The sequence below is a fragment of the Oncorhynchus nerka genome, linkage group LG26 (assembly GCF_034236695.1).
Source record: "Oncorhynchus nerka isolate Pitt River linkage group LG26, Oner_Uvic_2.0, whole genome shotgun sequence".
Lineage (NCBI taxonomy): Eukaryota > Metazoa > Chordata > Actinopteri > Salmoniformes > Salmonidae > Oncorhynchus > Oncorhynchus nerka.
In genome coordinates, this window is record NC_088421.1 from 21657408 (window position 1) to 21729496 (window position 72089).

General features: G+C 41.7%; 2 protein-coding genes across 2 annotated transcripts; one reads left to right on the top strand and one right to left on the bottom strand.

The window, feature by feature from the left end:
- Window positions 1–7223: 7223 nt before the first annotated feature.
- Window positions 7224–13748, top strand: LOC135564861 (uncharacterized). Its single transcript, XM_065010937.1, has 5 exons — window positions 7224–7299; window positions 7679–7686; window positions 10028–11455; window positions 11580–11693; window positions 13692–13748. Exons 1-5 carry the CDS (start codon window positions 7224–7226, stop codon window positions 13746–13748), a joined length of 1683 nt encoding a protein of 560 aa, XP_064867009.1.
- Window positions 13749–20749: 7001 nt separating this feature from the next.
- On the bottom strand, window positions 20750–39155 carry LOC115110913 (protein shisa-6-like). Its single transcript, XM_065010938.1, has 5 exons — window positions 38164–39155; window positions 32254–32402; window positions 22844–22936; window positions 21373–21383; window positions 20750–20917 (listed from the first exon to the last, which is right to left on the bottom strand). Exons 1-5 carry the CDS (start codon window positions 38706–38708, stop codon window positions 20750–20752), a joined length of 966 nt encoding a protein of 321 aa, XP_064867010.1. The 5' UTR covers window positions 38709–39155.
- Between the last annotated feature and the right edge of the window lie 32934 nt (window positions 39156–72089).

Below are 72089 nucleotides of genomic sequence, written 5' to 3' on the forward strand. Positions count from 1 at the left end.
TTAAATGGTTAGAATTTAACCTCAACACGAGGTGAAGAAGAAACTCACTAGACTAGACCAGGACACCGCCAGTCTGCAGCTGCGCATGTAAAGTGGTTTGGAACCTTGACTATCTACTCGAATAAGAGGAGAAGAAAACTCTCCTCTCAGACAATCCCTGGTACGGCTAAGTAAGCTGTTCTTAGGAAACAGCTCATTGGAGACCAGACAACTAAGAAGAAAGACATTTTGACTTCTGGTGGACAATCAGAGCATGCACAAGTGGTCCACAGGAAAGGCTCACCAAACCAACATTCTCCCGAAGGAGGGCTTGTTCCGACAGAGAAACGGCGAACGGTATTCAACACGTAAATACATTCATTACTTCTTGTTCCAAATGGCTGGTGGTTCGTGTGCAAGATGTATGATTAATGTGTGGACAGTCCTAGAATGTATCAACGATAAATGTCCCTTTTTCTCACTCTTTTACCCACCCCCTATCCATATATGTAACAAGCCGTCATATCTTGTCAGTACACTAGGGACCTTTGTCTCATGGAAGTGTGTATGTGTATTCTGTGTTATTATTTAGTTAGCTATTAAATAAATATTGAAACTAATTTGTGTAGTACTCAAGGCTGGGGTTTTTGCGTATCCAAGAAGGTTGCGACCATTCAGAATTATGAGACTGATATGAGGTAATGATTAATAAATGACTGTTATCCATATATAATTTATATATCTTCTGGAGTTTAATTCGGGAGAAGGTAACTCGTTTAAAAATGTATTCCATGGTGCCCCAAATCCTAATGAGTTAATTGTTACATGATTCATTTAATTGTGTAACAATTAAACATATTTTGTGGATTAAATGAATAACAATCAGATTAATGAAGGTAAATTCATGACAGGTTCTACATGGAACCCAATAGGTTTTTAGCTGGGACCAAAAGGGTTTTACCTGGAACCAAAACAGGTTCTTCAAAGGGTTCTCCTATGGGAGGAACCCTTCCAGGTTCTAGATAGCTGTTATATTATTGCTCCTCTCACCATGTATCCTTGCTTTAAAGTCCTTTACACTGAGCTGAATCAGTGGATCTAAATATATACTTAGTGAAATCATGCTCTATTGGTTGCAAGTTTAGACACTTTTTTGCCCGATAGAGCCTTTTGTCACTTCTAAACTCTAAACCACAACCATCCACCTTAAGGCAGAGTCTTTCAGTGCTGCTGCTATGTGACTGCTGCAATTTGACCTCAATGTAGGTTTCAGGGTAGTTATCTAATGTGGGGCAGCAGAGATTGCATTGTATCCATGGGGCCTGCCAGAGACTGCATTTCTGGGAACCTTTGGAGGCACACAAACTTCTTAAAGCAATGCACTTGCAGCTTACCCTAGTAAAACTGACTATCCTACCGATCCTCGATTTCGGCGATGTCATCTACAAAATGGCTTCCAACACTCTACTCAGCAAACTGGATGCAGTCTATCATAGTGCCATCCGTTTTGTCACCAAAGCACCTTATACCACCCACCACTGCGACTTGTATGCTCTAGTCGGCTGGCCCTCGCTACATATTCGTCGCCAGACCCACTGGCTCCAGGTCATCTACAAGTCCATGCTAGGTAAAGCTCCGCCTTATCTCAGTTCACTGGTCACGATGGCAACACCCATCCGTAGCACACGCTCCAGCAGGTGTATCTCACTGATCATCCCTAAAGCCAACACCTCATTTGGCCGCCTTTCGTTCCAGTACTCTGCTGCCTGTGACTGGAACGAACTGCAAAAATCGCTGAAGTTGGAGACTTTTATCTCCCTCACCAACTTCAAACATCAGCTATCCGAGCAGCTAACCGATCGCTGCAGCTGTACATAGTCTATTGGTAAATAGCCCACCCATTTTCACCTACCTCATTCCCATACTGTTTTTATACTGTTTTTTAAAATTTATTTATTTACTTTTCTGCTCTTTTGCACACCAATATCTCTACCTGTACATGACCATCTGATCATTTATCACCCCAGTGTTAATCTGCAAAATTGTATTATTCGCCTACCTCCTCATGCCTTCTGCACACATTGTATATAGACTGCCCATTTTTTTTTTCTACTGTGTTATTGACTTGTTAATTGTTTACTCCATGTGTAACTCTGTGTTGTCTGTTCACACTGCTATGCTTTATCTTGGCCAGGTCGCAGTTGCAAATGAGAACTTGTTCTCAACTAGCCTACCTGGTTAAATAAAGGTGAAATAAAAAAAATTAAAAAAAAAAAAAAAACTTGTGATGGCCTACTCACCACACTGCATGCATCAGCAGTCTGTTTCAAGCCTCCATCCATCCCCTCTGTGTCGGGTGGGCAGACAATGAAAATATATTTTCCACTAAAATGTAACAGCCCCCTACAAATATTTATCAGTGTGCCCAGAAGCAGGCTGTACTGTAATTGAATTCTTGAGTCCACTGATAAAATTCTATTATATCCCCAAAATGGTGAGCATGTGTTCAGCCGGTGTTCTTAACCTTCTGGTCCCCTGTGTAATCATTGATTTACTGGTTGAAAGTCTATTCCTAGAACAATAATGTGGCGCTTTGAAAAATTATCATTGAAATAATATTAATGATTGAAAAATATCTGACATGTTTAACACTACAGATTTTAACATTACTTTTTCCCCCAAAAATGTTATCCCACACAAGAGCCAAATGAAAAAGCTGCAATGTCACCCAAGTCAACTGGAGCAGTAATCCAGCGATGTCCGTAGAAATCTTGGTGTGTAAAGAAACTGACCTGGGATGCATTGCCTCCGGGCTCTGTTGTTCCTTTGTCATGGGCTAATGTTTGCGTGGACTCACACATGCCTCCTCAGGGTGAATACTAGTCTCTACCCCTCGGATCACAAGTTCAATTCATTTCACAGTTGGCGGCACCCACAGTCCTTTTGCCCAGCCTGTTGTCTGGGGCTGTAGAGAGATGGAAGAATATTATGTGCCTCGAGCTGCAGTCTCTCCCCCCATGAAGACTCAACTCGCCCAGGGACAGATCTGGTCTGATAGAACCGCTGTGCTGCCTGCCTGCTTCACTGCCTGCCTGCCTGCCTGGCTGACTGTCTGCCTGCACTCGCCTGCCTGCATGCCTGCCTGGCTGCCTGCCTGGCGGCCTGCCTGCCTGCTTGGCTGCCTGCGCTCGCCTGCCTGCCTGCGCTCGCCTGCCTGCCTGCTTGCCTGTCTGCCACAGATTACAAGTGTCCAGACACAGAGAATAAAAATGTCCAGACACCTGAAATGATAAGGATACAAGAGGAGACGAGAGTGTCCAGAAACAGGGGAAAGAAATGTTCAGACACCTGAAATGATAAGGATACAAGAGGAGATGAGAGTGTCCAGACACCTGAAATGAGATGAGAGTGTCCAGACACCTGAAATGATAAGGATACAAGAGGAGGTGAGAGTGTCCAGACACCTGAAATGATAAGGATACAAGAGGAGATGAGAGTGTCTAGACACCTGAAATGATAAGGATACAAGAGGAGATGAGAATGTCCAGACACCTGAAATGATAAGGATACAAGAGGAGGTGAGAGTGTCCAGACACCTGAAATGATAAGGATACAAGAGGAGATGAGAGTGTCTAGACACCTGAAATGATAAGGATACAAGAGGAGATGAGAGTGTCCAGACACCTGAAATGATAAGGATACAAGAGGAGATGAGAGTGTCCAGACACCTGAAATGATAAGGATACAAGAGGAGATGAGAGTGTCCAGACACCTGAAATGAGAAGGATACAAGAGGAGATGAGAGTGTCCAGACACCTGAAATGATAAGGATACAAGAGGAGATGAGAGTGTCCAGACACCTGAAATGATAAGGATACCAGAGGAGATGAGAGTGTCCAGACACCTGAAATGAGAAGGATACAAGAGGAGATGAGAGTGTCCAGACACCTGAAATGATAAGGATACAAGAGGAGATGAGAGTGTCCAGACACCTGAAATGAAAAGGATACAAGAGGAGATGAGAGTGTCCAGACACCTGAAATGATAAGGATACCAGAGGAGATGAGAGTGTCCAGACACCTGAAATGAGAAGGATACAAGAGGAGATGAGAGTGTCCAGACACCTGAAATGATAAGGATACAAGAGGAGATGAGAGTGTCCAGACACCTGAAATGAAAAGGATACAAGAGGAGATGAGTGTCCAGACACCTGAAATGATAAGGATACCAGAGGAGATGAGAGTGTCCAGACACCTGAAATGAGAAGGATACAAGAGGAGATGAGAGTGTCCAGACACCTGAAATGATAAGGATACCAGAGGAGATGAGAGTGTCCAGACACCTGAAATGAGAAGGATACAAGAGGAGATGAGAGTGTCCAGACACCTGAAATGATAAGGATACCAGAGGAGATGAGAGTGTCCAGACACCTGAAATGAGAAGGATTACAAGAGGAGATGAGAGTGTCCAGACACCTGAAATGATAAGGATACAAGAGGAGATGAGTGTCCAGACACCTGAAATGAAAAGGATACAAGAGGAGATGAGAGTGTCCAGACACCTGAAATGATAAGGATACCAGAGGAGATGAGTGTCCAGACACCTGAAATGGGAAGGATACAAGAGGAGATGAGAGTGTCCAGACACCTGAAATGATAAGGATACCAGAGGAGATGAGAGTGTCCAGACACCTGAAATTATAAGGATACAAGAGGAGATGAGAGTGTCCAGACACCTGAAATGATAAGGATACCAGAGGAGATGAGAGTGTCCAGACACCTGAAATGAGAAGGATACAAGAGGAGATGAGAGTGTCCAGACACCTGAAATGATGAGGAGATGAGAGTGTCCAGACACCTGAAATGAAAGGATGAGGAGATGAGAGTGTCCAGACACCTGAAATGATGAGGAGATGAGAGTGTCCAGACACCTGAAATGATAAGGATACAAGAGGAGATGAGAGTGTCCAGACACCTGAAATGATAAGGATACAAGAGGAGATGAGAATGTCCAGACACCTGAAATTATAAGGATACAAGAGGAGATGAGAGTGCTAAATGCATCATTACTGCTCCATAAAGGCAAATGATTTATTTTCCTTTCCTATAAAAACATCTTAGATATTATTTAGTCATGTTTCTGTATTTTACTCTATATTATTGAACTCTATCACACCTAACATCTAAACCCAAACCGATGCTTAAAACTGTAATTTGACTTATAATTATAGTTGAAAGGTAACTTTTTTTGCCAGTAAATCATAGTTTGCCATTGTCAACAACTTGGCAATAATTTTTTAAATGTTGTAACCAACTTGGCTATATAAAAAATAAAGATTCTTTAAGATTTTGGTGTTAGAAAATGCCATTACTGATGGGCGGTGTCGACAGTTCATGAGAATGTGCACCACAATGATTTGTTTGAAGACAAATAGCTGCTATTATAAGATATGGCCTTCAAAGCCACTGTTCTCCATGGCCAGATTAATGGGACCAGCCTCTTGCCGATATCACACTGCAACATGATGAACGGGAAATTAGCATAAAATACTCTGTGCATTCTCTTAATGAGCTTTAATAAAAAGTGGCCACACGGCACGAGGAAATGGTCCTGATTGATGTCTCACATTATTGGGGATTGCACCCCTCAGAAATCTCTCTCTACTTCTCTCTCATTCTCTCTGTCAGTTCTGCCTGCTGCTGAAGCCTGGTTTCTGCTTTTCCAGGACCACACCCAAGGGACGATCTACCGATAACAGGCCTGTCATACTGGCCCACTCTCGGCTCTCACACCTCTATTTTATTCAATAACACAGTTCTGAAGTCAACCCACGTTTTCCTTCATGCCACAAATATTAGATTTTTCATTTCCCTAAGCAACAACTCCCTTCATCAGGGTGTCTTCAATGTGAACAACACAGAGCTGTGTTTCTGAATGGGTTATGGATTTGTTTAGGATGTCAATACTATGTTCGTGTTACAGGTCTGGGAGAGAGTAAACACGCTGTGCTTCCCTGAATGAGTGAACACTACAGGATACAGCACAGGATACAGAGGATATACACTGAGTACAAAACATCAGGAACTCCTGCTCTTTCCATGACATAGACTGACCAGGTGAATCCAGGTGAAAGATATGATCCCTTATTGATGTCACTTTTTAAATCTCGTTCAATCAATGTAGATGAAGGGGAGGAGACAGGTTTATAAGCCTCAAGACAATTGAAGATATGGATTGTATATGTGTGCCATTCAGAGGGTGAATGGGCAAGAAAACATATTTAAGTGCCTTTGAATGGGGTATGGTATTTGGTGCCAGGCGCACAGGTTTGAGTGTGCCACGAACTGCAACGCTGCTGGGTTTTTCACGCTCCAGTTTCTCATGTGTATCAAGAATGGTCCACCACCCAAAGGACATCCAGCCAACTTGACACAACTGTATGACGTATTAGTCAACATGGGCCTGCATCCCTGTGGAACGCTTTCGACACATTCCATGCCCGACGGATTGAGGCTGTTCTGAGAGCAAAAGGGGCTGCAAATCAATATTAGAAAGGTGTTCCTAATGTTTTGTACACTCAGTGTATATACATATATAAATATACAGGATATATGTGAGGGAAAATGTACTGCTCTAATGTATGGACCTGTCCTTCTTCCTCATGTCACTCTAAATCTACTCTGAGGTGTTGCCTAATGAAGCAGCCAGCGGAGAGTGTGTGATGACTATGCATCAGCCGCAATTGTGATTTTGGGATGCCATTCCCACCGAGCTGCAATTACCAGCCATTTGTGGCTGGAATGAGAGCTTGTCGCTTGCAGCTCAATGTTCCACCACCACCATTATGCCGAAAAGCTAGAGGATTCGATGTGCATAACAAAGCACACATCTCATTGCTCGTTCTCCACCCTACTGGGCACTGATTTGCACTCACTGCAGTTTCCTCTCTCTCTCTGATGAGCTGATTGTGTATATTCCTGTGTGTTTGTGCATGTGTGTTTGCGTGCACCTGTGTCTCTATTTATGAGTAAATACATTCTGAAAAATGTAGACACTCCCATTGGCTTTCCACATTAGCTAAGACATTGTACACATCACAGCCAACAAACCCCCAAATACACAGCCTGTCCTGGGCTTGTTGCAGCATTTTGGCATTTGAGTGTCAGATGGTTTGTATCTCTCAGCCATTTGCTCCATTTGTGTCAGCTTTGGTCCAGCTTTGAATGAGCTATCCCTTCAACGTAATGGCAGAACCTCCCTTTACAGAACAACAGCCTTTCTTCAATAGCAGAACTGAGTGTCTGGTCCACAGACAGCACAGTACTGTAGCTGTCCTGCTATGCATGCTAGATCTGCTCTCCCTGGTATTAGTATTCAGACAGGTGTGGTATGGTCACTGCTGCTCTTCTGGTGTTGGCTAGCTCGTTGGCGTCATGCTGACAGAAGCAATTCCATGTCCACCACTGCCCTGTGCTGCTCTCTCCTCATAATAGATATTGACAGGTGGAGTGCAGATAACACTAATCTCCATCCTAACATGATTGGATATGTTATAGAGGGCTTTTTCATCATTATAGCATTCAATTCACAACTTTGTCGGCCCGCTAATAGCATTTCAAGCTAGCATACGCCGTGCCCTGTAGCTGAATGGCTGTGTAATTGTCACCCTTCCTCTCATCTCTGGTTCCTCGTGCTCCAGCCCGGCAGGTAATAAGCCCTGCCAGTGGTCTTATACTTCATCTTTACTTCAACCCCCAAGCTGAAGGCTGCGTGGTCCCCTCATCTCTCGCTAGTGTCTGACTGTTTCCCTGTTTATATAAAAAAAAAATGTTGTTTTATACCTTGCCATCAAAATGCACAGTTGATGAATAATGCATGTCTCTTATTAATGAGCTTATGGAGCATGCAGCCCTAATGCAGATAGAGACAGCAATATATCCCTGCCCTAATAAAAGGCTGTGTATCTATATACAATATATAGATGTAAATGAATCCTTCAAATAACCCGCCTGACATTGTCTTTAATATGGTGTGATGTTTCCAACTGTATGAGCAAACTAATTAAATAAAAAGCTATGCTGGGAAGACAGGAGGAATGCTTTACATTTTAGCAGATGCTCTTATCCACAGTGACTTACAGGAGCAATTAGGCCTTGCTCAAGGGCACATCGGCAGATTTTTCACCTACTCGGCTCAGAGATTTGACCCAGCGACCTTTCAGTTACTGGCCCAACGCACAGTGTCTCCCGACCCCTCCTGTCTCAGCCTCCAGTATTTATGCTGCAGTAGTTTATGTGTCAGGGGGCTAGGGTCAGTCTGTTATATCTGGAGTATTTCTCCTGTCTTATCTGGTGTCCTGTGTGAATTTAAGTATGCTCTCTCTGATTCTCTCTCTTTTTCTTTCTTTCTTTTCTTTTTTCTTTCTTTCTTTCTTTCTTTCTTTCTTTCTTTCTTTCTTTCTTTCTTTCTTTCTTTCTTTCTTTCTTTCTTTCTTTCTTTCTTTCTTTCTTTCTTTCTTTCTTTCTCTCTCTCGGAGGACCTGAGTCCTAGGACCATGCCTCAGAACTACCTGGCCTGATGACTCCTTGCTGTCCCCAGTCCACCTGGCCGTGCTGCTGCTCCAGTTTCAACTGTTCTGCCTGCGGCTATGGAACCCTCACCTCTTCACCGGACGTGCTACCTGTCCTAGACCTGCTGTTTTCAACTCTCTAGAGACAGCAGGAGCGTTCGAGATTCTCTGAATGATCGGCTATGAAAAGCCAACTGACATGTTACACCCTCGACAACCACTGTGATTATTATTATTTGACCCTGCTGGTCATCTATGAACATTTGTACATCTTGGCCATGTTCTGTTATAACCTCCACCCGGTATAGCCAGAAGAGAACTGGCCACCCCTCATAGCCTGGTTCCTCTCTAGGTTTCTTCCTAGGTTCTGGCCTTTTTAGGGAGTTTTTCCTAGCCACCGTGCTTCTACACCTGCATTGTTTGCTGTTTGAGGTTTTAGGTTGGGTTTCTGTACAGCACTTTGTGACATCAGCTGATGTAAGAAGGGCTTTATAAATACATTTGATTTGATTTTGATTTGATTTGACTTAACCACTAGGCTACCTTCCGCCCCTTCAGGACCTCATAACATTAAGTCACACAGAGACAATCACAACGTTATAGCGTACAGTGTCCTTGCTTTTCAATATAATAAGAGATACAGACAGTTATGAATGGAATGCTATGTAAAGGATAGAATGAATAGGAGTCTCTTAAACCTGAGGAGGAAAATAATAAGGCATACTAGCCTGCCAAGGACTTTTACCTGCATCACACTTAACAGGTGCTTTAATGTGGGAGATCACAAATACAAATTCCCTACAAAAGGCTGTACAGTTATGTTTGTATTGCTGTGCAAGTTGGTGTATCATTTTCTCAAAGCACATTCACACAACATGATACAAATGTGAAAATCATTTAACTGAATAGTAAACACTGTCGTACCCACTGAATCCTAACTCAAGCTCAACAGGCACATTGGAATTCAAGGAGGCTCTGCGATTCTGAAGTGGTACGTTCTCAAGAATAAATGCACCAACTCCTGATATGGAGATGGGAGAAAGATAATTATATTTCCAATTTGACATAAAGACACTTTGGAATAAGCAAGCAATGAATTAATGCATATATATATATATATCTGTTTCCATGCCAATTCATAATGCAGAGTACCATCAAAACTCAGATGGCATCAATATGCATATTGCTCTTGCACGCGCACACACACACACACCGTACATGCTGATCCATCTCCGGCCCTTCAAATGTGATTTCACTGGACAAACACACACAACAGCAGTGCATAATGCATGAAATGACAATGGATCACTAGTGGTGATGTGAGGGTATCAGTGTGTTTATCAGTAAGATAAAGAAATAAGAATTTGTCCTTAACTGACTTAATTAAATCAATGTAAAATAAAACAAAAATAAATAATACAAATCAGAAGGCGAGCGGATAGAGAGCTGAGCCCTAGCCCACAGCTACCCAGCCCACAGCTACCCAGCCCACAGCTACCCAGCCCACAGCCACCCAGCCCACAGCTACCCAGCCCACAGCTACCCAGCCCACAGCTACCCAGCCCACAGCTACCCAGCCCACAGCTACCCAGCCCACAGCCACCCAGCCCACAGCTACCCAGCCCACAGCTACCCAGCCCACAGCCCACAGCTACCCAGCCCACAGCCACCCAGCCCACAGCTACCCAGCCCACAGCTACCCAGCCCACAGCTACCCAGCCCACAGCTACCCAGCCCACAGCCACCCAGCCCACAGCTACCCAGCCCACAGCTACCCAGCCCACAGCTACCCAGCCCACAGCTACCCAGCCCACAGCCACCCAGCCCACAGCCACCCAGCCCACAGCTACCCAGCCCACAGCTACCCAGCCCACAGCCACCCAGCCCACAGCTACCCAGCCCACAGCTACCCAGCCCACAGCTACCCAGCCCACAGCCACCCAGCCCACAGCTACCCAGCCCACAGCTACCCAGCCCACAGCTACACCCAGCCCACAGCCACCCAGCCCACAGCCACCCAGCCCACAGCCACCCAGCCCACAGCTACCCAGCCCAGCCCACAGCCACCCAGCCCACAGCCACCCAGCCCACAGCCACCCAGCCCACAGCTACCCAGCCCACAGCTACCCAGCCCACAGCTACCCAGCCCACAGCCACCCAGCCCACAGCTACCCAGCCCACAGCTACCCAGCCCACAGCTACCCAGCCCACAGCCACCCAGCCCACAGCTACCCAGCCCACAGCTACCCAGCCCACAACTACCCAGCCCACAACTACCCAGCCCACAGCTACCCAGCCCACAGCTACCCAGCCCACAGCCACCCAGCCCACAGCTACCCAGCCCACAGCTACCCAGCCCACAGCTACCCAGCCCACAGCTACCCAGCCCACAGCTACCCAGCCCACAGCCACCCAGCCCACAGCTACCCAGCCCACAGCTACCCAGCCCACAGCTACCCAGCCCACAACTACCCAGCCCACAGCTACCCAGCCCAGCCCCAGCCCACAGCTACCCAGCCCACAGCTACCCAGCCCACAGCCACCCAGCCCACAGCTAACCAGCCCACAGCTACCCAGCCCACAGCTACCCAGCCCACAGCTACCCAGCCCACAGCTACCCAGCCCACAGCCACCCAGCCCACAGCTACCCAGCCCACAGCTACCCAGCCCACAGCTACCCAGCCCACAGCCACCCAGCCCACAGCTACCCAGCCCACAGCCACCCAGCCCACAGCTACAGCCAGCCCACAGCTACCCAGCCCACAGCTACCCAGCCCACAGCCACCCAGCCCACAGCTACCCAGCCCACAGCTACCCAGCCCACAGCCACCCAGCCCACAGCCACCCAGCCCACAGCTACCCAGGACACAGCCACCCAGCCCACAGCCACCCAGCCCACTGTTAAAGGCATGTGGGACTAAGGGAGCATGAGACTCATGAAGCCAACCTAATCACTTCCTTTAGCGTGCTTCTTTAATAGACAGGATATAAGGATTATAATCAATTCATATTGTGCATTTGGCTGTCCCAGATTCCTACAGCACAGAGCAGAGACTGCACTCTGCTCAGAGACATGCTCATCAGGAGAGAGAAGGAAAACACAGCTTCTACCAATGTGGCTCTTGCTGAGAACAGAAGGAACAAGGTCAGTGAGAGCAGTGTCGCTCGATAGCCTTTTTGGGTTTGTGAACTATTCACAAGCATCTTTTATACATCTGAATTCATCTATGATTTACCTTCACCATGCTGCATTGATTGACTGATTGATTTTGGATTACGATCGAGAATAATGTCAAGATTATCTAAACTACCAGTTGCAAACAATTTGTTCACATTTCCATATCTAACGCAACATTTGGCATGCTATGGCACAAACTGTTATATCACAACAGACATGACCTTAACAAGAAGCACTTTAGATGTCTTGCAAGAGCCCCAAATCTGAATAGTGCCCTGGTTCTTAAAATAAAAATGGATTGCGCCTCTTTCCAAAGACAAGGCAACAAAGAGAATATTCTCCCATCAACTATATCACCATGAATAAATCCTTTAGAATTTCTTCCTGTATTTTTTTAGACAGAAAACTCACAATAGTGGGGAGAGAGTCGTATATGTGTGAAGGTAGAGAGTTCTGTGCCTCCGTCACAATGGCCCACTATTATTGGATTTACAGTCCGTCTTGGTGCTCAGGCCTGTCCATTAGGATCTAGCTAGCAGGGCCATGCGTGGCATGCCTCTCCTCCTCCCCTGGCTATCACACAGCCGAAGGGCACAGTGAAGTGGTCAGAGTAGACTGGTCAGGAGGGGTGATGGACGGCTGGGCGGCTCACGCTACTGGGAGGTCCCTCAGGGGTCAAGCTTTTAACACCCTCCCAGTCTGGCGTGAAGAGTAGAGGTCACAGCTAAGACACCCTGCCCAGCCATTTCCTTTTCCACTTGTCTTGGAACCGCAACATTTCACTACAGGGCATGGTACCCCTTTACTCCTCTGCACTGGGTCTTTGATTGTCCCTCGTAGTGATGTAGTGGGGCGGCAGGTAGCCTAGTAGTTAGAGAGTTGGGCCAGTAACCGAAAGGTTGCTAGATTGAATCCCTGAGCTGCCAAGGTAAAAATCTGTCGTTCTGCCCCACTGTTCCCAGGCCGTCATTGTAAATAAGAATTGGTTCTTAACTCACTTGCCTAGTTAAATAGAAATATACTGTTTACAGTCTCCTCTTCAGTACCTACCTCCTCTTACACCCCTCCTTTCTGGGATATCACTTAGCTGAAATGTCTGCCTTTAGACCTGAGACTTGGAGCGATCTACATAATGGAGGTTGTCATGCAGGTGACACCTGCTTGGTGTACTTGACCTCCCCTACCAATGTGGAGCCTCGGGGATTAGAGAAAAAGGGAGGGATGTGGGAGGGCTGCAGCACTGTGCACTGTCCCTATGAGACAAGGTCACCTTAAATGGATTGGGATGAGAAGAAACCAATTCCCCCTGGGACAAAATCAGGGAGCAACTTGTGAAAAAATAATTAAGCAGGATGCACATCAGTGGATGTCACAGCCAGAGGGGTGAGGGTGAAGGGGGGGACACAAAAAATCCTTAAGACAAGGGTAATGTTTTTTTCACTTGATATCTGAAAGCGTCACAATGGACAAAGGATCTTTTTTTTAATCTCAAAAACAGTTAGGTTTTGTGAAAGGAGGTACTTTTGAAGGAAAAAGGCCTGGGGTTCAGAATGACGAAATTACATTTGTAACAATATTATGAAATAGTCGACCCACATTAGTCTACGCCCACTGGCAATGACCTCACATTATTGTCTTAAATCAGTTAGGACAAACAGATTAGCATTTATTACATTCGTGACATAACTTAGCTTTGGTAAGATTTTTATTTTCACAACCAATTATTCATTTGCAAGGTTAATGTCTCATTTGAGGACAAATCATTTCTAACTCTGATTTATGCCTGTTCCATTCCAACATACCTCTAATCTGTCAAACATCTTGGATAGTTTTATTGTAACAATAAGTAACAATCAATTCAATGGTTGTCATTTTAGATGAATGAAGTGGAATCTCCTGAAGCATTTCCTGTTTGGCAGCGGCTTGGCCTTTAGCTGTGTCTAATAAATCTGTTGTGGTCCACAGTGGCTTAAGGGACACGTCTACCTGGCCAACCCAACATGGAAGAGTGGAGATGGATAGACATTGCCAATTCAAACCACTCACTGATATCATTTATAAATCACACTCACTGCACAAGCCTTCCAACAGACACTTCACTAGCCAGCCACATAAACGATCTACCGTGAGCTATATGAGCTTGCTACTGTGCGTTAGCCTGCAGCCCTATAGTGTCTGTATGAGTAGAGTGTACGCCCCCACAGAGAACTAAAGGATTTTGCTCAATACAATTTGAGGTCATTCCTATTGTGCTAAGCAGTTGTTTTTGTTGTAACTATCTTGATTGTAGATTCCGTTATATCTCCCTATTAGCATATGGATATTAATACAAATTTACAGTTCCATGTGAATGCATGGGGAAAAGATCCAGAATATCATAATACACACTTGAAATGAACTTGAAAGGACTTTAGGGACTGAAGAGAGATGCTAGAGATACAGTTTGGTGTATTGTCGCAGGGTTACAGTATGATGTATTGTAGCAGGGTAACAGTATGATGTATTGTAGCAGGGTTGCAGTATGATGTATTGTAGCAGGGTTACATTATGATGTATTGTAACAGGGTTACAGTATGATGTATTGTAGCAGGGTTACAGTATGATGTATTGTAGCAGAGTTACAGTATGGTGTATTGTAGCAGGGTTACAGTATGATGTATTGTAGCAGGGTTACATTATGATGTATTGTAACAGGTTTACATTATGATGTATTGTAGCAGGGTTACAGTATGATGTATTGTAGCAGGGTTACAGTATGATGTATTGTAGCAGGGTTACAGTATGGTGTATTGTAGCAGGGTTACAGTATGATGTATTGTAGCAGGGTTACATTATGATGTATTGTAGCAGGGTTACAGTATGATGTATTGTAACATGGTTACAGTATGATGTATTGTAGCAGGGTTACAGTATGATGTATTGTAGCAGGGTTACAGTATGATGTATTGTAACATGGTTACAGTATGATGTATTGTAACATGGTTACAGTATGATGTATTGTGGCAGGGTTACAGTATGATGTATTGTAGCAGTGTTACAGTATGGTGTATTGTAGCAGGGTTACAGTATGATGTATTGTAGCAGGGTTACAGTATGATGTATTGTAGCAGGGTTACAGTATGGTGTATTGTAGCAGGGTTACAGTATGGTGTATTGTAGCAGGGTTACAGTATGATGTATTGTAGCAGGGTTACAGTATGGTGTATTGTAGCAGGGTTACAGTATGATGTATTGTAGCAGGGTTACAGTATGATGTATTGTAACATGGTTACAGTATGATGTATTGTAGCATGGTTACAGTATGATGTATTGTAGCAGCGTTACAGTATGATGTATTGTAGCAGGGTTACAGTATGGTGTATTGTAACATGGTTACAGTATGGTGTATTGTAGCAGGGTTACAGTATGATGTATTGTAGCAGGGTTACAGTATGATGTATTGTAACATGGTTACAGTATGATGTATTGTAGCATGATTACAGTATGATGTATTGTAGCAGCGTTACAGTATGATGTATTGTAGCAGGGTTACAGTATGGTGTATTGTAACATGGTTACAGTATGGTGTATTGTAGCAGGGTTACAGTATGATGTATTGTAGCAGGGTTACAGTATGATGTATTGTAGCAGGGTTACATTATGATGTATTGTAACAGGGTTACAGTATGATGTATTGTAGCAGGGTTACAGTATGGTGTATTGTAGCAGGGTTACAGTATGATGTATTGTAGCAGGGTTACAGTATGATGTATTGTAGCAGGGTTACAGTATGGTGTATTGTAGCAGGGTTACAGTATGGTGTATTGTAGCAGGGTTACAGTATGATGTATTGTAGCAGCGTTACAGTATGGTGTATTGTAACATGGTTACAGTATGATGTATTGTAGCAGGGTTACAGTATGATGTATTGTAGCAGGGTTACAGTATGATGTATTGTAGCAGGGTTACAGTATGATGTATTGTAGCAGGGTTACAGTATGATGTATTGTAGCAGGGTTACAGTATGATGTATTGTAACATGGTTACAGTATGATGTATTGTAGCAGGGTTACAGTATGATGTATTGTAGCAGGGTTACAGTATGGTGTATTGTAGCAGGGTTACAGTATGATGTATTGTAGCAGGGTTACAGTATGATGTAATGTAACATGGTTACAGTATGATGTATTGTAACATGGTTACAGTATGATGTATTGTGGCAGGGTTACAGTATGATGTATTGTAGCAGTGTTACAGTATGGTGTATTGTAGCAGGGTTACATTATGATGTATTGTAACAGGGTTACAGTATGATGTATTGTAGCAGGGTTACAGTATGATGTATTGTAGCAGGGTTACAGTATGGTGTATTGTAGCAGGGTTACAGTATGATGTATTGTAACATGGTTACATTATGATGTATTGTAACATGGTTACATTATGATGTATTGTAGCAGGGTTACAGTATGATGTATTGTAGCAGAGTTACAGTATGATGTATTGTAACATGGTTACAGTATGATGTATTGTAGCAGCGTTATAGTATGGTGTATTGTAGCAGGGTTACATTATGATGTATTGTAACAGGGTTACAGTATGATGTATTGTAACATGGTTACAGTATGATGTATTGTAGCATGGTTACAGTATGATGTATTGTAGCAGCGTTACAGTATGGTGTATTGTAGCAGGGTTACAGTATGGTGTATTGTAGCATGGTTACAGTATGGTGTATTGTAGCAGGGTTACAGTATGGTGTATTGTAGCAGGGTTACAGTATGATGTATTGTAGCAGGGTTACAGTATGGTGTATTGTAGCAGGGTTACAGTATGATGTATTGTAGCAGGGTTACAGTATGATGTATTGTAACATGGTTACAGTATGATGTATTGTAGCATGGTTACAGTATGATGTATTGTAGCAGCGTTACAGTATGGTGTATTGTAGCAGGGTTACAGTATGATGTATTGTAACAGGGTTACAGTATGATGTATTGTAGCAGGGTTACAGTATGATGTATTGTAGCAGCGTTACAGTATGGTGTATTGTAGCAGGGTTACATTATGATGTATTGTAACAGGGTTACAGTATGATGTATTGTAGCAGGGTTACAGTATGATGTATTGTAGCAGGGTTACAGTATGGTGTATTGTAGCAGGGTTACAGTATGGTGTATTGTAGCAGGGTTACAGAATGGTGTATTGTAACATGGTTACAGTATGATGTATTGTAGCATGGTTACAGTATGATGTATTGTAGCAGCGTTACAGAATGGTGTATTGTAGCAGGGTTACAGTATGGTGTATTGTAGCAGGGTTACAGTATGGTGTATTGTAGCAGGGTTACAGAATGGTGTATTGTAGCAGGGTTACAGTATGATGTATTGTAGCAGGGTTACAGTATGATGTATTGTAACATGGTTACAGTATGATGTATTGTAGCAGGGTTACAGTATGATGTATTGTAGCAGGGTTACAGTATGGTGTATTGTAGCAGGGTTACAGTATGATGTATTGTAGCAGGGTTACAGTATGATGTATTGTAACATGGTTACAGTATGATGTATTGTAGCATGGTTACAGTATGATGTATTGTAGCAGCGTTACAGTATGGTGTATTGTAGCAGGGTTACAGTATGATGTATTGTAACAGGGTTACAGTATGATGTATTGTAGCAGGGTTACAGTATGATGTATTGTAACAGGGTTACAGTATGGTGTATTGTAGCAGGGTTACAGTATGGTGTATTGTAGCAGGGTTACAGTATGGTGTATTGTAGCAGGGTTACAGTATGGTATATTGTAACAGGGTTACAGTATGATGTATTGTAGCAGGGTTACAGTATGGTGTATTGTAGCAGGGTTACAGTATGGTGTATTGTAGCAAGGTTACAGTATGATGTATTGTAACATGGTAACAGTATGATGTATTGTAGCAGGGTTACAGTATGGTGTATTGTAACATGGTTACAGTATGATGTATTGTAGCAGCGTTACAGTATGATGTATTGTAACAGGGTTACAGTATGGTGTATTGTAGCAGGGTTACATTATGATGTATTGTAACAGGGTTACAGTATGATGTATTGTAGCAGGGTTACAGTATGATGTATTGTAGCAGAGTCACAGTATGATGTATTGTAGCAGGGTTACATTATGATGTATTGTAACAGGGTTACAGTATGATGTATTGTAGCAGGGTTACAGTATGATGTATTGTAGCAGGGTTACAGTATGGTGTATTGTAGCAAGGTTACAGTATGATGTATTGTAGCAGCGTTACAGTATGATGTATTGTAACAGGGTTACAGTATGGTGTATTGTAGCAGGGTTACATTATGATGTATTGTAACAGGGTTACAGTATGATGTATTTTAGCAGGGTTACAGTATGATGTATTGTAGCAGAGTCACAGTATGATGTATTGTAGCAGGGTTACATTATGATGTATTGTAACAGGGTTACAGTATGATGTATTGTAGCAGGGTTACAGTATGATGTATTGTAGCAGGGTTGCAGTATGATGTATTGTAGCAGGGTTACAGTATGATGTATTGTAGCAGGGTTACAGTATGGTGTATTGTAGCAGGGTTACAGTATGATGTATTGTAGCAGGTTTACAGTATGGTGTATTGTAGCAGGGTTACAGTATGGTGTATTGTAGCAGGTTTACAGTATGGTGTATTGTAGCAGGGTTACAGTATGATGTATTGTAGCAGAGTTACAGTATGATGTATTGTAACATGGTTACAGTATGATGTATTGTAGCAGGGTTACAGTATGGTGTATTGTAGCAGGGTTACAGTATGATGTATTGTAACATGGTTACAGTATGATGTATTGTAGCAGGGTTACAGTATGGTGTATTGTAGCAGGGTTACAGTATGATGTATTGTAACAGGTTTACAGTATGGTGTATTGTAACAGGGTTACAGTATGATGTATTGTAGCAGGGTTACAGTATGGTGTATTGTAGCAGGGTTAGAGTATGATGTATTGTAGCAGGTTTACAGTATGGTGTATTGTAACAGGGTTACAGTATGATGTATTGTAGCAGGTTTACAGTATGGTGTATTGTAGCAGGGTTACAGTGTGATGTATTGTAGCAGGGTTATAATGATGTGGTGGGGACACGTAACATGTCTGATAAGTTCAAATGTAAGCTTTATTGTCAAATGTACAAGTACAGTGAAATGCTTTTAAATTTAAATTTTATTTTAAAAACAAATGTATACAGTGACCCCCCTTGGCCTTTTTCCTATTTTGTTGCCTTACAACCTGGAATTAAAATTGATTTTTTTTGGAGGGGGGGGGGGGGGGTTTGTATCATTTACACAACATGCCTACCACTTTGAAGATGCAAAAATATGTTTTATTGTAAAACAAACAAGAAATAAGACAAAAACAACAGAAAACTTGAGCATGTATAACTATTTACCCAAAGTTAATACTTTGTAGAGCCAACTTTTGCAGCAATTACAACTGCAAGTCTCTTGAGGTATGTCTCTATCAGCTTGGCACATCTAGCCACTGGGATTTTTGTCCATTCTTCAAGGCAAAACTGCTCCAGCTCCTTCAAGTTGGATGGGTTCCGCTTGTGTTCAGCAATCTTTAAGTCATACCACAGACTCTCAATTGGACTGAGATCTGGGCTTTGACTAGGCTTCTCCAAGACTTTTAATGTTTCCCCTTAAACCACTCAAGTGTTGCTTTAGGGTCATTGCCCTGCTGGAAGGTGAACCTGTGTCCCAGTCTCAAATCCCTGGAAGACTGAAACAGGTTTCCCTCAATAATTTCCCTGTATTTAGCGCCATCCATCGTTCCTTCAATTCGGACCAGTTTCCTAGTCCCTGCCAATGAAAAACATCCCCACCGTATGATGCTGCCACCACCATGCTTCACTGTGGGGATGGTGTTCTCGGGGTGATGAGAGGTGTTGGGTTTGCACCAGACATAGCGTTTTTCTTGATGGCCAAAAAGCTCAATTGTAGTCTCATCTGACCAGAGTACCTTCATCCATATGTTTGGGGAGTCTCCCACATGCCTTTTGGCGAACATCAAATGTTCTTTCTTATTTTTTTCTTTAAGCAATGGCTTTTTTTCGGGCCACTCTTCCGTTAATCCCAGCTCTGTGCAGTGTACGGCTTAAAGTGGTCCTATGGATAGATACTCCAATTTCCACTGTGGAGCTTTGCAGCTCCTTCAGGGTTATCTTTGGTCTCTTTGTTGCCTCTCTGATTAATGCCCTCCTTGCCTGTTCCGTGAGTTTTGTTGGGCGGCCCTCTCTTGGCAGGTTTGTTGTGGCGCCATGTTCTTTCGTTTTTTTAATAATGGATTTAATGGTGCTCCGTGGGATGTTCAAAGTTTAAGATCTTTTTTTTATAACCCAACCCTGATCTGTACTTCTCCACAACTTTGTCCCTGACCTGTTTGGAGAGCTCCTTGGTCTTCATGGTACCTCTTGCTTGGTAGTGCCCATTGCTTAGTGGTGTTGCAGACTCTGTGGCCTTTCAGAATCATTTGACACTTAGATTGCACACAGGTGGACTTTATTTAACTAATTATGTGACTTCTGAAGATAATTGGTTGCACCAGATCTTATTTAGGGGCTTCAAAGCAAAGGGGGTGAATACATATGCTCACACCACTTTTACGTTCTTTATTATTTTTTTATTTTTTTAAACAAGTAATTTTTTTACATTTCACTTCACCAATTTGGACTATTTTGTTTATGTCCATTAAATGAAATCCAAATATAAATCTATTTAAATTACAGGTTGTAATGCAACAAAATAGGAAAAATGCCAAGGGGGGTGAATACTTTTGCAAGGCACTGTATATATTGTAATGTCCTGGCTAGATCATAAATTAACAATTGTTCAGACAGAGAATTGAGTTTACAAATTCCCAATTTATTAACCAAACTCAACACAGGCTACTGTTTGGCCGTAGCCCACGCCAAATAAGGATACCCATATAAAACAACCGTGACCGTCACTTGTTAAGACCAGACGTAAGAGAGAGAACAATGGCTAAGCATGGTCTTAAACTGGTGATGCTCCACCCCCAGCCAACCCCATACCCCCCACACACCCCCCCCCACCCGCCGCTCCACCAACCATCAGGATGCCGGGCACCAAAACATTCCAGGCAATCCCGTGGTTGGCAGATAGCAGTTTGACTGGCATGTCGGATCCCTTGAACACTGGGTACTGGTAAGTACAGCACAACCGACGAACAGCATAACACATAACACACAGCTGTCTGTGCAGGTCACTACAATATATATACGTATAAATATAATAAAGAAAACACGAGAAATAAGAATAAAGAGTAAGCTATATACTGGGTCAGTGCCAATACTGGATGTCAAACTGGTGATAAAACAAGAGGTACAGGGAGCAGACAGAGAGCCTGTTGACAGCCAGCTGTTTGAGGTGGAAAAGCCCTCGGCTTTGTAATGACAGTTACTGTAACACCAGGAAGCAGTGATGTGGCCTAACAGGAAGGCAGAGGATTGCTGTTCAAACCCCAGTTAGACTACCTAATTTTCACATACATTCTTTGTATAAACAACTATATAGATATGCAAGGAAATATTTGAATTTGAATTAGAAGCCAATGTAAAACAGTACTTATTTTTGTCACTTGGTAAAATACCACTTACCTTGCAGACACCTAAAATTTACAAGAAGTGGTTATAAAATTGCAGACACATTAACAACATCAGAATGTGTCTCGTCACACACACACACACACACACACACACACACACACACACACACACACACACACACACACACACACACACACACACACACACACACACACACACACACACACACACACTGTTAATCATACCATAGCAACCATTTTAATGCTTGTCACCCTCCTTGTCTATCCTAATCATCTACAGAACCCATGACTGCTTCATACTTTGGAGAACAGACCAGCACAGACATTCAAGCCTGTTTTCCACTCCTCCTTGTGGAGTTGTTTCTCTATGTTCAGCATTAGGGACACCAGACAGCCATGCTTTCTGAAAGCTGTACTGGGCTGGTTAGTGGCAGGGCGTCTGTTCTGATGCCCTGCGTTATGAGGAGCGCAGGGCATCAGCTGCCAAACCCACTCTATGGGCCCAGGGTCTAGGTGTGTGAAGTGTGTGAGAGTGGTCTTATCTGGTGGGAGCAGAAAGCAGGTGTGTAGCTGTTCTCCGGCAGGAAGCAGGGGTCTCCATAGTGAGAATATGTTACATACTGTAGGAGATATTAGGAACGTCCAGATCTCCCTGCCAGGACAGCTGCCCTAAATCGTCTACAGAGTGCTGCGCTGCAAAGACAGAGAACAGCCACTTGTTTACTACTTAGCTTTATGCACCAACTCTAGCTATTATCATCCTATACTTTCAGATTAAGAACATTTAGTTTTCTATGTTGCAATTCAGTCTATTTATATTTCGACTGATAAATGCAATAGGTGTATATCATAATGTAGTTTTCTTGGCATTTGACAGGAAGTCACTTATGTACAACTATCATCAATGATTTTAAGCCTCCTTAGTGGGCGGAGACAAGACTCTGTCAGCTCAACTGACCGCATTGTTCTCGTACAGTAGATAGTTCTGTACACAGTGATCTGGCACGAAGAAGAGTTGGAGGATGTGACAAGTACAGCATGCAGTGCTGGTAATGCTGAGTGTTATTTCATCCACACATGGCCATTGTGTAAATGCCTTTATGTGTCAGTCAAGGGGAAAAACATAACAAAAAGGAGAGAGTACTTTTCACATCTGAACAAAGCAGGAACTCGTTGAGGCTTTTCTCTTTTCAATTAGCTTTGAGAAATGCCGTTATTGTTCTGCCAAAAGCTTCAGTCCCATTTCCCAAGGTGACTGCCAGCTGAGAAGTGAGCAAGTAAAATAATTGGATGGGCTATTGCACTGTTTCCCCCTGATCTACTGAAACAGTGGATCGAAAAATGAAAGAAGACTTTTTGGAGTGGAGGAAATGTGTGGAGGTGAGAGGCAAGGTGAAAATGAGGGTGAGATTTGTGTTAGAAGTTCGTACCACAACGCTGTCATTACTCTTGAAGACATAGTAATTGTCATCAGACCAACAGACAATGGAGATGGACAATACCTTTTAGGTGCGGTCGTCCCAGTGTCACGAATCCAGAGGAGATGAAGTTATGGTCAAGTTGGCCTTGGCGGAAGTTCTCTTTCCCATAGTGCCCTGTGAGAGAAATGCAGAGTTAAGATAGCATGAGATGACCATTTATCTGACCAAGACAATTCACTAAGCATATTCGTTGCTGATTTTCGTTCCAACCCTCACATACGAAATCACGAACAACTGTGTACACATATCAGAGTCTGGGACACTCTTAATCAGAGGTGTGGACTCGAGTCACATGACTTGGACTCGCGTCAGACTATATTAAATGGTATCACATTTGGTGAAGTGTACATTATGACTTGTTTAGGACTCGGAACTCAAAGTTTAGGACTTGAGACTTGACTCGGACTTGCCTGCCTTGACTTGGGACTTGACTTGGGTTTTGAGTGCTAAGACTTGAGACTTACTTGTGACTTGTAAAACAATGACTTGGTCCCACCTCTGCTCTTAATAGATCCAACCACCCTAGTTAATGAACGTATTATATGATGCATTAGCCTCATTCTTTAGTTAGCCGAATAGCTGTGTTCACGGGAGTTTGTTTTTTATGGTGTCTTATTTCAGTTCAGCCAGTACTCTGACAGATAGTGAGGAGGCCTCTGTATTTCACTCCCTCTTTGGCTCAGACAACTGGTAAAGGAACAGGGACACAGAGGGAAAGGAAGGTCTCACATTAACAATTTATGCTGTCTGATGTACACTCAGGATCATCACCACTGCAAAAGGTCACACTCCTCAAAGCTGGGGGAGCTAGTGAAGATCTTCCCTTCTCATATCGTTCACAAATTAAACAAAGATGCCCATTCAGGGTCAAAAGCCCTGCCCTTTTGCCAAAGCAGGTAAAACATTCCAACTTTAATTGGATGGCAAAATGTCTTTCAGGCTTGGGCACGTGACCCTGAAGATCAGTGGAGAGATTCTAAAGAACCCTTCTAACCGAGACACTCTCCTGTGTTTTAAAACGGATTCATTCCATCCTCAACTTATACAGTACAACACTTTTACCCCACATAGACCTACACTATGGAGGGACCTTATATAATAGATTCATAAACGGTGTAATTGGATCTATCTTCACAATCATGACAGCTGCATTGTAGTACTGTATCTATGAAATGTCAGTATACAAAATGTGCCTTGCAACAAAACATTTCATCCTGAGTTTCCTTGGTCGTAAAGATCACTATGTAACATAATTTGTTCCAAGATGATATAGTGTGTCTGGCTGGAACAAGTCCTGTAATTGAGAGTGCAGAGGTCCACAATGGACCGTCAAAGTGCCGGCCAGCAGTCTGACAACCTCCATTTGTCCTGCCAATCGAACACAAAAATATTGTGCACAAAAAGATGCAGGTAGGCTGAGAAAGTGAGTGTGTATCAGGCAGTGAAAGCTTAAACTGAAAATAGAGGAGAAACAACATGACGGTCTGTCTTACAAAGGCCTATTGAGTTCCCCTCCCCTAGCTCTCTTCCTTCCTGTTAGTGCCAGTCTGCATTAGCTGGCAAATAGTTCAACAGCCTCATCTCAATGGAGCAACTTCAAAGTCAATAGCGTCACTCAGACCTTTGGGCCATAGAGGCAGAGATCGAACCACATTTCAAATGATCATAATGAGAAGGAACACCTGGGACCATTAGCCCTGGTCCTCATTACACTGACGTTTGACACAGGCCTGAGCACTCTAAAGCCTGTTTGGTTCTGTTTTCAAGCCCAATGGATACTGTAAACTGATTACTGAAACATTTTGCCCATCACTGTTACTTTGGGATTTTCATACTAAGAAACTAGTAAATACTTAATGACTCTCAGGATTTAAGAAGTTGACTGAGTCCAATTTATGCTGAATAAAAAGAGGCGTTTATGTGCAAGTTTTTTTTTAATCTATTCGAAATATGCCTTCATGAAGTGTTCTTGGTTTAGAATAATACCAAAGGGAAATCAACTACAACACATACAGTGCATTCGGAAAGTATTCAGACAGCCTTCCACATTACAGCCTTATTCTAAAATGGATTACATAATTTACACAGTCTACACAGAATACCCCATAAAAAAACAGAAATAGCTTATAATACCTTATAAGTATTCAGACCCTTTGCTATTAGACTTCGAAATTGAGCTCAGGTGCATCCTGTTTCCATTGATCATCCTTGAGATGTTTCTACAACTTGATTGGAGTCCACATGTGGAAAATTCAATTGATTGGACATGATTTGGAAAGGCGTGACACACCTGTCTATTTAAGGTCCCACAGTTGACAGTGCATGTCAGAGAAAAAACCAAGCCATGAGGTCGAAGGAATTGTTCGTAGAGCTGCAAGACAGAATTGTGTCGAGGTACAGATCTGGGGAAGGGTACCAAAACATTTCTGCATCATCGAAGGTCATCAAAAACACAGTGGCCTCCATCATTCTTAAATGGAAGTTTAAGTTTGTAATCACCAAGTCACCAATCACCAAATCACCAATCACCAAGTTTGGAATCACCAAGGCTCTTCCTAAATCTGTCCGCTCGGCCAAACTGAGCAATCGGGGGAGAAGGGCCTGGGTCAGGGAGGTGACCAAGAACCTGATGGTCACTCTGAAAGAGCTCCAGAGTTCCTCTGTGGAGATGGGACAACCTTCCAGATGGACAACCATCTCTGAAACACTCCACCAATCAGGCGTTTATGGTAGAGTGGCCAGACGGAAGCCACTCCTCAGTAAAAGGCACATGACAGCCCGCTTAGAGTTTGCCAAAAGGCACCTAAAGGACTCTCAGACCATGAGAAGAAATGTGGAACTCTTTGGCCTGAATGCCAAGTGTCACGTCTGGAGGAAACCTAGCACCCTCCCTATGGTGAAGCAGGGACTGGGAGACTAGTCAGGATCGAGGGAGAGATGAACAGAGCAAAAAAATCCTTGATGAAAACTTGCTCCACAGTACTCAGGACCTCAGAATGGTGCAAAGGTTCACCTTCCAACAGGACAATGACCCTAAGCACACAGCCAAGACAATGCAGCAGTGGCTACAGAACAAGTCTCTGAATACCCTTTAGTGGCCCAGCCAGAGGCGGACTAATCAATTTTAGAATAAGGCTGTAATGTAACACAATGTGGAAAATGTGAAGGGGTCTGAATACTTTCCGAATGCACTGTATCCCTGCCAGTGTTTGACAAGCTATGATGGGGATAATCAGCTTTCTAACCTTGGTCTACTCTAAGGACAGCGCCTAAGGGCTGTATTCAGGTTCTACTGTAGGAGACGTTGACTATGATACATTGTGTTCTTATGCTGAAATACACTGATACATTATCTCGAAAGGGTCATTTAACTGATTTTCCATTAGCAGAAGACTTTAGGGTCCAAGCAGAGACCAACCAACATCAATGAGAAAATTACGTTAGAACGTAATACACTGCTCAAAAAAAATAAAGGGAACACTTAAACAACACAATGTAACTCCAAGTCAATCATAATTCTGTGAAATCAAACTGTCCACTTAGGAAGCAACACTGATTGACAATAAATTTCACATGCTGTTGTGCAAATGGAATAGACAACAGGTGGAAATTATAAGCAATTAGCAAGACACCCCCAATAAAGGAGTGGTTCTGCAGGTGGTGACCACAGACCACTTCTCAGTTCCTATGCTTCCTGGCTGATGTTTTGGTCACTTTTGAATGCTGGCGGTGCTTTCACTCTAGTGGTAGCATGAGACGGAGTCTACAACCCACACAAGTGGCTCAGGTAGTGCAGCTCATCCAGGATGGAACATCAATGCGAGCTGTGGCAAGAAGGTTTGCACGCAGCAAGACCGCTACCTCCACCTTTGTGCAAGGGGGAGCAGGAGGAGCACTGCCAGAGCCCTGCAAAATGACCTCCAGCAGGCCACAAATGTGCATGTGTCTGCTCAAACGGTCAGAAACAGTCATGTCAGTCATGGTGTGGGGTGGCATTTATTTGGGGGGCCGCACTGCCCTCCATGTGCTCGCCAGAGGTAGCCTGACTGCCATTAGGTACCAAGATGAGATCCTCAGACCCCTTGTGAGACCATATGCTGGTGCGGTTGGCCCTGGGTTCCTCCTAATGCAAGACCATGCTAGACCTCATGTGGCTGGAGTGTGTCAGCAGTTCCTGCAAGAGGAAGGCATTGATGCTATGGACTGGCCTGCCCGTTCCCCAGACCTGAATCCAATTGAGCACATCTGGGCTATCATGTCTCGTTCCATCCACCAACGCCACGTTGCACCACAGACTGTCCAGGAGTTGGCGGATGCTTTCGTCCAGGTCTGGGAGGAGATCCCTCAGGAGACTATCCGCCACCTCATCAGGAGCATGCCCAGGCGGTGTAGGGAGGTCATACAGGCACGTGGAGGCCACACACATTACTGAGCCTAATTTTGACTTGTTTTAAGGACATTACATCAAAGTTGGATCAGCCTGTAGTGTGATTTTCCACTTTAATTTTGAGTGTAACTCCAAATCCAGACCTCCATGGGTTGATAAATTTGATTTCCATTGATAATTTTTGTGTGATTTTGTTATTTCATTCATTCAGATCTAGGATGTGTTATTTTAGTGTTCCCTTTATTTCTTTGAGCAGTGTATATTTCCAAGTGTGAAAATAAAACAACATAGAATACAATCTGAATTGTGAAAAACAGATATATTCATATGCAGATCTCATGTATTACTGCAGATTCCCAGGTATATCCACATATAATCTACATGAGCCACCAAAGACACCAACTAGCATTGTAATACAGTATGTAATGGAATACTGTATGTGTTGAGGCTAGTTCAGTCAAGGCCAGTTTCACCCAGTATAGTACAGTTGATGCCAGACTTGAGGGAGATGCATACAGTATTTCACAACAGAAAGATGAGTCGTGTCAGAAAGGAGGCCACAAGGGATGAAGACCAATTACAGGACTGACATGAACCCAAACAAAATAGTCAGCCTCCAGGGAAGTATCCTGCGTAGTCCACAATCTCTTAATGTAAAACACTGGGGAAGTATGCAGCATAGTCCACAATCTCTTAATGTAAAACACTGGGGAAGTGTCCAGCACAGTCCACAATCTCTTAATGTAAAACACTGGGGAAGTATGCAGCATAGTCCACAATCTCTTAATGTAAAACACTGGGGAAGTATGCAGCATAGTCCACAATCTCTTAATGTAAAACACTGGGGAAGTATGCAGCACAGTCCACAATCTCGTAATGTAAAACACTGGGGAAGTATCCAGCATAGTCCACAATCTCTTAATGTAAAAAACTGGGGAAGTGTCCAGCACAGTCCATAACCCCTAATGTAAAGCACTGGGGAAGTATCCAGCATAGTCCACAATCTCTTAATGTAAAACACTGGGGAAGTATGCAGCATAGTCCACCATCTCTTAATGTAAAACACTGGGGAAGTATCCAGCACAGTCCACAATCTCTTAATGTAAAACACTGGGGAAGTATCCAGCATAGTCCACAATCTCTTAATGTAAAACACTGGGGAAGTATCCAGCATAGTCCACAATTTCTTAATGTAAAACACTGGGGAAGTGTCCAGCACAGTCCACAATCTCTTAATGTAAAACACTGGGGAAGTGTCCAGCACAGTCCATAACCCCTAATGTAAAACACTGGGGAAGTATCCAGCATAGTCCACAATCTCTTAATGTAAGAAACTGGGGAAGGGTCCAGCACAGTCCATAACCCCTAATGTAAAACACTGGGGAAGTATCCAGCATAGTCCACAATCTCTTAATGTAAGAAACTGGGGAAGTGTCCAGCACAGTCCATAACCCCTAATGTAAAACACTGGGGAAGTATCCAGCATAGTCCACAATATCTTAATGTAAAACACTGGGGAAGTATCCAGCATAGTCCACAATCTCTTAATGTAAGAAACTGGGGAAGTGTCCAGCACAGTCCATAACCCCTAATGTAAAACACTGGGGAAGTATCCAGCATAGTCCACAATCTCTTAATGTAAGAGACTGGGGAAGTGTCCAGCACAGTCCATAAACCCTAATGTAAAACACTGGGGAAGTGTCCAGCATAGTCCACAATCTCTTAATGTAAGAAACTGGGGAAGTGTCCAGCACAGTCCATAACCCCTAATGTAAAACACTGGGGAAGTATCCAGCATAGTCCACAATATCTTAATGTAAAACACTGGGGAAGTGTCCAGCATAGTCCACAATCTCTTAATGTAAGAAACTGGGGAAGTGTCCAGCACAGTCCATAACCCCTAATGTAAAACACTGGGGAAGTATCCAGCATAGTCCACAATCTCTTAATGTAAGAAACTGGGGAAGTGTCCAGCACAGTCCATAACCCCTAATGTAAAACACTGGGGAAGTATCCAGCATAGTCCACAATCTCTAAATGTAAAACACTGGGGAAGTATTGTCAGGTTCTATTTTTCAGAGTAAATGACTCACGGACACTAGAGAAGCTTTCACCAAGTTTAATTATTCCCAAAGGTTCTGTACAGCTGTAATCAGACAGCAAAACATTTCAGACATCACAATTATATACATCCTACTTAAGACACTCCCTCTCTCCATCCTTAGTTTATGCCCAAGAGAAAGTAGGTAACCAGATACTAACCCTGATTAATCCCTGAAGGGAAACTGACCTCACCCCTCAACTCCTGACCTCAACCCCTCCTTCACCCAATCCACAGATATCCATCTGTCTTCCCTAAATCAACACATCGCTCTCCTCTCCTCCATCAAACATGTTGCAAAGCCTTCTGGGTTGCTACAGAGTCTTTCTATTCAAGGCTTCGTCTCTATCATTTATTTAATATCTCAATGTTCAAAGTTGAGCCGATTCCAACAGTATGCAGCACAGTCCATAATCTCTTAATGTAAAACACTGGGGAAGTATGCAGCACAGTCCATCATCTCTTAATGTAAAACACTGGGGAAGTATGCAGCACAGTCCATAATCTCTTAATGTAAAACACTGGGGAAGTATGCAGCACAGTCCATAATCTCTTAATGTAAAACACTGGGGAAGTATGCAACACAGTCCATAATATCTTAATGTAAAACACTGGGGAAGTATGCAGCACAGTCCATAATCTCTTAATGTAAAACACTGGGGAAGTATGCAGCACAGTCCATAATCTCTTAATGTAAAACACTGGGGAAGTATGCAGCACAGTCCATAATCTCTTAATGTAAAACACTGGGGAAGTATGCAGCACAGTCCATAATCTCTTAATGTAAAACACTGGGGAAGTATGCAGCACAGTCCATAATCTCTTAATGTAAAAGTGTTTCATTAATCCATAATGTTAACCCTGATGTTAACCCTGAAGTGACCTCCAGACTACCATGACACCCCAGTGTTTTACATTAAGAGATTATGGACTGTGCTCCATACTTCCCCAGTGTTTTACATTAAGAGATTAAGGACTGTGCTGCATACTTCCCCAGTGTTTTACATTAAGAGATTATGGACTGTGCTGCATACTTCCCCAGTGTATGCAGCACAGTCCATAATATCTTAATGTAAAACACTGGGGTGTCATGGTAGTCTTGAGGTCACTTCAGGGTTAACATTATGGATTAATGAAACACAGTGAGAGCTGTTAGAGGGGATGAAAGCCGATAAAGGGTTAGACAATCCTAGTTTTGGGCAACTGTAAAATGGCAGTCAAAGTGGTTATTGATTCCAATGAGAATTATTGAAGTGTCAAGTGTTGGAATTCAGGCAAACATAACTGTAACCACCTCTGTTGGCTAGCCCTTACAGTAGTTTCATTTAATAAACTGCACATACCAGCAGCTGTGGCTTTTGTGGCTTGAGTCAAGTCTGAGAAAAGCGGCTCACATCCCATGGTGTAGCACGTAACAGTTCTCCTCTGACACAATCCCTGGATGAGGAGGAGTGTCTACTTTGACACGAGAGTGAAACATAACACTGAATCTGGGACACCATACTAGGGCACTTAGCAAGTGATCCCGGAGCAGGGATCTGGAGACCGGATAAAAGAAGGAGGAACAGCGATGCAAGACAGAATTATCTCAGGACAAAAGCCATGTGTCTCCCGAAGAACATATTAATTTGCATCTCCATTTTGAGCCAATGCTGAGTAGGCTTATGGAACCCCAGCATGAAAATAGACTCAGCCGAGGCCCTTTGTCTAAACTGCTATATTGTTTTCAGTCTTAAAAAATATACTTAAGTAGCAGGGCCCCATCATCAGTTTGGGGGAGTAGTGAACTACATGTGGTTTAACTTGCAATTTAAATACATTTTTGCAGTAGCTTTGTGGTAGTTGACCTAAATTCAAATCTTGGTAGTGTTTTCAGTAGTTCATTACTTTGTTGCCATGTAGTGGTGTAGCTTACTACTGGAACTACACACTACTTTTTTTTGCAAAAATAAAATATTGGTGAAGTAGGCAAGAATTGCCTTAATTTTTCAGCATCAAACCTGCCTAATTCTCACTTGAAACACTTTTTGTGTGCCGAATTCCACATGTTTGAGTTTAATAGGCCAGAATACACATTCTGTTAACATCTGACTCCAGAGTGATATGTTCTTGCAATTTGTAGTCTGTGACATTTCAGATTCAGGTATGATACTTTTTCACTAAGTAGTTTGGATGTAGTGAACTACTTTTTAAAAGTAACATTAAGGTTAGCTTTAGTGTAGTTTAACTTACAATAGTGTGAAGTAACTGGTAGCTCATTAATTATATTTTCAGAGTAGCTTCCCCAACACTGTCCATCATCTATTTCAGTGCGTGTGTCAAAGACCATTTTGACCAATAATGAAAGCAATAAGGTCCCACTTTACCATGCAAAGGTTGCATACCATAGAAATAACATTGTTGTACAGATGTCAGCCAAGTATAATGACAGTAGTTATATATACTGTTACATAGAAGCGTGTACAATGGAGATTACTGTGTAGTCATAAAAAGCTATTGAAAGTCCATAATAGAATGTCTCCTTATTCAGTCATCCCTGCTTGTCTCGTTTCTATGGGATTTCTATAATCTACCTCCACAATTCCTACCAATCACTACTGTCTATATGAAATTCAGACTGGATATCCACCACTCAGAGAACGTAACTGAGGGCAAAGAATATGGCTTTAATAACACCTTCTCTATTATGTTGTCATGACATTTACATTGAACCTCGTTTCATTTGATCTAACTACTTAACATAACTTCTGTTCCCATAGTAACTTCGTCATCTTGGGTATCGATTTTATACAGAGAAAGGACTTTGATTCAACTCATAGTGCACCATTGTAGCGTACTAGAGGGAAAGACCATTTCAGAACCTATGCTTAGGACAAGTACAGTTTGAATCATTTTTGCAAGATATTCTTGGATATGTGAAGTAAAAACAGTGCAGGTACCCACCGTGGTTTGCTAGCATGGTGTGAACTGGGGTGTAATGGTTCTTGGACGTTCGGAGAGGTGTGTCCATGTCTTTGGGTGAACCCTCCAATGCTGCAATATTTTCATTCTCCTTATTTAGTCCTTGTTGCCTCAAAATGTCTGCAAGGGCTCTGCAAAAGAAATGTAAAACCACAGATGTAATTTAATAGTTTTCAGACTATACAAACAGAACCAGAAATAATTTCCTGTTTTCAATGACCGACAACCATTATTCTCAACATCCCCAGAAGGTCTACTTCATTGATTTAGTTACATACAGCTCCAATTGTGTTGGTGGAGCTTCAGAACCAGGCACAGTGTGAAGTGTAATTACACCCAAGGTGGCCGATAGGCCAGGTTTCAATACTGAGCCACACTGAGTACAGATGTGTCTTTCCCTTCAGGCCAAGGGAAGACAGCTAAAGCCATTCATCAATGTTCCTTGAAGAACGTTCTGCTAGAGCTATACGCCCCCACTACTAAGGTTCAAATGGGAATCTAACTCCTACCAAGTTACCAATTTTTCACACAAAGCATCTTGCTATCACCATTTTCAACATTGGTCCCCATTGAAGTATAGTGGTGAGGATGGTGGACATATTGGTTTCTTCAAAGAGCTGAAAGGGTAATGTAACTGTGTCAAAGTCGACCTGAGTCAACTTCTTTCCATAACTCTCTGTGACTTTGGGAGCTATGTATTAATAGCCTTTCCCTTCTAGGATGGGCACACTTTAACCATATCCTTTTCACAGACTGAGGCGACCTGGTTTTCATCGCCCCAGTTGACTACTTTGTGTCTTGTATAGCAGGAACACGTTCAACCAGTCGCACACAGTGGACGAATAGAGGTGCTTTTTCAAAATATTGTGTTTGAAAGCCCCAAAGTCTAGACCTGTCACAAGTTCCTTCCCTACAAAATCTCTTCGGTAAATCATGTTTCAATAGCACCAGTACATTCCTATGTATGGGAAGGGGAAAAACATCTACAAGAAATGGGAACGTATAAAATAATCTTCAAACGATACACCCATCATCCATCGAGGGAGCGAAGTAAATACTGTAAAAAAGAGAAGTGAAAATAAATTGTAATTCCCTTTACACTGCACTTGCAGTACATGACAGAGGATGTAGTTCAGTCTTGTTGGTTTTCAGAGGGACTTGCCTCCGCAGTGAAATGGGATTTTTTCTCTATTTTTTTCTATTTTAACACATTTCTACATTGTCAAAAGAGATAAGGAAGCCTAGAATGTGTTTACAGATATGGTGACATGTTTGCAATTATTTCAGACTGAGACAGAGATTGAATTATTATGAGCATGTGGTGTAGATGTTCAACAAGTCTATCATCTGCATTCTAAACGGATTAGTTTAGTTTATTAGGATCCCATTAGCTACTGCACATGCAGCAGCTACTCTTCCTGGGGTACACATACCATGTGCAAATACATGACAAAGTACAGAACAGTTATAGACAAGAAAAACACAAGATATTACATTAAATTAAAAATTAAAAATGCACATAAAATAAGAGTTATATATTTGAAAGAGACCAAGAGACAACAAAAATAGTATTTACATATTCATATTATTCATAGTATTCATATATATTCATAGTGTTCACATATACACATTCATAGTCATATATACAATGCATTACATCTTTAGAAATAGGAGAGATGATGTGATACAACATACATTTTTTTCTTCCGTTTTTTTAAAGCTAAATGTACTTTTTTCCTGAGTAATGTCTTGTGGCAGAGCATTCCACAATGACATGGCTCTAAACATACAGTAACTGAGCGATGCATTAAATCTGTCTTTGGTTTGGGTACTGTGAAGAAACCCATAGTGGCGTATCTGGTGGAGTATGTACAGTATGTCTGTTTGAAGTGTATGCATATAGATTATACAAGTGGTTAGGCATTTTCAACACAAACACATTTCTTAAAAAGACTAGAAGAGAAGTAACACATTTCTCCTCAACCCTCAACCATGACAGACTCATGCATGCTGTTGATGTTAGTTCTGTGTGTACAGTCAAGGGCAAGGCGTGCAGCTTTGTTTTGAGCCAACTGCAGCTTTGCTAGGTCTTTCTTTGCTGCACCGGGCCATTTACCAATTAAAATAGGTTCAAAAGCATTGAGGAGAAAAAAATGGAAACCAATGTGAATTTCTACTCCCCTTGGATCCTGAACTCCACAAAATGTTTGTCAAGCCATGATTCATGGCTGAATGAATATGTTAGAAAAGTATTGCAGCATTGACCCTGCCTATCAGGTTGTCAGTAATCACGGTTTAACGCAGAACTAAAATCTCTTGTAATTTGGTCAGATGCTCGAGGACCAGTACCAGTACCAATTAGGTATATGTAGTCTGTCCATGAGAGAATAGGTTGTCAGGAACACCAAAGAAATGAATATTCCCAATGTGAGCAGAGAGAAGGATATCACTGACATGCCAACCACTAATGGAGTAAAAGCAGAGACTGGAGAAGAAATAAATCCATATAAGTGTGCTTTACATGCATTAAAGTTATACAAGAGACATTGCAAAGTCATACTATCTCACCTACCTCACCCAATCTGCTTTCTCTGCCCAATATTATGGTAAAATCACTCAAAAAAGACATATTCAATCTCACTGCATGCAGGTCAATTTAGAAATCCCTTTTGAATGTATTAGAACTGACTCTCACTGACATAACAAAACCTAATATGTACTCAATCTGAGAGTAGATACTTTTTTGCAACAGATCCATCTTAAATTGCATCCAGGTTTGCTTTCGAGAAAGTGATCAATATAGACCACTCAAATCCCTGGATTTGGCTTTCACTCGACATTTATTGTGCCTCCGTGAAGGTCACAGAAGAAACAACAAAGGTCTGCCAATGCCTTAGCATTCCCCTCACAATCCATCCCCAGTCACTGAGATAAAACTCTGAGTCACTTCACAGGGCTTAATACATTTAAACCATTGCCTAGTATATAGTTAATCCCATGTTCCAATGCTACTTTCTAGACAGGGTTATCAGCATGGATGTCTCAAGCCACAGAAGTCGTTTTTTCCCCCCGGCAGAGATCATTGCTACCAAATGTGCCAAATGATTGTTGGAAATAAATCATTAAAAAAGCTATTGAATGTCCACTAGGCAATGTCACCTCGTTTAGTCATCCATACTCTGGCTGCATTTACACAGGCAGCCCAATTCTGATTTTACACTAATTGGTCTTTTGTCCAGTCACATGAGATATTTTCACACTATATATTTTTTGAGCTGATCTGATTGGTCAAAAAGACCAATTAGTAAAGAAAAAAATCTGAATTGGGCAGCATCTGTCTCATCTCTCTCACCACCACTCATACTGATGTGGTGGTGGCAGTAAGCATCTCCATTTGAAAGTATGCCCCATGGCTAGGATAGGAGAGCATTAAGGGGCCAGAAATCCTCACAGTCTCCTCAGTTCTGAGTACTGAGATAGAGGTACTGCCACAGCCTCAGAAGTCTAATAGTCTTTAGTGGGATCAAAGTGAGTCGTTTGGTAGGTTGCATGAAATAGCTTTGTCTAGAACTGTAGGAATACACTAGAGGCAGACAGATATTGGTATCATATTTCTACTTGTACTGTCATCGTTGAAATTGTCAAGGTAATGGCTTGGCTTGAATTTAAGGATTGTATATTCGAATGTCACTCTATGAGCAGAAAACTGTGTCTGAGAGCATTATCTCTTAAATCAAAGACCTGTACTTGACACCATCTTTGGTGTGACTATTAAATCAATAGCTATTGAGGTTGTAGACTTAACCATGAATTTTCTAAAGGAAAAATGAATGGGGGGCACTTATCCAAGCCTTGTTCTCATATCTATATTTTGTCAACAGAACCGTCCACCTGAAAGATTTCTCTTCAGAACCAGATGTTTAATAAACTGAGGGGAACAAAAAGGTTTCCTTTCTAATGCTTTGATATGCATTGTTCAGCTAGGAGTCAATGACATTTGACAGGCTGAAGTATGGACTTCTAACAACAGTGTGAGTGTGACTCATCTAACAGCAGAAGTATTAATGCAGAAAACAGGTGCTGAGGTTAACGGATGTTGTGGAAGAGAGACAGATCTATGGTTGTAGATCCCTGTCATGAGAAGATGACAGTGTCATCTTTGGAGCTTACCCCATACTGAACATCTGGCCACCGCTACAGTTCAAGCTGCATTTAACTCCAGACAAAGGTCTTCCAGTCTGCTAGACCAGCCACTATATCCACTAGGCTTGTGGTACAAATTATCTCTAGTGGAGAAACATAAATGTTCTATCTAGGGTTGATGCCATGGGAGGTGCTTGCTTAAGAATGGGTACAAATTAATGCTGCATGGAGTCTGAGAACAATCAATCTGAATTCCACTCACTGCCTTGATTTTATGGAACCAGCAGGTAACGAGGGTACAGAAGCCAGTCCTAGCAAGGCACAATTAGCCTCACATGGGCTTTTATCAAGATCTTAGCTTTGGCTGAACAGGTAGACAACCCCCTCTGCTATGGGCTAATAGACACCAGACCACCATTAGACAACCACAATGATTGGCTAACCACATGTGGTTTCTCCACCCAAACCATCTCTTTGGGTACTGTCTTGTTATAGCTTTTCTTGCAAGGCATGGGTATACTACTCACATACAACACTGTGAGTGAATGAAATAGCTGTTGGCTTAATCTGCAAAATTCATCATGGCGGGTTGATGTCAGAGCACAAAATCCCTGACATACTCCTCCACTTCAGAAGGTTAACTGTCTTTCAATTCAGACTGCAGTACATTAGTTACTCTCCTAGCTCTAGGAAGTGCTTAACAATATAGTCAAGGCTTCTAATGTGTCATGGAAAAAATCACCAGCTTCAATAATTGCGGAGGCAATTTGTTATTTTCAGCACCTATCCAAATACTTGGACATTGTAGGACTGCAGAGTGCACGGTTATAAGGATTGTTGGTACAGTATGCATTCATAGGGACATAATATAATGAATACATTGAGACATTGATTATACTTTCCCAACAGCAGTCCATCCATGGGTCATTATCCCGTAAGATACAAAGCCAATCAAAAGAAGGGAGAGTGACATCTGTACAGTATGTCCTCTGGGTTGTTAGCAGTGAAGCAACCCAACCTTGTTCCTAGCCTGAATGTTATACCGTGACCATGAATGTGATGCCTTTTCTTTGACAGAGACATTCAATTCCACACCTGCCTCATGGAGGTTTGTTTGTGCTGCTGATGAAAACGGAACAATACTTTAGTTGACAAGAGGCATTTAATGTTCCAATGTATGGTGGTGGTTGTGGTAGTGGTAGTGGTGGTGGTGGTGGTAGTGGTGAATCGGGTTGACTGTCAGTTGGGGGTTGTGTATATCTGCATAAGAGAGGTACTTGAAAAGGAGTTGATTGTAATCATCAGTTGGCCTTTGCATAATGGCTTGCAGGTGATGTAACACTATTTTCCAGAGAGGAATGAAATTGATCATCATTGTAAATTATGGCTTCATCCCTATTCAAAAGTTGAGCATATAGCTGCACACCTGTGATGGTCAGATTTATATGCATCATTGGGATGAAGTGCTCGTGATTTAGTCTATTCACAAATCTAATTTAGCTTTTTTACTGTCATCAGCAGACTTTTCATGTCTGTGAAAAATGAAGCTGGTGTTTCTTAACAGTGATTGCACACACACATACACACACACACACACACACACACACACACACACACACACACACACACACACACACACACACACACACACACACACACACACACACACACACACACACACACACAGAGGAAAACAGTGGCCCCCATAATAAATGACTATTTCTTAACCTGAATGTCAGGATGACTTACCTATGGACATTCATTTCCTGAGGGGGCTTGGTTGCTTTGTCGTAGGCAACTTTTGCAGAAACTCCGATGAGGATGATAAAAGCTATGACACCACAGGTGATGTATACCGTTGTGTTAGTCTGATCCAAGTCAGGGTCGTAAGTGTCACCTGTTGGTGCCGGTGAGGGAGGCTGCGTTTTGATCCAATCTGGGGTGTTATAATTTGTGCAAGTTTTCTGTTCTATGCGTTTCCCTTTTTCTGCACAGCAATAGCGCAGGAAACAACTTCCACAACAGTAGCGGTGCTCGGTATTGTTGCACTCGAACACTTTATCGTACGCTCCGCTCACGTCATAGTAGCCCAGGCACGTGTCATGGGTAGCGATCGAAGGTGCCTGGACCTGAGTGTTTCGCCGCGGAACCGCAGTAGGCGCCTCCGTGCCGTTCACCTCCTTCATCTTCTGATTCCGCTTTGGAGCGTTTTTCTTCTTGTTGGCTGTAGCCGCGCACAGTACATTCAGCGGGTCCAAGTAAATCAAAAGAAGCAGAAGATGCTGTATCCCCATGATTTGAGGTTGTATGTCTTTGCTGATGCGATCGTTTGCCCCCCCACTTTTTTTAGTTGTATGCTTTCTCTCCTCACACGAAGACCTTTGCTTCTTTACCTAGCCGTGCTCCTGCCACTGACCCAGTCTTGTGGCTGTCCACGGGGGTTCATTTCCGAAGCCCTTTTCCAACTGTCCACTGCCGAGAGTGTCATGCTCTGGTTGAGGGAAGGACGCTTCTTGCACCAATCAATTGCAGTCGGACGACCGTGTCACACATTGTGCAGCATCCTCCGAATATAAGTGGAGTTCTGTGGTCATTGGGGGACTTTTGGGTGGAGGAAGTGTCATTTGGATTCAGCTTGAGAAATGGGCTGAAGAATCCCTTCCGGCTGTCTCAGACAATGCCATCTACCATAAGTATGAATTTATTTGCAAAGTCTAAATCTTGCACAGTTGAACGCTGATTGTTTTCTGTAGAGAAAGAAGGAGAGAAAGACAGAGGATTCAGTAAATTCCAACTGTAAAAAAATACTTTGTTAAAAGAAAAAAAAGGACCAAACATTTTGCATTAGAAAAATAACATAACCATCTGCACCAAATTAAATCTACATTTATGAATTGCGTATCAATGCCAACTTAACAGACGCAAAAGAACGCGCGTAAAACAATTCTGCTCAGTCAAACAAACGTTCCCTCGCAGTCGCACAAACTGTTTCAGCACCATGGACAGCGCAACCCAGCGCGGACACTATGCGGATATATTTTTGAGTAGTTCTTCGTGCTATACTTTCTATTTTTGAATGTCCACTTCAAAGTTATAACGCAGACAATTAAAAAGTCTTAACTCATTTGACAGAGAAATAGCCTAACATATTCAGTGTTGGTAGTTCCCCCCCTCTTTTCTTGTTGGGGTTTACTTTCCTCCAGCTCTATTCATGGAGAGAAGAAGACGAATCTGACGAAACTTTTGTACAAACAAGACAACCAAAATCACACAGCAACGAAACAGAAAAACACTTACCCGTTGATGGTGTCCGGCAACTGAGTGTCTCGACTCTGCCACAGACTGAACCAAAGTACCTCAGCTCCGCGTGAGACCCCGTTCTGCTCCGACCCGACTCCATCCCTCACTCCCCCCTCCACATGAGCGCGTCTACGTCACCAATACAGGTACCTCAGTTAATTAGAAATCGGCCCCTGATAGCAGTGCTCTCGGTCATGCCTACAAGCTGCACTCAGTAATCTGGACCATTCTAGAACTGCATTAGTGCTTTCTCTTTCAGAGTGCGACGTTGGTGGTGTAAATATTCCCTTTACTGCACAATGCTGCGTTCACTCATACCATGTAACAGCAGCATGTTGCAATTGTTGGTGCTTCTATATAGTTGGCTTTTATTATGCCCTATTATGCGAGAGATTGGGAATGATCTTCTTTAGGTAATACAATAACATGCCACAATATGATGCTAATACACAGTTTAACATGCCATGATAGCAGAGTTTGTCTCCAGGCTATTGGAATGTTCCATTCTGGTGTTCAGAAAAGTGGCTATATTTCCTAAGACATTGATATCTAATCTGGAATGTGGCTCGCTGGAAAGAGAGACCACATACATTACAACGGAAAGCAGTTGGTTAATATTCAGTGAAAAAGCTGCATTAAAGCTAACACACTTACTTATAGGAGGCTCCAGAAACCGCAGTAGCCTAATTTTCAATGAAAGACACTGCATCATGTTCAACCTCCATGTAATTTTGGACGAGGCAGTGGAGACTGAAAAAGAACAATGGCCTACATAATTGACTTCAGCCCCTAGTTCAGTGGAGGTTCCTGGGAGACCTTGTGCAATCTAAATCTAACAATCCTTATCGTTTCAGAGAACTCTACATATTTGTGGACTTTCCCACCTCATTTTTCATTTGACCGGTTTGTGTACTTTCAGTTGTGTTTGACCCATATTACAGTATGAGTATAAGGCTATGATGAGCTGCTGTTACTCTCCAAGCACAGTAAGTTACTTTGTGGCCCATGGTAGAATGAGGTAGCCTTTTTGAACCTTGTCCACACGTTGAGTTGCATGTTGAAAACAGCCTTTGAAATGAAATCCATAATCTCCACGCTGCCCTGACAGTGTTCAGAAGCTAATATGACAAGGAGACAAGAAAAGGGCACAGGGCTTTTGATAAATGTGTTTCTTCACTGGATGCTATGGATGGCAGCATTTGCAAATTAGCCCCCCGACTCTCTGTCAGTCAAAATGACACATCAGATGTCATATCGAGCACAAAGGGAAGAAGGATTGTCCATTAATGTTTAACAGCTTAGGGCAGAGAAAGCTAGCCTCAGCAAAAAGCATTGACAGGTAACGACTGGGTCGACATTGGCTCAGGAATAATGAGACTATTCCTCCGAAGAATGAAATCATTAGGGTTCCAACCTGGGAATTCTGCTCTTTTGTTTTCTCTCAATTAAGTGGAATGAGCAACATCTTGAAACAACAACTAATTGGAAACAATACTGTCTAATATTATATTTTCTCCAAACAGAAGACCAAGTGACAATAAGGAGGTGTCATTGTTATGACATCATGAATATGCCCCACCTACTGTACAACATCTGTTGTGTGTCTAAAAACCTGCTCTTTCAATCAGGGACTGTATGTGGATCTTGTTTGGGATTCAGCTCAGAGCATAACCAAAATGCCTGCTCCAGTTCTTATGCAACACAGAGTAGTGTGTAATGTTGAAATGTTTGGGTACGTTTGAGTTAATGGAACTGTCAAAAAATGTTTAATCAAAAAAGCAAATACTATTTCAAAAATGAATTGTTTAAGACATTTGTATAAGATTTTATAAGATTTGAATTCCTAGAAGTACCATCAGCCCACACCCATGTATTCCAAAGTCACAAAATCATTGAGTCTGGAAGTGTTAGGCTAAATCTACATGAATGTCCTCTGAGATGTAGAAGTAAACCCACTTCAAACTACCAATACACCTTTCAATTTAATGAGAACATATGTAATGGCACCCTATCTCCCTCATTTTGACAGGCCCAAGCGATCTCCTCTCAAGAGCAGATAGGCATGGGGAAATTAGCCGATGTTATCAGCGCTGATGTTATCAAAGTTAGTCATTTGGGGCATACTAGGCAGCTTCTGTGTGGCCTACTACTTATCTCCCATTTCAGAGTGAAGCCAGAAGGGCATAGTTGTTACTGACTTCAAACACTTTTGCCGTATCTATATGGTTGCTTTCATGCCATTTTTCGGGAAATGCACCGACACATGGTAAAGAACCACAACATGGTCCAGTGGGATGTGTCAAAGAAAGTTAAGACCCATGTGGCATGTGGAGAGAAAGTGAGCATGGAGGGATGGAGGGAGAGTGTTGTGGTTAGAGAGAGGAGGAGGAGGAGGAGGCGGTTCTGGCCTGTGTCTGTTCCACCACACCATGCTATCAGAGAGAGACAGAGTAAAGAGGAACAGCAGCCAGTCTGGGGGAAATTAGAGCAAAGCTGTAGCAGCACTGCCTCTCTCTCTCTCTTTCGCTTTATCAGCCCCAGCAAAGCTGCACAGCCAGCACTGACTGAGGCAACTGCTGCTGCTGCTGGCACACTCAGACCATGAAAGGAGTGGCTGTCTGTGTGGTGTGCTGTTAGCGGTTAACGCCAGCAAAACCTTATCTCCCTCCAACACGTCAGTGCTCTGTGATTCAGAGGAAGGGCATAGTAGAAGGGTCGGTTAAACTTCCATGTGGACCGCTTTGTTACTTACTTGACGTGACACTGTGTGATGTAGTTCACTATTTGGGTATTGAACATCATGATAAGTCCAGGACACAGTTAATGGAGACATAACAACATCATTGCACAATCGAGGTGGACATGTTGGATGTGGACATGTCGACCTTTGAGGTAAAAAAAAAAATCTGTAATGGTAAAACACATTATAAGAGTTTATCTGCACACATGGTGGAACCTCAGTGCAGCAAAACACACTGAAAGGAAACAAAATATGTGAGTGTAAAAAGCACTAGTAAAACAGAAACAACCCCCCAGACAGTAATAGGGGAGGGTGGGGGAACAGAGGACAGGCAGCATGGTGTGTCATAGTTGCTTTTGGATGAACAAACATGCATTTCTGGGAAGGCATCATGGCAGCTAAGATTGGTTGTTGTATGGAGGAAAACACTGTTTTAATAACTCCCCCACTGCAGGGAAAGACAATTGTACACTAACCTGGTCCTTCGCTAACTGAGACTGGCAGTCCATTACCTCCAGCACAAGTAGGCTACAGACACACAAACACAGTGAAAATGTCTACAGGACCATTATGAGTGTTCTCTTTTCATCACTCTGAACAACATTAAGAGAACAGATATACAATTTTCTTCTGCCGTGATAACATTATGTTTCCTTAATTGTCGCATAATGTGGTTCATGATAAATGAGTAGCTATAAGCACATTGGTATACACAGCTGTTATAGAGAAGTGTAATGAGGACAATAGCACAAAATGACCACTGCTGATGATCGCCAAGGGTCATGTTTAATGCCCGTCATTACTGCATTCGTCTTTACGATGTCAGCTTTATAAATGAACATGGTCAATACTGTTGAGAAGTAATTGTGAGGGACTCTTTCAGCATTTTTTGGGAATCCTGGGTGGTTTGTACTGAGATTGATGCCAGACTTTCCTTGGGAAAAGCGTGACTGTGGAAGTTGGGGGATTACTATTGCTTGTCTGTCCCTGTTGTGGCGGCTTGGCTTTGCAGTGGTGGAGTCTATGCCGCACCAGTAAACACAGCACAGAGCTTGGATAGCATGTACTAGGTTCCTTTTTCCTTCAGGCCCCAATCAATAGTAGCCTCACTACCGGGGTTGTCTCACTACCAGGGTTGTGCTGGGCCTGGATGTTTGTAGAGTAAGGAAAGCTGCTAAGCAGAACGTGGAGAACAAGAAATCTGTTCCAATCTCCTCTTACACAGTTGCCCGGGCTTGGCTGCCCTCTCTGTGGTGTGGAACGTGGGCAGTCTCAAATTGGCATTCAGTAAACATCCAGTACAACTCATTTCCTGTTTCTCCTTCCCACAGCTTGACACCCCCTGAGATGGGTTGTTAAATTGTAGCTGCATACCAACAGCTTCCTCTGAATCAATTACCATTTGGACGTAAATGTCACAGCTTTGGAATTACATCACAAACTGTCGCTGGACCAGGATTGAGAGGAAACCAATGCCTGGTGGAAAGAGAATCTCTGGGGGAATTTGCACACAGTTTAACATGCATGAAACCGTATACATCTCAAATTACCTTAGCACTTGGAGCGACAGTAACCATGACTAGCCCTGGCAGTTCCTTAGATTTTATGTACATATCAAAACCTTACAAAAGACACTGCATTTGTATATGAATAATTAATGGTGTAGTGATAAGTGACGAGTGAGGCTATAGGCAACCAGGAAGGTAAAGCTTTTTTTTCTCCAAATGAATGTTTTTATAAAAAATAGGGCCAAAGGGAATTTCATAAGACACGCGATTGTCAGTGAATTGAAGAAAAGGAAGTTAACTGATTGAAATGCCAATGGTTATTGTAAGGAGGTGTTGAAGTAGGATAGTTTGGAGGGTTGTACAGCTTTAACCAAGCAGCTCCAGTAGTATGACTAGGAATAGGCCTGTTTCCATAGTGGCCATACCCTCTCACATCTTCTCAATAAATTGTTCTTGGGCTCTGGATTTTTAACTGTCAGTTTTTTTTCAATGTCTGCGGCAGTAGCAAAACAGATCTTTGTAACTTCAATGATTCACGTAATGGGCGTCTTGTCATGACGTGGTTCATATGAAAGAGTAGTTATCTGTTAATCCTGAACTACCAGCTATTCTTATACCCCAGTCTCTCTCTCTCTCTTCCTCTAACTCTTTCTCTCCCTCTCCCTCAGATCACAAGGCATTATTAAGTAGCTTTTGCAAAATGCATCTGGCAGAGTTTTCAAAGTGCTACTTAAGACACAGTGGATGAGATGAATAGTAGGGAAGGAGAGAGAGAGAGCACATCCTCTCTGGTTTAATGTGGCTTTCACACATACCATTTGCTGAGTTTGATTTGATTTGAATTGAAGTCCTGATCAGATCAGAGGTCATTCGCAAGTTATTTTTACTCAACTTGCCTGCATTAGTTCCACACTACAAAATGTGTAAAAACTAGCAGGCACATTTTTCAGGGTAAATCTGGTCTGAAATGACCAATTCAACCAGGTGTGAGAGATACCTTAGACCCACAGCCTCAATGTGACTCTCTCCACACATGTCAAGTCTTCATCCCACCCCAACCTGTCACTGCCAAGTTTCCAACTACCCAATTTCTTTCAGAGACTGCTGTTCCTAAATTATACTGAGAGGCTCAGTTTCATCCCTTCAAGAGAAACCTGCCCCTTGTGTTTAGTGTGTGTGTGTCTGTGTTTGCCCTGCTGTGTGTTGGCAATGTAGAATATCCTATCAAGATGGTCAGAAGATCATGCAGGCTCTGGCCTACAGGGACCAGGCGGACCCAGCAGGGGTGCAGGGGCACACTGACAAAGTCAGAGTACACAGCACACATACACATACAGTAAGTCATTGGAATAGAGCCAAGTAACAAACTGTTTTTGTGGCATCCAAATTTAATTATGGCACATGCCCTCAGGATCTCATAGAAGCCTCTCCTCTCCTTTTCTTGTTATTATTTTTAAATTGAATCATACTTTTGTTTCAATATCTTTCAAAGAAAATTGTATGCTATCTGCCAATTACAAGTGCTGTATTGTGCCGTGAAAAACGTTGGTTTAAAGAAGATTACTCTCAAATCATAAGACTTGAGAAAAATACGGCGAATAGTGAAGAGTTGACCAAAACAAGATGTACTAGAGAGCTGTTAGATTATGCATATTATATGAATGATACCTTCTAGCGTCAGATCAGGAATGAAATGTGGTTTGTCAGTTCCTAGAAGTTCCTAGAGAAACAGATACAGCAGGCTACATACTGTACTGCAGATGTGACTTTATATTTGTAGATGTGACTTTATATTTGGAGATGTAGATACTGTGACTTTATATTTGGAGATGTGACTTTATATTTGTAGATGTGACTTTATATTTGCAGATGTGACTTTATATTTGGAGATGTAGATACTGTAGATGTGACTTTATATTTGGAGATGTGACTTTATATTTGGAGATGTAGATACTGTAGATGTGACTTTTAATTTGCAGATTTAGATACTGTGGGTGTGACTTTATATTTGTAGACGTAGATACTGTAGATGTGACTTTATATTTGTATATTGTCACGTCCTGACCATAGAAAGCCTTTATTTTCTATGGTGGAGTAGGTCAGGGTGTGACTGGGGGGTGTTCTAGTTTATTATTTCTGTGTAGTCTAGTTTTTGTATTTCTATGTTGGCCTGGTATGGTTCCTAATCAGAGGCAGCTGTCTATTGTTGTCTCTGATTGGGGATCATATTTAGGTAGCCTTTCCCACCTGTTGTTTGTGGGATCTTGTTTTTGTATTGTTGCTTTTGAGCCCTACAAGGCTGTTCATTTGTTTCTTTCTTTTTATTGTTTTGTTGCTGGTTCACATTTAAATAAATTATGATGAACCCAAATCACACTGCGCCTTGGTCTACCCATTTGACGAGCGTTACATATATGTAGATACTGTAGATGTAACTTTATATTTGTAGCTGTAGATACTGTAGATGTGACTTTATATTTGTAGATGTGACTTTATATTTGTAGATGTGAATTTATATTTGAAGATGTAGATGTGACTCTGAATTTGTAGATGTGACTTTATATTTGGAGATGTGAATTTATATTTGGAGATGTAGATGTGACTCTGAATTTGTAGATGTGACTTTATATTTGGAGATGTAGATACTGTTGATTTGACTTTATATTTGGAGATGTAGATACTGTAGATGTGATGTTATATTTGTACATGTAGATACTGTTGATGTGACTTTGTATTTGGAGATGTAGATACTGTAGATGTTATGTTATATTTGTACATGTTGATGTGACTTTATATTTGTAGATACGATAGATGTGACTTTATATTTGTAGATACCGTAGATGTGACTTTATATTTGTAGATACCGTAGATGTGACTTTCTATTTGTAGATGTGACTTTCTATTTGTAGATGTAGATACTGTAGATGTGACTTTATATTTGTAGATGTAGATACTGTAGAAGTGTCTATATGTGGAGATGAAGATACTGTAGATGTAACTTTATATTTGTAGATGTAGATACTGTAGATGTAACTTTATATTTGTAGATGTAGATACTGTAGATGTAACTTTATATTTTTAGATGTAGATACTGTAGATGTGACTTTATATTTGTAGATGTAGATACTGTAGATGTAACTTTATATTTGTGGAGATGTAGATACTGTAGATGTAACTTTATATTTGTAGATGTAGATGTAGATGTAACTTTATATTTGTAGATGTAGATACTGTAGATGTAACTTTATATTTGTAGATGTAGATACTGTAGATGTAACTTTATATTTGTAGATGTAGATACTGTAGATGTAACTTTATATTTGTAGATGTAGATACTGTAGATGTAACTTTATATTTGTAGATGTAGATACTGTAGATGTAACTTTATATTTGTAGATGTAGATGTAGATGTAACTTTATATTTGTAGATGAAGATACTGTAGATGTAACTTTATATTTGTAGATGTAGATACTGTAGATGTAACTTTATATTTTTAGATGTAGATACTGTAGATGTAACTTTATATTTGTAGATGTAGATACTGTAGATGTAACTTTATATTTGTAGATGTAGATGTAACTTTATATTTTTAGATGTAGATACTGTAGATGTAACTTTATATTTTTAGATGTAGATACTGTAGATGTAACTTTATATTTTTAGATGTAGATACTGTAGATGTAACTTTATATTTGTAGATGTAGATGTAGATACTGTAGATGTAGATGTAGATACTTTATATATTTTTAGTAGATGTAGATACTGTAGATGTAACTTTATATTTGTAGATGTAGATACTGTAGATGTAACTTTATATTTTTAGATGTAGATACTGTAGATGTAACTTTATATTTGTAGATGTAGATACTGTAGATGTAACTTTATATTTGTAGATGTAGATACTGTAGATGTAACTTTATATTTGTAGATGTAGATACTGTAGATGTAACTTTATATTTGTAGATGTAGATACTGTAGATGTAACTTTATATTTGATGTAGATACTGTAGATGTAACTTTATATTTGTAGATGTAGATACTGTAGATGTAACTTTATATTTGTAGATGTAGATACTGTAGATGTAACTTTATATTTGTAGATGTAGATACTGTAGATGTAACTTTATATATTTGTAGATGTAGATACTGTAGATGTAACTTTATAGATTTGTAGATGTAGATACTGTAGATGATAACTTTATATTTGTAGATGTAGATACTGTAGATGTAACTTTATATTTGTAGATGTAGATACTGTAGATGTAACTTTATATTTTTAGATGTAGATACTGTAGATGTAACTTTATATTTGTAGATGTAGATGTGACTTTATATTTTTAGATGTAGATGTAGATGTAACTTTATATTTGTAGATGTAGATGTAGATGTAACTTTATATTTGTAGATGAAGATACTGTAGATGTAACTTTATATTTGTAGATGTAGATACTGTAGATGTAACTTTATATTTGTAGATGTAGATACTGTAGATGTAACTTTATATTTGTAGATGTAGATACTGTAGATGTAACTTTATATTTGTAGATGTAGATACTGTAGATGTAACTTTATATTTGTAGATGTAGATACTGTAGATGTAACTTTATATTTGTAGATGTAGATACTGTAGATGTAACTTTATATTTGTAGATGTAGATACTGTAGATGTAACTTTATATTTGTAGATGTAGATGTAACTTTATATTTTTAGATGTAGATACTGTAGATGTAACTATATTTTAGATGTAGATACTGTAGATGTAACTTTATATTTTAGATGTAGATACTGTAGATGTAACTTTATATTTTAGATGTAGATACTGTAGATGTATATTTTTAGATGTAGATACTGTAGATGTAACTTTATATTTTTAGATGTAGATACTGTAGATGTAACTTTATATTTTAGATGTAGATACTGTAGATGTAACTTTATATTTGATGTAGATACTGTAGATGTAACTTTATATTTTTAGATGTAGATACTGTAGATAACTTTATATTTGTAGATGTAGATACTGTAGATGTAACTTTATATTTGTAGATGTAGATACTGTAGATGTAACTTTATATTTGTAGATGATAGATATTTGTAGATGTAGATGTAACTTTATATTTGTAGATGTAGATACTGTAGATGTAACTTTATATTTGTAGATGTAGATACTGTAGATGTAACTTTATATTTGTAGATGTAGATACTGTAGATGTAACTTTATATTTGTAGATGTAGATACTGTAGATGTAACTTTATATTTGTAGATGTAGATACTGTAGATGTAACTTTATATTTGTAGATGTAGATACTGTAGATGTAACTTTATATTTTTAGATGTAGATACTGTAGATGTAACTTTATATTTTTAGATGTAGATACTGTAGATGTAACTTTATATTTTTAGATGTAGATGTGTAGATGTAACTTTATATTTGTAGATGTAGATACTGTAGATGTAACTTTTATATTTGTAGATGTAGATACTGTAACTTTATATTTGTAGATGTAGATACTGTAGATGTATATTTGTAGATGTAGATACTGTAGAGATGTAGATACTGTTGTAACTTTATATTTGTAGATGTAGATACTGTAGATGTAACTTTATATTTGTAGATGAAGATACTGTAGATGTAACTTTATATTTGTAGATGTAGATGTACTTTATATTTGTAGATGTACTGTAGATGTAACTTTATATTTTTAGATGTAGATGTAGATACTGTAGATGTAATACTTAGATGTAACTTTATATTTTTAGTAGATGTAGATGTAACTTTATATTTGTAGATGTAGATACTGTAGATGTAACTTTATATTTGTAGATGTAGATGTAGATGTAACTTTATATTTTTAGATGTAGATACTGTAGATGTAACTTTATATTTGTAGATGTAGATACTGTAGATGTAACTTTATATTTGTAGATGTAGATACTGTAGATGTAACTTTATATTTGTAGATGTAGATACTGTAGATGTAACTTTATATTTGTAGATGTAGATACTGTAGATGTAACTTTATATTTGTAGATGTAGATACTGTAGATGTAACTGTTATATTTGATGTAGATACTTAGATGTATATTTGTAGATGTAGATACTGTAGATGTAACTTTATATTTGTAGATGTAGATACTGTAGATGTAACTTTATATTTGTAGATGTAGATACTGTAGATGTAACTTTATATTTGTAGATGTAGATACTGTAGTAACTTTATATTTGTAGATGTAGATTATGTAACTTTTGTAGATGTAGATACTGTAGATGTAACTTTATATTTGTAGATGTAGATACTGTAGATGTAACTTTATATTTTAGATGTAGATACTGTAGATTTTTAGATGTAGATACTGTAGATGTAACTTTATGTATTTTTAGATGTAGATACTTTATATTTGTAGATGTAGATGTAATGTAACTTTATATTTGTAGATGTAGATACTGTAGATGTAACTTTATATATGTTGTAGATGTAGATACTGTAGATGTAGATGTAGATACTGTAGATGTAACTTTATATTTGTAGATGTAGATGTAGATGTGACTTTATTTGTATTTGTAGATGTAACTTTATATTTTTAGATGTAGATACTGTAGATGTAACTTTATATTTGTAGATGTAGATACTGTAGATGTAACTTTATATTTTTAGATGTAGATACTGTAGATGTAACTTTATATTTGTAGATGTAGATACTGTAGATGTAACTTTATATTTTGTAGATGTAGATACTGTAGATGTAACTTTATATTTGTAGATGTAGATACTGTAGATGTAACTTTATATTTGTAGATGTAGATACTGTAGATGTAACTTTATATTTGTAGATGTAGATACTGTAGATGTAACTTTATATTTGTAGATGTAGATACTGTAGATGTAACTTTATATTTGTAGATGTAGATAACTGTAGATGTAATACTTTATATTTGTAGATGTAGATACTGTAGATGTAACTTTATATTTGTAGATGTAGATACTGTAGATGTAACTTAGATGTATATTTTGTAGATGTAGATACTGTAGATGTAACTTTATATTTTAGATGTAGATACTGTAGATGTAACTTTATATTTGTAGATGTAGATACTGTAGATGTAACTTTATATTTGTAGATGTAGATACTGTAGATGTAACTTTATATTTGTAGATGTAGATGTAGATGTAACTTTATATTTGTAGATGTAGATACTGTAGATGTAACTTTATATTTTTAGATGTAGATACTGTAGATGTAACTTTATATTTGTAGATGTAGATACTGTAGATGTAATATTTGTAGATGTAGATACTTTATATTTTTAGATGTAGATACTGTAGATGTAACTTTATATTTGTAGATGTAGATGTGACTTCATATTTGTAGATGTAGATACTGTAGATGTAACTTTATATTTGTAGATGTAGATACTGTAGATGTAACTTTATATTTGTAGATGTAGATACTGTAGATGTAACTTTATATTTGTAGATGTAGATACTGTAGATGTAACTTTATATTTGTAGATGTAGATGTGACTTCATATTTTTAGATGTAGATACTGTAGATGTAACTTTATATTTGTAGATGTAGATGTAGATGTAACTTTATATTTGTAGATGTAGATACTGTAGATGTAACTTTATATTTGTAGATGTAGATGTAGATGTAACTTTATATTTGTAGATGTAGATGTAGATGTAACTTTATATTTGTAGATGAAGATACTGTAGATGTAACTTTATATTTGTAGATGTAGATGTAACTTTATATTTTTAGATGTAGATACTGTAGATGTAACTTTATATTTGTAGATGTAGATACTGTAGATGTAACTTTATATTTGTAGATGTAGATACTGTAGATGTAACTTTATAGATTTGATGTAACTTTATATTTGTAGATGTAGATACTGTAGATGTAACTTTATATTTGTAGATGTAGATACTGTAGATGTAACTTTATATTTTTAGATGTAGATACTGTAGATGTAACTTTATATTTGTAGATGTAGATACTGTAGATGTAATTTGTAGATGTAGATACTGTTGTAACTATTTGTAGATGTAGATGTAATGTAACTTTATATTTTTAGATGTAGATACTGTAGATGTAACTTTATATTTTTAGATGTAGATACTGTAGATGTAACTTTATATTTTTAGATGTAGATACTGTAGATGTAACTTTATATTTGTAGATGTAGATGTGACTTCATATTTTTAGATGTATATACTGTAAATGTAACTGTACATTTGATGGCTACATGTCACGGCAGATTTCCTCCTCTTCCTCTGAAGAGGTGAAACAAGGATCGGACCAATACGCAGCTTGGTAGGTGTCCATGTTTTAATAGGGAAAACTGAACATGAACACAAATACAAAATAACAAAGTGAACAATGTCCCATGTGGCACAAACACAGACACAGGAAACAATCACCCACAAAATACCCAAAGAACATGGCTGCCTAAATATGGTTCCCAATCAGAGACAACGATTAACACCTGCCTCTAAATGAGAACCAATCTAGGCAACAATAAACTTACATAAACAACTAGATTAGTCCACACCCCATAAACATACAAAACCCCTAGACCAGACAAAACATATAAATCCCCCATGTCACACCCTGACCTAACCAAAATAATAAAGAAAACAAAGATAACTAAGGCCAGGGCGTGACACTACAGCCCATAATGATTTCATAACGATTGATGTGTTCATTTATTTTTCTCCCTGTGATGCGGTGATGGAGGAAAATGTGAACTCCCCTTCATTCTGTCCATCTAATAGGCCTGGCCCACCTGACAGGCAGGCTTTATCACCCCCATCACTCCACTTAATCAAAAGTGCCGGCTTAGGAGTTCCTTTAATCAGCCCAATTAGGCACTAAGACCATGCCATTCTAGGGGAAGGTTTCTCAGCCCGCGAAACTTTCAAGCTTTCTCTTGAAGTATGTGGTTCATTGACAGGCTCACTGAAGCCCAGCGGTCTTGGCTTGTCCACTTCAGTCTTTTCTTTGCTCCCATGTCACTGTTTCTACATTTATCTGCACTAGTAATTGAAGCTCTGACAGACTTCAATCACACAGCCTGTTTGAAACCTGTGAGACCTTTCGAGAGCTAGATATTTTCTGATTGCAAAACTTGAACTGCTTGACAAACTGTGTTTTCACATGACAGTAATTTTCATGTAGTTGCAATGTGTTTACAAACGATAGGTTTTGCTGTCTATGCTATATGGAAGTTGTTGGAAGGCTGTCAACTGCAGGCAAGACAAAATAGAAGAAAATGGTGTCTAGGTAAAGAGGAAATATCCTGAGAGTAAACCTCACATTCTTCAAATGTTTACTTTCAAATAAATTAATGCTCAAGGAACCATAGCAACAGGTCTTTCTTTCACTTCTTTTACTTTTTAATACTTTTTGACATTTTAAATTTCTGAAACATGTTTCATCTCAATATAATTATCATAAATACAGGAGCATTATCCATCATTGTTCAATCTCAATATAATTATCATAAATACAGGAGCATTATCCATCATTGTTCAATCTCAATATAATTATCATAAATACAGGAGCATTATCCATCATTGTTCAATCTCAATATAATTATCATAAATACAGGAGCATTATCCATCATTGTTCAATCTCAATATAATTATCATAAATACAGGAGCATTATCCATCATTGTCAGTTGAAAGAACCTGCTTATAAATCAATGTCATATGAAAAAGATCATCAAGGGGGAGTCCTGTGTTGTATAGAATGGAGAAATGACATCAAAACACAAAGGTCCATCAGCCAGATGCAGTGATTGTACACGAGTCTTAATAAGGGCATGTATCTCCACTCAGACAGCTCCAGGCACAGGACACAGAACTGACAGGTGCATCAACAACTCTATCCCCATGGATGACTGAGCTCTACACACAAGCTGTTCCTATATCCAATGCACTGTTGAATCTGTTGAATGGTGTGGTCATAGTTCATATAGAGATGAGGGAGATCACTGTATTGCTACTGTAGGAAAGGATTTTTTTAAAGAAGCTAAAAATAGATCTAGGAATTAATTTGGCATGTAGAGAGCACTGTATTGCGTCATTGGTTAAACCATAAAATGATGAGAGGTTTTGGCTCCAACACGGTTGTGACTGAGTACATCCACACAAGTGTAATAGTGTATTGACACAGAATCAACCTGTGCCAGAGTCAGTAAAGTTATCCCCCAGTTTAAATGCAGAAGGCCCATAGTAAACCAACCCCGTGGCCAGATGTTTCTAAGGCTCTAATAATGGAGACTCTCTAAACTACTGATGAAAGATATGATGTTCCCACAATGAATGAAAGATCATTTGCCAGAAAAGTACAAAAGGAAGAGAGCGGGGTTCATTTGAAACTAATTGAATTTGGATCTAATCACACTAAAGGATTAGAATGGATTAGAATGGATGGTTATCAGATGCTGGTAAGGAAATCATTTTCAATACTTCACTAGCAACTATTATTCAGAATAGTTTAAGTTGAGGACAGGATGAGACAAGATAGAACAGAGTGAATGGTCAAGACTGCATTCAACTTCAAGATCTCAAACTTTCAAAGGGAAAATATGGACTTAATTGTTAACATTTTAACAAGGTAGATATGAGTTCACAGACATAGCAGCAAGGTGCTATATTGCCCTGTTCATCTCTCTTACTGTTATAATCTATTTAAAACTTTATTTTTAAAGTATTTTTTCTATTTAATAAGCTCATTTTATTTGATGTTCCTTTCAAAATGTGAAATTGGGTTGCCCTAGTCCCTTAGACTTGGTATGAAATCAATATGCAGTATTTTAAGTGCTAAATCTTGTCAGCTAGTGAGAATCCCAATGGGGTGTTCGGTTTCATAAGGTGCAGTCGCTTCCTTTCTCCGACTTGGAGTACCTGGGCACAGATACCATGAATAAAGTCTTTCTCTAAAGTGCAGTGTTCTTCTGCCAGGTTGTAGGTTCTCTGCCAAAATGGATGCCATGACTAGTCTTATACAGAATTAACTGCTGTTAAATACAGCAAGTCTCTTGACAAGCTAAGAAATTAAAAATAACTAAGTTCACAATTTTTTTAATAAGATATGATGGCCACATCTGAAGTCAACAAATGCCGTTTTTGCCTTCGTCTGTCATTAGAAAGTTGGCACTATAGAAAACTGTGGCAGTGCCAGTGTAGGGGGACGGTGTGTATGCCCCAGCAAATCAAATGTGTGTGCCCACTCTGGATCTGGTGTCCTCCCCACTGGCACTGTGCTGGTGAGAGTCTATGAACTGGGTCACAGCTGCACAGAGTGGCACCATGGCACATTTCTCATTGCTCTAAATGGGAACTATCTGAGCCCCCCCCCCCTTACAAGTGTGAGATGAGAAGAGCAAGAAGGCTGTGCAATAAATCATTAATCCACCGCAGGGGAGGCATCTCACTCTCTTTTCATGTAAGGTACACAATGAAGCTGATGGCACTGAAGCTGCTCTCCCAGGCACCTCGACATGGCACACTGGAAGAAGAGGGAGGGACAAAAAAAGAATGTAGACAAAAAAGTATATATAAATAAATCACACAATATCTGGGTTTCTTCACTAGGCTCCTCCGCTGTTCTGGGAATTGGCCAAGGATAAGGTCTGCATCGTGGGTAAGTTCCCCAGGAACATCTCCAGGAATCATCAACAGAGACAGTAATCTTGTGGATCCTATTGAAGAAAGTCACTCACACCCCTGCCTCTGTCACTGAGAAGCCCCAGATGGATGGCTCTCACTGATGATTCACATTTAGAGTAAAGACACTGTGGGTTTCTTCAACTTACTACAACTACAATATTTACTGAGAATACAATACAGATAAAGAAACAGGTCTATACAGCTGCGTTTAGACATGCAGCCCAATTCTGATCTTGTTTCCACCAACTGGTGTAACGGATCTCTTCGTCGTCTGGCGACGAGTATGAAATATCGGACCAATGCGCAGCGTCGTAAGTGTCCATGTTAATTTATTAACTGAACACACAAAAACAAAATAACGAAGTGAATAGAAGAAACGAAACAGTTCTGCAAGGTGACATACACTAAACAGAAAACAACCACCCACAAACAAGAGTGGGAAAACAGGCTACCTAAGTATGGTTCTCAATCAGAGACAACAATTGACAGCTGCCTCTGATTGGGAACCATACCGGGCCAAACACATAGAAATACCAAACATAGAACAAAAACATTGAATGCCCACCCCAACTCACGCCCAGACCAACCTAAAATAGAAACATACAAAAGGAACTAAGGTCAGGACATGACAACTGGTTTTCCCATAAATCACATCAAATATTTTAACATCAGATCTTTTGGTCAAAAGATTGGATTGGTCAAAAGACCAATTAGTGAAAAAAATAGCAAAATTGCCTGTCTAAACGCAGCCTACATGACTCAATCAATCAGACTATGTAACATCAAAGGGCTTGTACATTCTCAGAAAAAATATGCTATCTAGAGCCTAAAATGATTCTGCGGCTGTCCCAGTAGGAGAACCCTTTGAAGAACCATGTTGGGTTCCATGTAGGACTCTTTCCACAGAGGGTTCTAAATGGAACCCAAAAGGGTTTATGTGTAACCAGAAAGGGTTCTCCATGGAACCAAAAAGGGTTCTCCTAAGGGGACAGCCAAAGAACCCTTTTGGAACCCTTTTCTCTAAGAGTGTACCTTTCAGGTTACATTAAGAACAGAATGGTGTGGGGCAGCCTTGAGGGGAAAGATGTAACAAGGCAGTTAAATGAATAATGAGTTACCGTACACAGTACACACACTTATATTTGTGTGCTTGTGTTAGTGAATGTTTGGTACCCATAAAATATTAAGCCTATATAGCATGATTTATAATACAATATTGAGGTATCACCAGTCACTGTGAAATTGGAAAATAGATTAAGAGAAAGTTCAGGAAGAGGTAATCATTTTCTAGTCACTGGAAAGAGTTCAACTTTTTTAACAAGAAAAATGCATTTACACAGAGACCACAGATTATCATCAAGACAAAATCTCATGTACTTCTAATATCTAAATGACTTAATCAAACCATGACTTAATGCTTTGAGGGCTTTATACGATAGCTTCAAGAAGAGTATTAATTTGGACTCTTTGCATTCAGCTCAAGATTATCTTTGCAGCTAAGTTAGTTGTTGGAGATAAAACAAAATCAAATCAAATTATATTTATCACATGTGCTGAACAGTTGAAGACCTTACAGTGAAATGCTTACTTACAAGCCCTTAACCAACAATGCCGTTTTAAGAAACAGATAAGAATAACATACAATTAAAGAGCAGCAGTAAATAACAATAGTGGGGATATATACAGGGGTACCGGTACAGAGTCAATGTGTCAATGTGCGGGGCACCGGTGTCGAGGTAATCGAGGTAATCATGTACATTTAGGTAGAGTTATTAAAGTGTCTATGCATAGATAATAACAGAGAGTAGCAGCAGTGTGTGTGTGGGGGGGGGGGGGGGCAATGCAAATAGTCTGGGTATCCATTGGATTAGCTCTTCCGGAATCTGGGGGTAGAAGCTTTTTAGAAGCCTCTTGGACATAGACTTGGCACTCTGGTACTGCTTGCCGTGTGGTAGCAGAGAGAAAAGTCTATGACTAGGGTGGCTGGAGTCTTTGAGAATTTTTAGGGCCTTACTCTGACACCGCCTGGTATAGAGGTCCTGGATGGCAGGAAGCTTTGCCCCGGTATATGTACTGGGCCGTATGCACTACTCTCTGTAGTGCCTTGCGGTCAGAGGCCGAGCAGTTGTCATACCAGGCAGTCATACAAAACTTCAGGATGCTCTCGATGGCGCAGCTGTAAAACCTTTTGAGGATCTGAGGACCCATGCAAAATCTTTTCAGTCTCCTGAGAGGGAATAGGTTTTGCTGTGTCCTTTTCACGACTGTCTTGGTGTGTTTTGACCATGTTAGTTTGTTGGTGATGTGGACGCCAAGGAACTTGAAGCTCTCAACCTGCTCCACTACAGCCCCATCGATGAGAATGGGGGCGTGCTCGGTCCTCCTTTTCCTGTAGTCCACAATCTTCTCCTTTGTCTTGATCACATTGAGGGAGAGGTTGTTGTCCTTGCACCACACGGTCAGGTCTCTGACCTCCTCCCTATAGGCTGTCTCATTGTTGTCGGTGATCAGGCCTACCACTGTTGTGTCAACAGCAAACTTAATGATGTTTTTGGAGTCGTGCCTGGCCGTGCAGTCATGAGTGAACAGGGAGTACAGGAGAAGGCTGAGCACGCAGACCTGAGGGGCCCCCGTGTTGAAGATCAGCGTGGTGGATGTGTTGTTACCTACCCTTACCACCTGGGGGCGGCCCTTCAGGAAGTCCAGTATCCAGTTACAGAGGGAGGTGTTTAGTCCCAAGGTCCTTAGCTTAGTGATGAGCTTTGAAGGCATTATGGGGGTGAACGCTGAGCTGTAGTCAATGAATAGCATTCTCACATAGGTGTTCCTTTTGTCCAGGTGGGAAAGGGCAGTGTGGAGTGCAATAGAGATTGCATCATCTGTGGATCTGTTGGTGCGGTTTTCAAAATGGAGTGGGTCTATAGTGTTTCTGGGATAATGGTGCTGATGTGAGTTATTACCAGCCTTTCAAAGCACTTCATGGCTACAGACGTGAGTGCTATGGGGTTGGTAATTGTGTGCTTGTGTTAGTGAACGTTTGGTATCCATAAACGATTAAGCCTATATAACATTATTTATAATACAATATTGAGGTATCACCAGTCACTGTGAAATTGGAATATAGATTAAGAGAAGGTTCAGGTAGAGGTGGTAATTTTCTAGTCACTGGAAAGAGTTAAACTTTTTTAACAAGAAAAATGCATTTACACAGAGACCACAGATTATCATCAAGACAAAATCTCATGTACTAATGTACTAACTCATCTAATGAGATGGGATGAAATAATATTTTAGCTTCTAAAATATGAGATTTGAGTTTTCATAAGGTAGGGCTCTGCTCAATCAGTGGCCCGCCCCTGTGAAGGGACATGGGCTATAAAACATTTCAAACACGCCCTCCTCTCCCTTCCTATATAAAGCCTTGACGACAATATAACCTCCTGTTCCGAGGATGTGAGGACGACGGTCCGATGTCAGAATGGTTCAGATAATAACTACAGAACGAAGCCAACATCAGTGTGAGCTTTGGTTGCGAATGGTATGAACTTTGAACTCTTATTCACTACAAAAGTGATACCTCCTAGCCGTTGAGTTTGCAACAGCAATGGCAAACGAGGGTTAGGAAGGAACAGACAGAGTATCCCGTATATCACACAATGACATTACTACAACGTATCCAATTGACCACCAGAGACATTCTTCAAAGGACAAAGGACTCGGTTTGGCAACACGGTCTTCCATATACCACCAACCTACTGAAGCACAGCTCAGAGTGAATATTTATTGCATTTTCCTTTTCCAAATGGGCGGTAATTTAGAATGCATAAGATACTGTATTTACGAGCACGGCTTCTTCCCTTTGTTCCTCAGTCTTCCCGCTCTTTCACTCAAACCCAGACCCTTTTTTTTGTGTAACCAGCTGTCATATCTGTTCTGCCCGCTAGGGCAGTTTTCCTTTATGACGTAATTTGTAATCAAGTTGATTAATTATGTGTATGTAATTCTGTGTGATTAGTTAGGTATTTAGTAAATAAATGATTAAACCCAATTTTGTATTGCTGATTCAACTTGTTAGCCAGGGTTCGTGAAGATAACCACTTTCAGATGAATTAAGATGACGATTAATATTGACTGCTATTGATGTAAAATATTACTAGGTCTTTAAGAGTTTATTCGGATGATAACAGCTCTATAAATATTATTTTGTGGGGCCCCGACTCTCTAGTTAATTACATTTACATGATTAGCTCAATCAGGTAATATTAATTACGGAGAAATGATTTCATAGAAAAGCATGTCATATCACTTAATCCGGCATAGCCAAAGACACGACAATACATGTACATACATATATATATTTTAAACAGCTTGCACATGTTTCTAAAAGGCAGAAATTGCAATGTTTCATGGTTACAGTTGAGTGGTGACAGCTCGATGGCAGAGAGCATGTTATGTTCAGAGGCATAGAGAAGGAGAGAGGGGGGAGAATGGAGAGTAGTGAACATGAAGGGCCCATATGGATGACAGAGTCATGATGATCCAGTGGAGGTCAACAGCATACTATTATCAGGGAACGTTTTTTCAGTTCTAAATGATTACTGCCAATTCATAGCTGTTTTGTGAAAGAGATCTGCAAATGTCCCTTTGAGCTGTGAAGGAATATACATTTTGTCCATGTTATGATGTTTGGGAAAGTTTTACTAGTAAAAATAAAGGGAAACATTTGAAGTAACATCCCATTAAGTGGAACGCTACAGTGGATCGTCCACAGAGAAAAACCAGCCATGTCTCAGCTGTCTCTTGCAATCACAAGCTAATTGCCGTGCAACACCACATCTAATAGCCTTCAGCTTGCGGCCAGCCTAGCCATTAGCTGATTGCTGCACGCCCACTTTCTCTTTAATATAAATCCCTGGGAGGGAAAAAATTATGGGTGAAACACAATATTTATTTTCTGGGCTATTCAGAAGCACATAGACTCAGTAGGGTCCCAACTATAGAACTCTTTAATGAATCTTAACCAACCGCCAAAGACACTTATAATTCCATCCTGCTGACTGCCCCAATCACATATATTTGCAGAAGAGGCACTTGGAGAGGTAAATATACTGCATTTTAATGTACTGTTTGGGAACAGCCATAATCCATCAAACTTTGTATCTGCGGCAAATATAATTGATCCCCCATACTTATCATGTCTGTATGACTTAATATATGATCCTCTTTCCTTGGTCGACTCTATTGTTTTAAATTCATCAGTGGCCTTGTCACATCTCTCATGCTCTGCATGGTCAAGGCTGTGCTGTTCTTCAAGTAACCCCATTTAGCAAAACCTACGCCAATTAATAACAGGCCGACTGCAGTCATACTCAAAATACAAGTCTGGTATTTATCATCTGTAAACAGACACAGTCACAAATTTGGCAATATGAAAACATCCATTGTACAATGAGGTTCCTGTTTTTGCATTTGTTTTTAGGGATACACAGTTCTCTGAATTCCAAGTTCACATTTGTGCGGAATTTAAGTCTCTACATTTGGGTCATTGTCATGATGGTCTGTCTGTTTCCCTTGTTCTGATTTAGCATTAGAAACCATGACAAAAATTCTGCTGGGGCCCCTTCATTCATGCCATTATTACAACAGCGACAACTCCATTCCTTCTGTCCCCAGTTCTTCCCTATCGTGGATACTGTAGGTACTCCAGCTGTCACGCCCGGATTTGTTTCACCTGTCTTTGTACTCATCTCTGGCCCCCTCCAGGTGTCGCCCATCTTCCCCATTATCCCCTGTGTATTTATACCTGTGTTCTCTGTTTGTCTGTTGCCAATTCGTTTTGTTTTGTAGAACCTCCCAGCGTTCTGTTTCCCTGCTCCCGCCTGTTCCTTGCTCCTGTTTTCTAGTTTCCCGGTTCTGACTGTTCTGCCTGCCCTGACCCTGCCTGTCGTCCTGTACCTTTGCCCCACTACTCTGGATTACTGACCTCTGCCTGACCTGACCCTGAGCCCGCCTGCTGTTCCGGTGCTTTGCACCCTCTCTGGATTATTGACCCCTGCCTGCCTTGACTTGTCGTTTTCCTGCCCCTGTTTAAAGAAGCTTTTGTTTCTTCAACACTGTCTGCACCTGGGTCATACCTCAGAACGTGATACCAGCACCTTGCTCTCCATTGCCCCCGGAATTGACTGTGAATAGTGGAACAGACCATGTGCAGTAGGAGCCCACAGACAGACAGCCTAGCTCCTATTAGATCCAGGGGAGATGCCTGCTGTCACTTCGGCTCTCTGGCTACAGCCGATTTACAGACCTAATCTCCTCTCGTGCTGCTCTGTCACCTGTCCCAATATGTCCTCATTTAAGAAATCGCCCAAGCTGATAAATGGCCATACTCTCTCTCACCATAACTAACGGGCCACCAGCAGCCTGTAGGCTCAACAGACAGGTGCTCATTCTACCGTGACAAAATTACATCTCATTGGCCATTGGGACGCTACCAGGAGCCTTTAGATGGGCGAGGAAATCATAGCTCCACAATAATATAATGCCTCTCTATTGCTTTCTAACTATGTTATCTGGCTGTCTCACCTCTCTCACAATATTATCTGCTTCCTTCAACACACTCCCAGCTAGACGAGAACTAACTGGAGAGATCTCCAACGTCTGGGCCCTTGAATCGATTCTAAATCAATGCAGTCCGCTTCTTTGTGTCTTTGTGTGAAAGGAAGCTGTCTACATCAAAGAGGCCTGAGTCTTATCTCCCCAGAACAATCAGGCCCATCACTCTGGAGCCAGGCTCTGGGTAGGTTTGGTGCTGCAGTATGTTTACACTGTAAATGGAATCCTATTGGTCACTCTGGAGCCAGTTTCCCTAAAGGGAGATTCTGGGTAGGTTTGGTGCTGCAATGTGTTTACACTGTAAATGGTATCCTATTGGTGCATCAGATCCTCTTCTTCTATACACTTGTTTACAGATTATGGACTTTGACCATGACAATGTAGCCTCTATTATTTCGATATGACAAGCAGCAATGCAAAGTAGCCTAGATTGTGTAATCAATCCAACCACAAGAGGGAGAAGTGCAGGGGGAGACATATGGAAGGAGAGGGAGAGTGCAGGGGGAGATATGTGGAGGGAGAGGAAGAGTGCAGGGGGAGACACATGGAGGGAGAGGGAGAGTGCAGGGGAGACATATGGAGGGAGAGGGAGAGTGCAGGGGGAGACATATGGAGGGAGAGGGAGGGTGCAGGGGGAGACATGGAGGGAGAGGGAGAAGTGCAGGGGGAGACATATGAAGGGAGAGGGAGAATTGCAGGGGTAGACATATGGAGGGAGAGGGAGAAGTGCAGGGGGAGACATATGGAGGGAGAGGGAGAAGTGCAGGGGGAAACATATGGAGGGGGAGGGAGAGTGCAGGGGGAGACATATGGAGGGAGAGGGAGAAGTGCAGGGGAGACATATGGAGGGAGAGGGAGGGTGCAGGAGGAGACATATGGAGGGAGAGGGAGAAGTGCAGGGGGAGACATATGGAGGGAGAGGGAGAAGTGCAGGGGGAGACATATGGAGGGAGAGGGAGAGTGCAGGGGAGACATATGGAGGGAGGGGAGAGTGCAGGGGGAGACATATGGAGGGAGAGGGAGAAGTGCAGGGGAGACATGGAGGGAGAGGGAGAAGTGCAGGGGGAGACATATGGAGGGAGAGAGAGAAGACATGCAGGGGAGGGAGACATATGGAGGGAGAGGGAGAAGTGCAGGGGGAGACATGGAGGGAGAGGGAGAAGTGCAGGGGGAGACATGGAGGGAGAGGGAGAAGTGCAGGGGAGACATATGGAGGGAGAGGGAGAAGTGCAGGGGAGACATATGGAGGGAGAGGGAGAAGAGCAGGGGAGACATATGGAGGGAGAGGGAGAAGTGCAGGGGGAGACATGGAGGGAGAGGGAGAAGTGCAGGGGGAGACATATGGGGGAGACATATGGAGACATATGGGAGAGGGAGAAGTGCAGGGGAGACATGGAGGGAGAGGGAGAAGTGCAGGGGGAGACATATGGAGGGAGAGGGAGAAGTGCAGGGGGAGACATGGAGGGAGGGAGAAGTGCAGGGGGAGACATGGAGTGCAGGGGGAGACATGGAGGGAGAGGGAGAAGTGCAGGGGAGACATGGAGGGAGAGGGAGAAGTGCAGGGGAGACATATGGAGGGAGAGGGAGAAGTGCAGGGGAGACATGGAGGGAGAGGGAGAAGTGCAGGGGGAGACATATGGAGGGAGAGGGAGAAGTGCAGGGGGAGACATGGAGGGAGAGGGAGAAGTGCAGGGGGAGACATGGAGGGAGAGGGAGAAGTGCAGGGGGGAGACATGGAGGGAGAGGGAGAAGTGCAGGGGGAGACATGGAGGGAGAGGGAGAAGTGCAGGGGGAGACATATGGAGGGAGAGGGAGAAGTGCAGGGGGAGACATATGGAGGGAGAGGGAGAGTGCAGGGGGAGACATATGGAGGGAGAGGGAGAAATGCAGGGGAGACATATGGAGGGAGAGGGAGAAGTGCAGGGGGAGACATATGGAGGGAGAGGGAGAAGTGCAGGGGGAGACATGGAGGGAGAGGGAGAAGTGCAGGGGGAGACATATGGAGGGAGAGGGAGAAGTGCAGGGGGAGACATGGAGGGAGAGGGAGAAGTGCAGGGGGAGACATGGAGGGAGAGGGAGAAGTGCAGGGGGAGACATGGAGGGAGAGGGAGAAGTGGGCCAGGGTATTCCTGGGGAGGCGGAAGCAACCTTTCAGTAGCGGCTAAATATGGTGAAGTGTTCATTTTTGACTCAACCCTTGTCTGCTGGACAGGGTTGATTAATGTAGCTGTTCGTCACTGTTAGGCTGGCAGAACCAGGACAAGCACATCCAGTTCATCCTCCTGTTTTAAATCTCTCCTCCATGGCTGCCAAGTTACAGGTGCTCCTCTTCTGGCCCATTCTGTCTGTTTCAACATCCTGCATCATGAAAAACAACAGAGAAGATCATATTTTACAACTATTTCCACTTTACTTGTATAATCCTATTTAAGTACTACAATTCCATTCATCCTCACTAAGTATGAGAGTTTAATAGTCACAGTACGTACTAAAAAATGCCCCCAGGCAGCAGTTAGACCTCGTAGAACAATGTTAGCGACAATGCAGAAGGGTAGACAAACAAACAGAGGTCTGTACAAACACCTGTTCATAAAGGTTAATGTGGGTGGGGAGGCTGTTAAAATATGATTATCATTCAGCCCTGTTCACTTAGCTGGGGGATACTACGTCAGGCCAGATGTTCAGTGTCAGTGGACAAGGACAGCAGCTTATCAATAGGTCTGTCTCTTCATGATTAAAATAGTGAATACTCACACACACACACAGACACACAAACACCACACAAACAACACACACACACACTCCCTGCCTCCTGTCTTCCTCTTCCTGCTCGACAGCCTCGTCCTGATCTGTGATTTGACGGCGTCTGATCCCGCAAGGCAACCGCCTCCTCATCTCTGCAACAAGAAGCACTGCTGTGATGGTGTGGAGGACAAGTGCAATAGGCCCACTGTCTTTATCAACTGCATACATTCTCAGCTTTACCCCAGGAGAACTTTGAAGGGCAACTTCCCATAGACTGAACACATAAATGGTGGAACAGAGCTAAGGGAGCATTCGATAAATTTGTATCGAATACATTTTGCAATCCAAGATGGCGTAGCAGTCAGACGTCTTTGTCCTGTCGTGTCCCTTGTATATATCATTTTACATCTTTTTCGTCGCATATCCTTTAAAATATTTAGCTAAACCTCAACATCTAAATACTCTCCTGCAACCCGCCTCACCCAATATAGCGTGGATCTGCTTTTTTTCCCCTAATGTATTTATATTTACTTCGGATCTGGAATACCCTCAACTGAAGCTAGCCAGCTAACTACCAGCTATCAGTCAGCAAACCATTGCCAGCGGTCATCAGCTAACCTTCAGCTCGGAAAGCTCTCACCAGTTCGAACAACTTGACTCTAACCAGAGCATAACGGACCTGTTATTTTTATCCCCGGATTTCTACCGTAAACTGAACATTTTCATCTGGATCTTCACAACTAGCTAACCGCAATCCCGGATGACTACTCCTAGCTAGCGTTTCCATCCCAGAGCAAGCACAAATTAGCTTGAAGCTAGCCAGGGCTCCTGTGCTACCACCGAAGTATACTCCTGGGCTACAATATCCGGACCCCTTCTACAGTCGGTACAGGGCATGGAACCCCGCAGATCCCCTACAACTGGAATACCTACATAATCTGCCCGAGGACTCCCAACAGGCCCCTCAGGCGCGACGCCCGCTGAAGGCCCATTATGCTAACCAGCTAGGCCAGCTAGGCCTAATTCCACGACTAGTCTATTGACGTCACCGCACGAAGTTGCAAAAACAGACTTACCCCCATCGCGACGTCCCCCAAAGGCTAACTTTCTAGCCCCTGCTATCTGCTTGCTTGTTAACCGGGTCGGCTAACTGCTAGCTTGCCTGCCTGATCTGCTAACTGCTAGCCCTTGCTAACAGCTTGCTTGCTAACCCGGTCTGCTAACTGCTAGCCCCTGCTAACTGCTTGCTAACCCGGCCTGCTAACTGCTAGCTTGCCCCGGTCTACTAAGTGCTAGTTTCCGGCCCCGGCCTGCTAACTGCTAGCTTACCTGCCCGGTCTGTAACTGCTAGCCCATGCTAACTGCTTGCTTGCTAACTCGGCCTGCTAACTGCTAGCTTGCCCCGGTCTACTAGCTGCTAGCTTGTTTAGCCCTGGCCTACAAACAGTTAGCTTGTTAGCATCGGCCTGCTAACTGTCTGAATCGCTGTGTCCCCAGCCAGCCCAACCACTCACTGGACCCAGATGTTCACTTGGCTACGCATGCCTCTCTCTAATATCAATATGCCTTGTCCATTACTGTCCTGGTTAGTGATTACTGTCTTATTTCACTGTAGAGCCTCTAGCCCTGCTCAATATGCCTTAACCAATCATGTTGTTCCACCTCCTACATATTCAATGATATCAAATCAAATCAAATCAAATGTATTGATATAGCCCTTCGTACATCAGCTGATAGTGCTGTACAGAAACCCAGCCTAAAACCCCAAACAGCAAGCAATGCAGGTGTAGAAGCACGGTGGCTTGGAAAAACTCCCTAGAAAGGCCAAAACCTAGGAAGAAACCTAGAGAGGAACCAGGCTATGTGGGGTGGCCAGTCCTCGTATGGCTGTGCCGGGTGGAGATTATAACAGAACATGGTCAAGATGTTCAAATGTTCATAAATGACCAGCATGGTCAAATAATAATAATCACAGGCAGAACAGTTGAAACTGGAGCAGCAGCACGGCCAGGTGGACTGGGGACAGCAAGGAGCCATCATGTAGTAGTCCTGAGACATGGTCCTAGGGCTCAGGTCCTTCGAGAGAGAGAAAGAAAGAGAGAAAGAGACAATTAGAGAGAGCATACTTAAATTCACACAGGACACCGGATAGGACAGGAGAAGTACTCCAGATATAACAAACTGACCCTAGCCCCCCGACACATAAACTACTGCAGCATAAATACTGGAGGCTGAGACAGGAGGGGTCAGGAGACACTGTGGCCCCATCCGATGACACTCCCGGACAGGGCCAAACAGGAAGGATATAACCCCACCCACTTTGCCAAAGCACAGCCCCCACACCACTAGAGGGATATCTTCAACCACCAACTTACCATCCTGAGACAAGGCCGAGTATAGCCCACAAAGATCTCCGCCACGGCACAACCCAAGTGGGGGCGCCAACCCAGACAGGAAGATCACATCAGTGACTCAACCCACTCAAGTGACGCACCCCTCCTAGGGACGGTATGAAAGAGCCCTAGTAAGCCAGTGACTCAGCCTCTGTAATAGGGTTAGAGTCAGAGAATCCCAGTGGAAAGAGGGGAACCGGCCAGGCAGAGACAGCAAGGGCGGTTCGTTGCCCCAGAGCCTTTCCGTTCACCTTCACACTCCTGGGCCAGACTACACTCAATCATATGACCCACTGAAGAGATGAGTCTTCAGTAAAGACTTAAAGGTTGAGACCGAGTTTGCGTCTCTCACATGAGTAGGCAGACCATTCCATAAAAATGGAGCTCTATATGAGAAAGCCCTGCCTCCAGCTGTTTGCTTAGAAATTCTAGGGACAATTAGGAGGCCTGCATCTTGTGACCGTAGCGTAGCGTACGTGTAGGTATGTACGGCAGGACCAAATCAGAGAGATAGGTAGGAGCAAGCCCATGTAATGCTTTGTAGGTTCGCAGTAAAACCTTAAAATCAGCCCTTGCCTTGACAGGAAGCTAGTGTAGGGAGGCTAGCACTGGAGTAATATGATCAAATGTTTTGGTTCTAGTCAGGATTTTAGCAGCCGTATTTAGCACTAACTGAAGTTTATTTAGTGATTTATCCGGGTAGCCGTAAAGTAGAGCATTGCAGTAGTCTAACCTAGAAGTGACAAAAGCATGAATACATTTTTCTGCATCATTTTTGGACAGATTTTTGCAATGTTTTTGCAATGTTACGTAGATGGAAAAAAGCTGTCCTTGAAACAGTCTTGATATGTTCTTTAAAAGAGAGATCAGGGTCCAGAGTAACTCATAGGTCCTTCACAGTTTTATTTGAGACGACTGTACAACCATTAAGATTAATTGTCAGATTCAACAGAAGATCTCTTTGTTTCTTGGGACCTAGAACAAGCATCTCGCTTTTGTCCGAGTTTAAAAGTAGAAAGTTTGCAGACATCCACTTCTTATGTCTGAAACACATGCTTCTAGCGAGGGAAATTTTTTGGGCTTCACCATGTTTCATTGAAATGTACAGCTGTGTGTCATCCGCATAGCAGTGAAAGTTAACATTATGTTTTTGAATGACATCCCCAAGAGGTAAAATATATAGTGAAAACAATAGTGGTCCTAAAACGGAACCTTGAGGAACACCGAAATGTACAGTTGATTTGTCAAAGGACAAACCATTCACAGAGACAAACGGATATCTTTCCGACAGATAAGATCTAAACCAGGCCAGAACTTGTCCGTGTAGACCAATTCGGGTTTCCAATCTCTCCAAAAGAATGTGGTGATCGATGGTATCAAAAGCAGCACTAAGGTCTAGGACCACGAGGACAGATGCAGAGCCTCGGTCTGATGCCATTAAAAGGTCATTTACCACCTTCACAAGTGCAGTCTCAGTGCTATGATGGGGTCTAAAACCAGACTGAAGCATTTCTTATACATTGTTTGTCTTCAGGAAGGCAGTGAGTTGCTGCGCAACAGCCTTTTCTAAAATTTTGAGAGGAATGGAAGATTCAATATAGGCCGATAGTTTTTTATATTTTCTGGGTCAAGGTTTGGCTTTTTCAAGAGAGGCTTTATTACTGCCACTTTTAGTGAGTTTGGTAAACATCCGGTGGATAGAGAGCCGTTTATTATGTTCGACATAGGAGGACCAAGCACAGGAAGCAGCTCTTTCAGTAGTTTAGTTGGAATAGGGTCCAGTATACAGCTTGAAGGTTTAGAGGCCATGATTATTTTCATCATTGTGTCAAGAGATATAGTACTAAAACACTTGAGTGTCTCTCTTGATCCTAGGTCCTGGCAGAGTTGTGCAGACTCAGGAAAACTGAGCTTTGAAGGAATACGCACATTTAAAGAGGAGTCCATAATTTGCTTTCTAATAATCATGATCTTTTCCTCAAAGAAGTTCATGAATTTATTACTGCTGAAGTGAAAGCCATCCTCTCTTGGGAATGCTGCTTTTTAGTTAGCTTTGCGACAGTATCAAAAAGGAATTTCAGATTGTTCTTATTTTCCTCAATTAAGTTGGAAAAATAGGATGATCGAGCAGCAGTAAGGGCTCTTTGATACTGCACAGTACGGTCTTTCCAAGCTAGTCGGAAGACTTCCAGTTTGGTGTGGCGCCATTTCCGTTCCAATTTTCTGGAAGCTTGCTTTCAGAGCTCGGGTATTTTCTGCATACCAGGGAGCTAGTTTCTTATGAGAAATGTTTTTAGTTTTTAGGGGTGCAACTGCATCTAGGGTATTGCACAAGGTTAAATTGAGTTCCTCAGTTAGGTGGTTAACTGATTTTTGTCCTCTGGCGTCCTTGGGTAGACAGAGGGAGTCTGGGAGGACATCAAGGAATCTTTGTGTTGTCTGTGAATTTATAGCACGACTTTTGATGTTCCTTGGTTGGGGTCTGAGCAGATTATTTGTTGCAATTGCAAACGTAATAAAATGGTGGTCTGATAGTCCAGGATTATGAGGAAAAACAATTATTCCATGGGACAAAACTTGGTCCAGAGTATGACTGTGGCAGTGAGTAGGTCCAGAGACATGTTGGACAAAACCCACTGATTCGATGATGGTTCCGAAAGCCTTTTGGAGTGGGTCTGTGGACTTTTCCACCAAAAATGTGAATATTATCTCTCTCTTCATTACTCCATGCCTATGTTTACCTCCAATGTACTCACATCCTACCGTACCTTTGTCTGTACACTATGCCTTGAATCTATGCTATCGTGCCCAGAAACCTGCTCCTTTTACTCTCTGTTCTGAACGTGCTAGACGGCCAGTTCGTATAGTCTTTAGCCGTACCGTTATCCTACTTCTCCTCTGTTCCTCTGGTGATGTGGAGGTTAATACAGGTCCTGCAGTGCCTAGCTCCACTCCCACCCCAAAGGTGCTCTCATTTGTTGACTTCTGTAAACGTAAAAGCCTTGGTTTCATGCATGTTAACATGCATGTTAACATTAAAACAAACATTAAAGTTTGTTTTACTCACTGCTTTAGCACACTCTGCCAAGCCAGATGTCTTAGCCGTGTCTGAATCCTGGCTTAGGAAAACCACCAAAAACCTTGAAATTTCCATTCCTAACTATAATGTTTTCTGCCAAGATAGAACTGCCGAAGGGGGCGGTGTTGCAATCTACCGCAGAGATAGCCTGCAGAGTTCTGTATTACTATCTAAGTCTGTACCCAAACAATTTGAGCTTCTACTTCTAAATATTCACCTTTCCAGAAACAAGTCTCTCACTGTTGCCACTTGCTACAGACCTCCCTCTGCCCCTAGCTGTGCCCTCGATACCATATGTTGATTGCCCCCCATCTATCTTCTGAGCTCGTGCTACTAGGTGACCTAAACTGGGACATGCTTAACACCCCGGCCATCCTACAAACTAAGCATGATGCCCTCAATCTCACACAAATTATCAATGAACCTACCAGGTTCAACCCCAAATCAGTAAACACGGGCACCCTCATAGATGTCATCATAACTAACTCGCCCTCCAAATACACATCTGCTGTTTTCAATCAAGATCTCAGCGATCACTCATTGCCTGCATCCGTAATGGGTCTGCAACCAAACGACCACCCCTCATCACTGTCAAACGCTCCCTGAAACATTTCTGCGAGCAGGCCTTTCTAATCGACCTGGCCGGGGTATCCTGGAATGACATTGACCTCATCCTGTCAGTAGATGATGCCTGGCTATTCTTTAAAAGTGCCTTCCTCACCATCTTAAATAAGCATGCCCCTCTAAAAAAAATTGAACTAGGAATAGATATAGTCCTTGGTTCACTCCAGACTTGACTGCCCTTGACCAGCACAAAAACATCCTGTGGTGTTCTGCATTTGCATCGAATAGCCCCTGTGATATGCAACTTTCAGGGAAGTTAGGAACAAATATACACAGGCAGTTAGAAAAGCTAAGGCAAGCTTTTTCAAACAGAAATTTGCATCCTGTAGTACTAACTCAAAAATGTTCTGGGACACTGTAAAGTCCATGGAGAATAAGAGCACCTCATCCCAGCTGCCCACTGCTCTGAGGCTAGGAAACACTGTCACCACCAATAAATCCACTATAATTGAGAATTTCAATAAGCATTTCTCTACGGCTGGCCATGCTTTCCACTTGGCTACCCCTACCCCGGTCAACTGCCCGGCACCCTCCACAGCAACCCGCCAAAGCCCCGACCATTTCTCCTTTACCCAAATCCAGATAGCTGATCTTCTGAAAGAGTTGCAAAATCTGGACCCCTACAAATCAGCCGGGCTAGACAATCTGGACCCTCTCTTCCTAAAAATATCGGCAGAAATTGTTGTAACCCCTATTACTAGCCTATTCAACCTCTCTTTCGTATCGTCCCCTCTTCAAAGGGGGTGACACTCTAGACCCAAACTGCTACAGACCTATATCTATCCAACCCTGTCTTTCTAAGGTCTTCGAAAGCCAAGTTAACAAACAGATTACTGACCATTTCGAATCCCACCATACCTTCTCCGCTATGCAATCTGGTTTCAGAGCTGGTCATGGGTGCACCTCAGCCACGCTCAAGGTTCTAAACGACATCATAACCACCATCGATAAGAGACATTACTGTGCAGCCGTATTCATCGACCTGGCCAAGG

Coding starts and splice junctions, on each gene's coding strand:
- LOC135564861 (XM_065010937.1), top strand. CDS start 7,224: ATGGCAGAACCTCCCTTTACAGAACAACAGCCTTTCTTCAATAGCAGA. Junction 11,456..11,579: donor CACCCAGCCCACTGTTAAAG/GCATGTGGGACT, acceptor TGGCTGTCCCAG/ATTCCTACAGCACAGAGCAG. Junction 11,694..13,691: donor CTGAGAACAGAAGGAACAAG/GTCAGTGAGAGC, acceptor TGTGGTCCACAG/TGGCTTAAGGGACACGTCTA.
- LOC115110913 (XM_065010938.1), bottom strand. CDS start 38,708: ATGGGGATACAGCATCTTCTGCTTCTTTTGATTTACTTGGACCCGCTG. Junction 32,403..38,163: donor CAGGAAATGAATGTCCATAG/GTAAGTCATCCT, acceptor TTTCTTTTGCAG/AGCCCTTGCAGACATTTTGA. Junction 22,937..32,253: donor CACCATGCTAGCAAACCACG/GTGGGTACCTGC, acceptor TTTCTCTCACAG/GGCACTATGGGAAAGAGAAC.